A 72089-nucleotide genomic window follows, 5' to 3' on the forward strand; every position below is an offset into this window, starting at 1 on the left:
TCGAAGGTAGAGGCCTAAAAGCTGAAGCCCCTGGGTCAGCTTGTCTGAGGGTTGGAGGCCCGATGTCTCTGGGGCCAAGGATTGGAGGCCCAGGGGTGGCCTATCCTGGGTTTGGAGGCCTGCCTGTGTGTGTGAGTGGGCGGGAAAGGGGTTTGTTTCATTGTTGTCACCTTGATTTGATTTGCTGCTGCTTGCGTTGTTCTGCTGAACACGGAGGTCACACTAGGCTGGCGCCGGAACACTTGTAAGCTGCCTCCAGCACACCCTTAGGTTGTGCTGATTGTTAACTCAAATGAGGCATTTCACTGTATGCTTCGATGTACAGAACATATGATATATAAACCTGAATCTGAATCTGAAATGTGGGACCTGAAAAACCCAGCCACATCCTTGGACTGGCCTAACTCACTGCAGAGCACCAAAATGTGTGCATTGAAAAGAAATACGATCAGTCACTGAGGTAAAACACTTACCTCACTGGCACTATTTAATTGCGAGACATAAAAGTTTTACAAAGGTAGAAGAAAGTGTACATTATTTAAGCTGCTTTCACTCCCCCAGCAATGAAGAAGCCTACCCATGCCTGTAAATTACCACTATCAATAAAAGTAAACGTTACCTCTCCACAATTTTATCTGTCTTTTGCCCATCTCAGCAGCAATTTTCTGAAGTTCCTCCTGCAACTTAAGTGGGTGTTGTCTGTGTTTGTGGCTCTCCCTGGGGTCTAAGGCAGAGTGAACACGCTGACTGCAAAGCAGCTGACATCACTGGAGAACTGCTTGAAACAGGCAATATCAATTCTCTCTTCCAGATTAGTCACCTTGCAACAGTAAAATAATAAAACTCATAATCACTGAACAGCTTCAATATTACATTCCCTGGTGTTGTTATTATTAGATTTTACAAAAAATTGAGCATTTTCCATTACCTCTCCCACTCAAAATCGAAGTCGGAGTCGAGTTTATTGTTAGGTGCTCGACCACATGTATGCACAGGAGCAATGAAAAACTTATTTGCTGCAGCTTCAGAGAGGTAGCATTTACAAGAAGAAACATAAATTAACTGTAATTTTTACAAGAAGACACAATTAGAATTAAAAAGAAACTATGTCTATTTTAGTGAAGAGTGGTTATAGTATAAGTTGTGGGCAGGCTGTGTTGGCACTGGAAGCGCTTGTGGGCCTCCCCCAGCCCATGTTTGGACTGTGATGGTCACTGATGCAAATGAGGCATTTCGCTGTATGTTTTCAATGTTCTGATGTGTCAATCCGTGGCCTCCTCGTGTCAAGATGAGGCCACCCTCAGCGTGGAGGAGCAGCACTTTATATTCCATCTGGGAACCCTCCAACCTGATGGCATGAATATTGATTTCTCCTTCTGGTGAACAAAATCTCCTGCCTCCTTTCCACCATTCCCCACTCTGACCCTTTACTTCTTCTCAGCTGCCTATTACTTCCTCCTGGCTCCCCTTCCCCTTCTCTTTCTCCTATTGTCCACTCTCTCCTCCTATCGGACGCTTTCTTCTCCAGCCCTTGACCTTTCCCACCCACTTGGCTTCATCTATAACCTTCCAGCTTTTCCCCCTCCCTCCCCCCACCTTTTAATTCAGAGATCTCCCCCACCCTCAATCCTGAAGGAGGGTTCCGGCCCAAAAAGTCGACTGTTTATACTTTTCCGTCGATGCTGTCTGACCTGCTGAGTTCCTCCAGCATTCTGCAGATTTTCTCGTGTTTATAAAACAAAGCTAATATTTAATCTTTAGAATCATTATAGTGTGGTGGTGATAAGATCTTTGTAGGTTGGTTTAAGTGAAATGAAGTAGCTGTTCCTGAACCTGGTGGTGTGGGACTTCCTGACAGAAGCTGTGAAAAGATGAGTTGGCCCAGACAGTGGAGCCATCAAAAATGGCTCCCATGCCTACAAAAATGGACTTGGATATTGCTTTTCAGCAGTGGACAGCTCAGTAACTTCACTTCCTTGAAACTGGTATAAATACAAAAGCCTATAAGCTCGAAGCACCAGTCAGCTTCTATCCCACTGTTATAAGATTATTGAACAGTCCCCTAGTATGATAGGATGGATTCTTCACAATCCACCTCTTTATGGCCTCACACCTTATTGTCTGCCTGCACTGTACTTCCTCTGTAACTCTAAAACTTTGTTCTGCATTCTCTTATTGTTTTACCTTGTACTACCTCAGTGCACTGATGTTCATTCCTGCCCGAAATATTGATCCAGTCATGGCGAAGTCACACCAGCGGGTTTACTTCAGTAGGAATTTGAGGAGATTTAGGATGTCATCAAACATTCTCGCAAATTTGCACAGATGTACCGTGGGGAGCATTCAATGATTCAGTGGCTCAATTTAATGTCAGAGAAAGTGACCGCCTGAAATCCTTACTCTCCGCAGGCATCCAGGAAACAGAGTGAGAAAAAAAAACAAAAAATGAATGACAGAAGAAGTGTTAGAACTCCAAAGCACCCCCTCCCCCTTCCCACGCACAAGCAGCAGTAAAGCACCAACCCTCCCCCTCCCATTCCCCCCACTTGTTCCAGCAGAAAGCACCAGGACCCCCTCCCACCCACCACCCACCAAACAGTAGCAAGCCCCCAGAGACCATCCCAACACTTCAACACCTCAGCAGGCCCTCTCTCTCAGTGATGAAGGAGAAAAGGATACCGCTCCTGCCACAGTGAGAGGAGGGGGTCCAACAGCTCGATGTTACAGTCTGCACCATTGTTTATATTGAGCACCCCCCCAGCTCAAGAATCAGCAGATTGAGAGCATCTCAACCATCGAGAGAGAGAGAGATTGCATCATGGTCTGGCATGGAGGCACTGGACTAATAAAGGTGACAGAGGGTTATAAACTCAGTCAGTTCCACCGTGGGCACAAACCCATACTGGCGAAGACTTCTTCAAGAGTTGGCGCCTCAGCAAGGCAGTGCCCGTCACCAAGGACCCTCACGGTTTGGGACACGCCCTTCTCTCATTACCACCATCAAGGTGGAGATACAGGAAGCTGAAGACAAACACTCAACGTTTTAGGAATGTCTTATTCACCTCTACCATCAAATTTCTGCATGACCCATGAACTCATGAACACTACTTCTGCCTTTTTAAAAGTACAACTTACAGTAATTTTTATGTCTCATGCTGTGACTGGCTGTCCTGTTGTATCCAAGGGTAGCAGTTGAAATCTGTGTAGGGAAGTTTCTAAAGTGGAAAAAGTGGGGCAGTTCCACTCTTGACCTCTGAAGTCCGGGTCCAGTGGCTTGAGGAGTGGTTACAGTTGGGACTTCCCTTGGTTGCAGTGGATGACCATGAATTCTTTTGTACCTTGTCATGCCCTTCACTCTCCTTGGAGTGTTTTGTAGAACTGCCTTCCTGACTGTTGGATCTCCCTGTTCATTTCTTCCACCAAGTTGGCCGGAGCTCACCTTGCATGCTAGGACAGGCATATCCCCATTGTTGGATTGGACCTTGTCATTGTTACTTCCCTTGTAGTTCAACTTTCCTGTGCTTATTTGTATTTTTATGTAATTACCAATGCATATAAAACTGTTCAGTGTGTTTTCTAAATGTTACAGTTCCTCTGTGTTATTCTGGAAGCTTCTTGGTTTCAGAGACAGGTGTCAGGTGAATCTGGGCTATCTGATTGGTTAAATCTTATCTGTGGAAATTCAATGCAAATTAGCAATCTGCTATAAGAAACACACACAAAATGCTGGTGGAACGCAGCAGGCCAGGCAGCATCTATAGGAAGAAGTACAGTTGATGTTTCGGACCGGACTAACTGAAAGAAGAGATGGTCAGAGATTTGAAAGTGGGAGGGGGAGATCCAAAATGATAGGAGAAGGCAGGAGGGGGAGGGATGGAGCCAAGAGCTGGACAGTTGATTGGCAAAAGGGATACAAGGCTGGAGAAGGGAGAGGATCGTGGGACGGGAGACCTAGGGGGAAAAAGGGGGGGAGGGGAGCATCAGAGGAAGATATAGTGAGAGGGAAAGAGGGAGAAAAAAGAGAAAGAAGGGGGGAAATAAATAAATAAATAGATAGATATGGGATGGGGTAAGAAGGGGAGGAGGGGCATTAACGGAAATTAGAGAAGTCAATGTTCATGCCATAAGGTTGGAGGCTACCCAGACGGAATATTTTGTGTCCGGTGCTCCCAGTGCAGCCTTCTATATATTGGCGAGACCCAACGCAGACTGGGAGACCGTTTTGCTGAACACCTACTCTCTGTCCGCCAGAGAAAGCAGGATCTCCCAGTGGCCACATATTTTAATTCCACGTCCCATTCCCATTCATATATGTCTATCCATGGCTTCCTCTACTCTAAAGATGAAGCCACACTCAGGTTGGAGGAACAACACCTTATATTCCGTCTGGGTAGCATCCAACCTGGTGGCATGAACATTGATTTCTCTAACTTCCATTAATGCCCCTCCTCCCCTTCTTGCCCCATCCCTTATTTATTTATTATTATTTTTTTCACTTTCTTTCTCTCTCTTTTTTCTCCCTCTGTCACTCTCACTATATCTTCCTCTGATGCTCCCCTCCCCCTTTCTTTCTCCCTAGGCCTCCCGCCCCATGATCCTCTCCCTTCTCCAGCCTGGTATCCCTTTTGCCAAACAATTTTACAGCTCTTAGCTCCATCCCTCTCCCTCCTGTCTTCTCCTATCATTTCAGATCTCCCCCTCCCCCTCCCACTTTCGAATCTCTTACTAGCTCTTCTTTCAGTTAGTCCTGACGAAGGGTCTCAGCCCGAAACGTCGACTGTACCTCTTCCTATAGCTGCTGCCTGGCCTGCTGTGTTCCACCAGCATTTTCTGTGTGTTTCTTGAATTTCCAGCATCTGCAGATTTCCTCGTATCTGGTATAAGAAGATCACTTTGACTCTGTTTATTCTCCCTCTCCCCCTCTCCCCCTCTCCCCCTCTCACCCTCATGTTTCATTTTCCTGTCTTTGTCTTTGTTCTTGTAACACTGAGTTGCTTAGTATCTGATTGCAAGTACCAAGTTTTATGCCTCAGTCTTGACTTTGGGATCAAAAACATCAGTGTCCAACACTGTCTCACCAGGTGTGAGGCCTGTCAGCTACCCTCATCTGTGTCTCCAAGTCTGCTATAGTGCTTACACCGTTACAACAAGCAGGCTAAAGATTGTAATGCTCTGCTGCCACAAAACAACAAATTTCATGACATATATCAGTGATAATAGACTTGATTCTGATTCTTATCAGTAAAATAGAGTGAGAAAAGCGATTGGTTGTGGTGGAAAGAGAGAGATTGGTGAATTGAAGGGAGAACATTTCAATGAAAGGATTTTGACAGTGACATTCAAGAATGGTAATTAAATTGAGTGTGACAGAGCTTGGAAAGTCTTTTCAATGTTGTCGTGACCTTTCAATTCAGTCTACACATCCATCTGTTTTATTGATAAGCGGGTTTAGGTAATCTCACCACCTACAGGTAAGTGTGGCTATGTGGCAGCATTTTAATTAGGCCTGCCTTTAGAATCTGCCTGTGACTGGATCAGTGTGTCAGGAAAAGAACCAGGAACAGACCTATTCCCTATCCCGATTCCTTTAATAACCAAAACTCTGTCAACTCCCGTCTCAAATATACTCAGTGAAGCAAACTCCACAGCTCTCTTGGGAAGAGCCTCCTACAACTGCCAATTACAGTAGTAAGTGCCTTTAGTAACACATACAAAATGCTGGAGGAACTAAACAGGTCGAGCAGCATTTATGGAGGGGAACGAGCAGTTGATGTTTTGGGCATTAATTCTGGAGAGGAAGAGAGAAGAAGCCAGGATAAGAACATGGGGGAGGGAAAAAGTACAAGCAGGCCGATGATAGGTGAGACCAGGTGAGGCAGATGCTGGGTGGGGGAGCGATGATGAAGTGAGAAGCTGGAAGGTGATAGGTGGAAGAGATAAAGGGCTAAAGAAGAAGAAACTTGATAGGAGAGGTCAGTGGACCATGGGAGAAAGAGAAAGAAAAGGGGAACCAGAGGGAGGTGCTGTTGCACTGGTGAGGAGAAGAGAAGGGGTAACCAGAATGAGAAATGGGGAAAGAGAGAAGGAGGGAGGGGTAGAAATGATCAGAATTTAGTGAAATCGATGTCCATGCCACCAGGTTGGAGACTACCCAGACAGAATACAAGCTGTTGCTCCTCGAACCTGAGTTTGGCAGTGGAAGAGACCATAGACAGATGTGTCAGAATAGAAACAGGAAGTTGAATTGAAACACAGGCCACTGGCAGATCCTGACTTTTGAGATGGACAGAGAGTACTTGGGAAGAGAATACTTTATAACAAGAAATTGCTTCTTAGTCTCGTTTGAGACTGCAACCCCCTGTTCTAGTTACCCCAGCCAGGGGAAACACCATCCCTTCTGCTTTCCTTATCAAACCGTGGAGAAGCTGTGAGATTACTCCTATTTGTCTAAACTCCAGAGAGAGAGGCTCAGATGGCTTAATCTCTCTCTATAGTAAATCTCTACAGGTGGTGAGATGACTACAATGGCAGGCAAGTGGGAAGATTACGATGGATCTGAAAAAATTTTCGAAGTTCAGAGTAACTTTTATTATCAAAGTACATATACAGTATGTCACCATATAGAACCCTGGGATTCATTTTCCTGGGGGATACTCAGCAAATCTATAGAATTGTAACTATAACAGGATCAGTGAAAGATCAACTAGAGTGTAGAAGACAACAAACTGTGCAAATTCAAATATAAATAAATAGCAATAAGTAATGAGAACAAGAGATAATGAGATAACGAGTCCTTAAAGTGAGATCATTGGTGGTAGGAACATCTCAATGGATGGGTAAGTGAATGAAATTACCTGCTTCGTTCGAGAGCCTGATGGTTGAAGGGTGGTAACTGTTCTTGACCCTGGTGATGCGAGTCCTGAGGTTCTTGTACCTTCTACCTGACGGCAGTGACGAGGAGGGAGCATGACCCGGGTGTGGGGATCTCTGATGAAGGATGCTGCTTTCCTCTGACAGTGTTTCATGTAGATGTGCTCAATAGTTGGGAGAGCTTTATTCATGATGAACTGGGATGAATCCACCACTTTTTGTTGGATTTTCCATTCAAAGCCACTGGTGTTTCAACATCTGACCATAATGCAGCCAGTCAATACACTCTGAGGACCTGGCAAACTTTTGTCACAATATTTTCCCTTCTGCTATCCCTATCAAGCCCCTCAGTTTCCATGAGATTGCTTTCACTTTTCTAAACTCTAGAGATAGAGGCTAAAATGAGTTACTCTCTCTCCATTGTAATCCCAAGGGGTGGTGAGAAATACCCAGACTGCTGTGGAAAGCAAGTAGGGAGATTACTGGCAAAATGACAGATTTTTAAATCCTCGATAGCCATGGATGAGGTGCCAAACGACAGGTGAACAGCATCTTTGTTCACAGTGGGGAGGGGGCAGGGATAACGAATGTTAATGGTGGGAAAGTTATTGGGAAGAAATTAAGGGACGGGATTGATCTACACCGGAACAGGTAGCGATTACTCGCATGGCATTGTCAGAGGGAGATTTGGCCTGACCAGCTTTTCGAAGAAGGCATTGTGCTCGGTGTAGTCAATGTGGTTTTGAGAAACAGAATCAGAATCAGGTTTATTATGACTCATTTAGCACCAAGTTTTTCTAAATTTCAAAATATACTTTATTCAAAAATAAAATTATATACAATAAACCATTCAATAACTTTCCATCCTTTACATACGTTTCCATTAAAGTCTGTACATATCCATACTTATGGCCACCCACGTGGCACTCCAGTTGTTCACCTTACCACATCATTGTTGAGGGTATACTCCCCGCCACCCAACACCTCCCACTCCCGCGGGTGAAGAAACCTATACTGTGCTCCTTCCCCACCGGGCCCTTGTGGTGGCTGCACCAAGTTTCAGTGCGTCCCTCAGCACGTACTCCTGCAGCCGAGAGTGTGCCAGTCGGCAGTATTCTCCCACGGACATCTCCATGTGCTGGTAGATCATCAAGTTTCGGGCCGACCAAAGAGCGTCTTTGGTTGATAATCAAGAGAGTTGATAATCTGTCAGCAGCATCGGATGTTGGTCTCCGTGTGTATCCCCGGGAACAGCCCGTAGATCAGAGAGTCCTCTGTTACGCAGCTGCTGGGGATGAAACGTGACACTAGCCCGTCCATCCTCCTCCACACCCTCTCTGCGAACTGACAGTGTGCAAAGAGGTGGGTCACAGACTCCTCCTCACTGCAGCGGGGTGTGGAGACGATGTTCCGGGCGTACAGGAGGGATCTGACTGGGAGGGCCCCTCTCACCGCCAGCCAGGTGAGGTCCTGGTGCCTGTTGGTGAGGTCTGGTGATGAGGCATTTTGCCAAATGAACTGGACGGTCTGCTCAGGGAACCACCCCACTGTGTCCATCACGTCCTTCTCCTGCAGTGCCTGCAGGACATTACGTGTCGACCACTGCCTGATGGCCCTGTGGTCAAAGGCGTCCTCCTGGAAGAACTTTTCTACGAAGGACAGGTATGGCAGCAACGACCAGCTGACTGGGGCATTGCATGGGAGTGGGGCCAGCCCATACTTTGTAGCCAGGGTGACAGGTAGAACCTGGGCACATAGTGGTACTTGGTGCCCACATATCTGGGTTCTACACACAACCTGATGCAGCCACACACGAAGCTGGCCATCACGGTGAGGGCGACATTGGGGACGTTCTTGCCCCCATTGTCCAGGGACTTGTGCATGATGGTCCATCTCACCCGCTCCATCTTGGATCCCCAGATGAATCTGAAGACAGCTCGGGTGATTTCCGAGCTGTAAGAGCAGGGGACGGGCCACACCTGCGCCAAGTACAGCAGCCCTGAGAGCACCTCACACCTGATGACCAGGTTCTTGCCCGTTATCGACAGGGAGCGCCCTCCCCACAGTCCCAGTTTCTGTTTCACCTTATTGCAGGACATCGGTCACTCTGACTCACCTCTGAATCACTACATCACCTAGCAACGTGGTTATGCTCAGCCTAACCTCTAAACCTAGCACAGGTATGCAAGCCTCACTCATTCCCTTTCCTCCCAATTAATTTTGACTGCACTTTTCATTAAAAAAAGGAGGAAGTGATCAAATGCAAAACGTTAGCAGTAGGGATTAAGTCAGAGCAGACAATATTCTGAAATTCACTGAAAAAACATGTTGCTGGGTGGGAATGAAGCAATGAGCTGTAGCATCATTTCCGTAGCATGGCAGGGACTGTGACACACTGAGCTTTATCATCGGAACTGAAATAAAGATAATGTGTTCATACAACCCACACAATCAGTTTCTTCAAACGAAACTTGAGAATGATTCTGGGCAACAACTACTTTCCCCAAGCAGTAAGGCTGATCAACACCACCACTAACCCACCCTCAACCACCACTACTTTGTTATGTCCTGTCAATCACCTTATGTACAGACACTCCTGTGCCTAGCATCACATTATGGACATACAATCAATTTATGCATATAGGTTATCTTATGCATTTATATTTATTGTGTTCTTTTCTAAAGGTTGTATAATTTATATGTTTATTGATATTAACTGCATTTTGAATATCCTTTAAACCTTTATCTTCATGCTGGTAGTTATACATTTATGCACATTTTATTCCATGTCTGCACTTGCAATTTTATTGTTATCTATTTTTTACTTCTTTATAAATGTTGAATGTTGTTTTTTGTCGCATGTCACACCCTGACCAACACACCACAGCAAATTGCTAAAACATGGTGAATAAAACTGGTCTCTGTGTGGACTGGGTTGGAGATAGTGTACGTATACCACAAGATCTGTCATATCTTGCGGGTTTGTATTTTGTACTTTTGCTTATTTTATTCCAACAAGCTCATTTGCCAAGTCAGGCCCTTTAAAGATTTAAAGACGAGCTCTATTTGTCACATGTACATTGAAATGTACTGTGAAATGCATAAAATTGAGGAAGTCTGCAGATGCTGGAAATCCAGAGCAACACACTCAAGATGCTGGAGGAACAGTAGGTCAGGCAGCGTCTATGGAAATAAATAATCAGTCGATATTTCCGGCTGAGGCCCTTCACCAGGACTGGAATGGAAAGGGGAAGATGCCAGAATAAAAAGGTGGGGGAATGGGAAAGAGGTTAGCTGGAATGTGATAGGTGAAACCAGGTGGGTGGGAAAGGTAAATGGTTGGAGAGGAAGGAATCTGATAGGAGAGGAGAGTGGACCATGGGAGAAAGGGAAGGAGGACGGGACACCAGGGGGAAGTGATGGGCAGGTGAGAAGAGGTAAGAGGCCAGAGTGGGGAATAGAAAAAGAGGGAATTATTTTATCTGGAAGGAGAAATCAATATTCATTCCATCAGACTGGAGACTACGCAGACGGAATATAAAGTGTTGCTCCTCTACCATGAGGGTGGCCTCATCTTGGCACAAGAGGAGGCCACGTACAGCCATATTGGAACGGGAATGGGAATTGGAATTAAAATGTTTGGCCACCAGAAATCTCTGCTTTTGGCAGGCGGAGCGGAGGTGCTCAACAAACCGAAATGTATTGTTTGCCTCTATGACCGACACAGTCTAAGGATGTTCTGGGGGGTGGGGGGCAGGGGTGGGGCCGTGCTTCCGGTGCCAACAAAACAAGCCCACAGCTTACTAGCCCTTTTTAACTCATGTGTATTTTGGATGAGGGAGGAAAGCAGAGCACCCAGACGAAACCGACACTGTCATAGGACGCCGTTTGTTGGTGTTTTGGGCATCAGATGCTCAACCCTGGCAACGTGACAAACATCAGCTGTGTAGGTGTCAGTCACAGTGAAGGAAACAAGCTGAGATTTTCAGGGCAAGTTTTTGCCACAGAGAGTTTGGCGTGCATGGGATGTGGGGCCTGGGTGGTGATGGAGGCAGGTACAATGTGGGCATTCAAGAGACTCTTAGATAGGCACATGAATGTAAAGGAAGGGAAAGATATGGACATTTATTTATTGAGATACAGTGTGAAGTAGGCCTTTCCGGCCCTTTGAGCCACACCACCCAGCAATCCACCAATTTAATCTGAGCCTAATTATGGGACAATTTACAATGACCAATTAACCTACCAACAGGTACGTCTTTGTATTGTGATAGGAAACCGGAGCACCCAGAGGAAACCCACACAGTCACAGGGAGAACATACAAATTTCTCACAGAGAGAGAGGGAATTCCATGTTATATGGGTGAGGAAGACGGAATCTGCTGAAATGGAGTTACATTTATACGGCACCTTTTACCGATTCCCTGCAGAGCCAATGATTAAATCTGTGATCGGACAGCCCCGGGGTTGTTACCCAGACGCTGACGAAGCCTGGAGGTAGGGGCTCGGAGGTCGAAACCCTGGATCAACTTGTTCGGATATCAGAGGCCGATGTTCATGAGTTCGGGCAAATCTAAGAGTCTGGGTCCCAGATCTAGAGGCCTGGAGCCAGCCTGTCCTGAGGCTGGAGGCGGGTCTGTGTGTGTGAGTGGGTGGGAATGGGCTTGCTTTGCTGTTGTTGTTGTTAATGTTGTTCTGTTGGTCTTCCCCAGCACATCATTGGGTGTGTTGGTTCTTAATGCAAACGATACATTTCACTGTACACTCAGTGACCACTTTATTAGGCACACCGATTGACCTGCTTGTTAATGCAAATATCTAATTAGGAAATCATGGTGGTAGCAACTCAATACAAAAGCATGCAGACATGCTCAAAAGGTTCAGTTCTCATTCAGACTAAACATCAGAATGGGGAAGAAATGTGATCAGAGTGACTTTAATTGTGGAATGATTGTTGATGCCAGACGGGGTGGTTTGAGTATCTCAGCAACTGCTGATCTGCTGGGACTTTCATGCACAACAGTCTCTAGAGTTTACAGAGAAGGGTGTGAAAAACAGAAAAACATCCAGTGAGTGGCAGTTCTGTGGCTGAAAATGCCTCCTTAATGAGAGAGGTCAGAGGAGAATGGCCCGAGGGGTTCAAGCTGACAAGAAGGTGAAAATAACTCAAATAACTATGTGTTGTAACAGTGGAGTGCAGAAGAGCACACAACACATCAAACGAAGTGGATGGGCTACAGCAGCTGGAGACCATGAACATACACTCAGTGACTACTTTATTAAGTACAGGAGGAACAGGATTTATTAGGTACAAGAGGTATCTAATAATGTGGCCACTGAGTGTATGTTTCAATGTACTTGTGATAAATAAATCTGAATGTGAGCTCTACAATTCTGTCCCTTTTCTTTAAATTATTCCTTCACAGGATGTGGGTGTTGCTGATAATGCTGGCATCTATTATCCATTGACTGTCACCTTCTGAACTAAGTCATGAGCTCTGACTTACTGAGCAAAGATTGAATATCTAAGCACCAGAGGTCGGAATTGAGTGTGTGGACAGCTTCACTCATCACAACACTGAAGTGATCATTGAACATAACATATGGACTCAGAATCAGAATCAGGATCAAAATCAGGATCAGGATCAGAATCTGAACCAGAATCAGAATGAGGATCAGGATCAGAATCAGAATCAGGATCAGAATCAAGATCAGAATCTGAACCAGAATCAGGATCAAGATCAGAATCAGAATCAGAATCAGGATCAGAATCAGGATCAGGATCAGAATCAGAATCAGAATTGGAATCAGAATCTCAGAATCAGAATCCAAACCAGAATCAGGATCAGGATCAGAATCAGGAGCAGGATCAGAATCAGGATCAGGATCAGAATCAGAATCTGAACCAGAATCAGGATCAGGATCAGGATTAACATCAGAATCAGGTTTAATATCACTTGCAAACAGTATGTCATGAAATTGGTTGTTCTGTGGTAGTAATACAGTGTAATACATAATTTTAAAAACTATGAATTACAATAAGAAATGTATAATAGGCAAGTCAGCTTTTTTGAACTACACTCTTAAAATGTGGAATTCAATACCTAATACTATAAGAGATGCAAACTCAGTTCACACTTATAAACAGCAGATCAAAATCTATTTATATAACCTTGCTTTTAACTAAAGCTTTTTTGTATTTTATTTTCATGCACAGTACTTTGTACGAGAAGTGCTCTGTGAGTTTTATCTATCCTCAGTGGTGGGGAGGCGAGTGCCTACTATGGGACTGGCTGAGTTTGCAACTTCCTGCAGCTTTTCCCATCCTGTGCAGTGGTCCCTCCACACCAGACGGTGACGCTACCAGTTCAAGTGCTCTCCACAGCAGATCTGTGAAAATTTGCTATAGTCTTTAGAGTTAAGGACTCTACAACTCATATTCTCAGCATAATTAATTAATTTTTTTTTATTACTTGGTTCCTTAAAGTTGTCATAGCAGGGTGTAGTGATGTGGAAAATTTCACACAGCCTATAGATGCTCCCAGTGGCGTGTGTCTCAAATCGCCTCTGACACCCAAGTCCAGCTCCTGGCCTGCATGTGCAACTTAACTGCTAAGCCCGGCAGAACCATTCCTACTGACAGGAGAAGGGGCAAAGGCAGGTTACTGGCACCTTAAAACCAGTCGCTTCTTGCAGATAGCACAAAGAAATACAATAGAATCAATGAAAAACTACACACAAAGACTGACAAACAGCTAATGTGCAAAAGAAGACAAACTGTGCAAACATAAAAAAGCAAATAATAATAATAAATAGATGGATAGATGGATCATCATCATCATCATGTGCTGTGTTGTATGACGTGAGAGATCACGGTCTTTCCATGACCATGATAGTTCTTGGCAATTTTTTACACAGAAGTAGTTTGTCATTGCCTTCTTCTGGGTAGTGTCTTTACAAGATGGGTGACCCCAGCCATTATCAATACTCTTCAGATTTGTCTTGCCTGGCGTCAGTGGTGACATAACCAGGATTTGTGATCTGCACCAGCTGTTCATATGACCATCCACCATCTGATCCCATGGTTTCATGTGACCCTGATCAGGGGGTGCGGGGGGGGAGGTGGTTGGTCTAAGCAGGTGCCCTTGGGTGACCTTGCCCAAGGGTGACCTACAGGCTATTACAGGCTAGTGGAGGGAAGGAGCACATTCATTGATTGTGGAATCAGTTCAGAACTGAGGTGAATGAAGTTATCCATGATGGTTCAGGACCACCCTCTGGGTGAAAAAGTTGCCCCACAGATTCCTACTAAATCCCTCCCCTCTCACCTTAAACCTGTGCCCTCTAGTTCTTGATTCCTCAACCCTTGGGAAAAGACTGAGTGCGTTCACCCTGTCTGTCCCCCTCATGATTTTATGCAGCTCATAAGACCATCCCTTATTCTCCTTTGCTCTAATGAACCAGTCCTTGCCTACCCAGCCTCTCCCTGCAACTCAGTCCCAGAGAAAGAGTGCATACAATATTGTGAAATTAATTGGGCCTATTTTAGCTCTTTGCGTCAGGCAGTGAAATAAGAAAAAATGTCATTGTGACTCAGACCCTTTGAGATTCCATGTGAATGCAGTCAGAGGTGAATGTATATCATTACATCTTCTTCATGGCTGGAAACTGACAGCTCTTCAGACCAGGTTATAATCAAAGTTCCAAGTTCAAATGTCAAAGTAAATTTCATATCAAAGCGTAGGTCACCGCATACTACCCTCAGATTTATTTTCTTGTAGGCATTCACAATAGGACAAAGAGGTACAACAGAATCGATGAAAAACTACACACCATCAATGTGCAGAGACAGACAAAATGAGCATATATAAAAAATAATAAATCAATAAATAAATAATACTGAGAAGGTGAGTTGTGGAGTCCTTCAAAGGGAGTACATAGGTTGTGGAATCAGTTCAGTGTTCCTCATTTAATAAGATCTTGGCTGACTGGATCTTCACCTCAGTTCCACCTTCCTACCTAGTTCCCTAAGCTTTTACTCCCCTTTGAGGGCCGAAGGGCCTGTGCTGAGCTGTAATGTTCAATCAGCTGTTGAAATGACAGTGTTTGGGATCAAAAGGACGATTGTGTCGGATTCAGTCTGTGATGCGTAGGTACAGCATCTCCAAGGGAGGCTTGCCAGCTCTGAGCTCTGCTTGAGTCAGCATTAACACCCTTGAATGTTTCATGCAAAGGAACTTGCAAGTAGTGGTGACTCACAAAGGCCTAGGATGTGAGACAGAGAATTAATTAAAACTCAGACCCTGGTGGAGACGTTGTCTCACCATGTGTTCAGTTTAGAACATAGAACATTTATTTATTTTTATCTATTGAGATACAACGCAGAATAGTCCCTTCCGGCCCTTTGAGCCACATTGCCCTGCAATCCCCCGATTTTAATCCTAGTCTAATCATGGAATAATTTACAGTGACCAATTAACCTACCAACCAGTATGTCGTTGGACTGTGGGAGGAAACCGGAGCACCCGGAGGAAACCCAGGGAGCCATGGGGAGAACGTACAAACTTCTTATAGGCAGTGGTGGGAGCATAGAGCAGTACGGTGCAGTACAGGCCCTTCAGCCCCTCAAAGGAGAGTTTAAGCTTAGAGGACCAGGTAGAAAATCAGAGCTGAGGCCAAGATCTTGTCTGTGGAATGCTCTGCCACAGGCTACGGTGGAGGCCAAGTCCGCACATATATTTAAGGTGGAAATTGATGGTTTCCTGATTGGTCAGGGCATCAAAGGATATGGTGAGAAGGTAAGTGTATGGGGTTGAGTGAGATCTGGGATCACCTATGATGAAATAGCAGAGCAGACTTGATGGGCTGAATGGCCCATTTCTGCTCCTATGTCTTATGGTCTTATGGTCATATAACATGCTGGAAAAGACTACCTTACAATATTTAATTTATGCAATTTAGTTTGTTTACTTATGCATAATTCATCTGTACATTTCATCCTTCCATAAATTGCTGTGTGTTATGTGTACTACTGTGCTTTACACCCTGATTTACAGTAAAGTTGTCTCATTTGACCACACACACACACACACACACGTATATAATTAAATGACAATAAATTTGACTTGACATAACTCATTGGGCTGAATGGCTATTCTCCTGCTATCTCTAATGCTCTGAAGTTCTTAGCTGCTTTTAAAGTGGAAACCTTCACACTGCGTCGTCACTTAATAATCTTTAAATTCCGTACCATTCTCCCCACATCTTTATTTCACATGCCTCAAGGTGTAGCAGTGATGGTGAATGAGAAACAAGCCTTGTGTGATCTAACATGCTATAAAATCTCAGTTCGGCAATGTGCTTAACTCCTACCCTGGTTATTTTTAGTTCCCATCAATACATTCTCTGTAACTGCATGGTCTATTTTAGCACAGCTCTCATCCATTAATCAAAATGTTAATTTTAAGAAAAGCAATTTAATGGTTTTAAAAATAGAGACATGAAATGGAGTAGCTCTCCCTAAGCTGAATAAACACCAGTAGGCAGATCATTTATTTACACAAAGGTCCCCAGTCCATTCAGAAGCACAAAGAAATCTGCGTGGTATGGTGACTCACAGTTTTGAATTGCAGAAGCGTGGGCAGAAAATGTTGAGGATTCAGAGTGATTTTTGGTGCAGTTTTACTGTGTGTGAAGGTTCTTTATCTTTTAACTTTACTTAGAGATACGGCACAGTAACAGGGCCTGGCCTTCAGGCCAAATGAGCCCTCGCTGACCAATTGCACCCATGTTGACCAACTAACCTACTGACATTGACATACAGGTTCTTTGATAATAAATTTTCTTTGACTTTGAATTTTGAAAGGGTTGGGGAATGAAGAACTAGAGGGCAAAGGTTTAGGGTGAGACTGGAGAGATGCAGTGGGAATTTCTGGGGTAACCTTTTCACCCAGGGTATATGGAATGGTCAGTATATGGAACAAACTTCCAGAGGAAGTGGTTGAGGCAGGTACGGTCCTTACTGCACATTATACTGCTGGTGTTTAGGGCAGCAATGAAGGTCCTCCATCCCTGTCTGTATAGAAGGATTCTTCACTGCAGCTTCCATAACAATTGCTTTTTGACCAGTCAGGGTTGTTAGCCCTGAGCTGAACCCCCAAACCTAGAGGACCACTCTTAGTCTGGCCTCTACCCTTTGACCTGTTTGGCATGGGTGACCCTACCAAGAGCCAAAGCACAAGGTCCTGACTCCAGTCAGCATAGCTCTCCGGGTCACTGAGGCACACAAGCCTCCAAACCCAACGAGGTTGTGCTCCTCTGAGATGGTGCAGGTACAGTAAGAGCATTTAAAGGCTACTTGGACAGGAATATGGATGGGAAAGGTTTAGCGAGATATGTACCAAATGTGGGCAAGAAGACTAGGTTAGAAAGGCAAACAGGGCTAAGGGACCCATTTCCGCTCTTACAGACAGCGGCAGGAATTGAACCCAATTTGCTGGTGCTGTGAAGCGTTACGCTAACTACTATGCTACCGTGCTGCCCCTAGTGAAAACTTCTGGTGCCTGTAGAGGAATCTTCTGCTTTTGGACAAGGAGGGGCTGGATTGGGGACGGAAATTCCACAATTATTGTAGCAGTATATTACTCCGGCGGGGTGGGGGGGTGCGGGTTGCATGAGTGTCAGCAGTGCGATTGATATAAGACCATAAGATATAGGAGCAGAATTAGGCCATCTGGCCCATCGAGTCTCCTCTGCCATTCCATCATGGCTGATCTTTTTTTCAGTCTCCTCCTCAACCCCAGTTCCCAGCCTTCTCCCCATAACGTTTGATGCCATGTTCAGTCAAAAGCCTCTCAATCTTTGCCTTAAATACACCTAACGACCTTGACCTCCATTGCTGCATGTGGCAACAAATTCCACTAATTCAACACCTTTTGGCTAAAGAAATGTCTCAGTGTCTCTGTTTTGAAAGGGTGCCCCTCTATCCTGAGGCTGTTCCCTCTTGTCCTAGACTCTCCCACCATGGAAAACATCCTTTCCACATCTACTCTGTCTAGGCCGTTCCACATTCGAAAGGTTTCAATCAGATCCCTCCTCATCCTTCTGAATTCCAGTGAGTACAGACCCAGAGCCATCAAATGTTCCTCGTATGATAACCCTTTCATTCTTGTACTCTAGACCTCTTGAAATGAATGCTAACATGGTATTTGCCTTCCTCACCACCAACTGTACCTGCAAGTTAACTCTCAGGGTGTTTTGCACAAAGACTCTGAAGTCCCTCTGCATCTCAGATTCCTGGATTTTCTCCCTGTTTAGAAAATAGTCCACACGTTTATTTCTACTACTAAACTGCATGACCATGCATTTTCCAACATTGTATTTCATTTGCCACTTTCTTGCCCATTCTCCTAATCCGTCTAAGTCCTGTTGCATCCCACCTGTTTCCTCAACACTACCTTCCCCTCCACCAATCTTCATATCATCTGTAAACTTGGCAACAAAGCCATCTATTCCATCATCTAAATCACTGACATACAGCATAAAAAGAAGTGGTCCCAACACCAGCCCCTGCAGAACACCACTAGTCACTGGCAGCCAACCAGACAAGGATCCTTTTATTCCCACATATACAAGAACAGTACAGAAAGTATTGACTATGAATGTAAAGAATGAAAGGACATTGTCCAATTAATTCTTGTAAATCATTTTTTGATATAGGTGAAGTTTATTTTGTTGAAGAAGAAGTTTTACTGTGTGCTGGGAACCTGCACTGCCTTGTTGCTGAGAGAAGTGATTTGGCCTTATTTACCCCTCAATCGTGACCCCACTAAGGAGCACCAGGCCATTGTCTCCCACATCATCACCGACTTTATCCGCTCAGGGGATCTCCCATCCACTGCTACCAACTTTACAGTTCCCACACCCCGCACTTCCCGTTTCTACCTCCTACCCGAGATCCACAAACCTGCCTGTCCTGGCAGACCTATTGTCTCAGCTTGCTCCTGCCCCACCGAACTCATTTCTGCATACCTCGACACTGTTTTATCCCCCCTTGTTCAATCCTTTCCTACCTATGTTCGTGACACTTCTCACGCTCTGAAACTTTATGATGATTTTAAGTTCCCTGGCCCCCACTGCTTTATTTTTGCCATGGATGTCCAGTCCCTATACTCTTCCATCCCCCATCAGGAAGGTCTCAAAGCTATCCACTTCTTTTTGGATTCCAGACCTAACCAGTTCCCGTCTACCACCACTCTGCTCCGTCTAGCAGAATTAGTCCTTACTCCTAATAATTTCTCCTTTGGTTCCTCCCACTTCCTTCAAACTAAAGGTGTAGCTATGGGCACCCGTATGGGTCCTAGCTATGCCTGCCTTTTTGTTGGCTTTGTGGAACAATCTATGTTCCGAACCTATTCTGGTATCTGTCCCCCACTTTTCCTTCGCTACATCGACAACTGCATTGGCGCTGCTTCCTGCACGCATGCTGAGCTCGTTGACTTCATTAACTTTGCCTCCAACTTTTACCTTGCCCTCAAGTTTACCTGGTCCATTTCTGACACCTTCCTCCCCTTTCTAGATCTTTCTGTCTCTGTCCCTGGAAACAGCTTATCCACTGATGTCTACTATAAGCCTACTGACTCTCACAGCTATCTGGACTATTCCTCTTCTCACCCTGACTCTTGCAAAAATGCCATCCCCTTCTCGCAATTCCTCCATATCCGCTGCATCTGCTCTCAGGATGAGGCTTTTCATTCCAGGATGAAGAAGATGTCCTCCTTTTTTAAAGAAAGGAGCTCCCCTTCCTCCACCATCAACTCTGCTCTCAAACGCATCTCCCCCACTTCACGCGCATCTGCTCTCACTCCATCCTCCCACCACCCTTGTCCTCACCTACCACCCCACCAGCCTCCGGGTCCAACATATAACTCTCTGGTAACTTCCACCACCTCCAACGGGATCCCACCACTAAGGTCATCTTTCCCTCTCCGCCTCTCTCTGCTTTCTGCAGGGATCGTTTCCTATGCAACTTCCTTGTCCATTCGTTCCCCCTATCCCTCCCCACTGATCTCCCTCCTGGCACTTACCCTTGTAAGCGGAACAAGTGCTACACATGCCCTTACACTTCCTCCCTCACTACCATTCAGGGCCCCAGACAGTACTTCCAGGTGAGGCGACACTTCACCTGTGAGTCAGTTGGGGTGATATACTGCGTCCGGTGCTCCTGATGTGGCCTTCTATATATTGGCAAGACCTGACGCAGACTGGGAGATCGTTTCGCTGACCACCTACGCTCTGTCGTCCAGAGAAAGGAGGATCTCCCAGTGGCCACACATTTTAATTCCACGTCCTATTCCCATTCTAACATGTCTATCCACGGCCTCCTCTACGTAGAGATGAAGCCACACTCAGGTTGGAGGAACAACACCTTATATTCCGTCTGGGTAGCCTCCAACCTGATGGCATGAACATTGACTTCTCAAACTTCCGCTAATGCCCCACTTCCCTCTCGTACCCCATCCGTTATTTATTTATATACACACATTCTTTTTTCTCTCTCCTTTTTCTCCCTCTGTCCCTCTGACTATACCCCTTGCCTATCCTCTGGGCTTTTCCCCCCTCCCCACTTTCTTTCTCCCTAGGCCTCCTGTCCCATGATCCTCTCAAATCCCTTTTGCCAATCAACTGTCCAGCTCTTGGCTCCATCCCCCACACCCCCATCTTCTTCTATCATTTTGGATCTCCCCCTCCCCTTCCTCTTTTAAATCTCTTACTAGCTCTTCTTTCAGTTAGTCCTGACGAAGGATCTCGGCCCGAAACGTCGACTGTACTCTTCCTAGAGATGCTGCCTGGTCTGCCGCGTTCACAAGCAACTTTGATGTGTGTCGCTTGAAATTCCAGCATCTGCAGATTTCCTTGTGTTGGTCTGCTATACTAGCCACTGCACCTGAACCCAAGGGGGACCAATATTCTCGCGAGCAGGTTTGTTAGAGCTGTTGGGGAGGGTATAAACTAATTTGGCAGTGGGGTGGGAACCAGAGTGAAGGGACTCAGGATAGGACGGATGATTATAAAGTAAATATAGCGTGCAGTCAGATTGTCAGGAAAGGCAGGCAGGTCATGGAACTTAGTTGCAACCAACGGGCAGAGTATCAAATCATTAGGGGTGCAGAGTCAGAAAGGACAGCAAATACAGCACTCAAGGTGTTGTATCTAAAAGCATGTAATATAAGAAATAAGGTGGCTGACCTTGTTGCAATATTTATAGATTGCCAGGTATGATGTTGTAGCCATCACTAAATTGTGACTGAAGGATGGTTGTAGTTGGGAGCTGAATGTCCAAGGTTACACGTTATATCAGAGGGATAGGAAGGTCGGCAGAGGGGGTGGTGTGGCTGAACTAGTAAAGAATGGCATCAAATCAGTAGAAAGATGTGACATAGGATCAGAAGATGTGGAATCCTTGTGGGTTGAGTTAAGAAACTGCAAGGGTAAAAGGACATTGATGGCAGTTATATACACGTCTCCCAACAGCCGCTGGGAGGTGGACCACAGGTTACAACAGGAAATAGAAAAGGCGAGTCAAAAGGGCAATGTTATGGTAGTCATGGGAGATTTTCACATGCAGGTCGATTGGGAAAATCATGTTGGTAAAGGATCTCAAGAGAGTAAGTTTGTTGAATGCCTAAGAGATAGCTTTTTAGAGCAGTTTGTCGTTGAGCCTACTAGGGGATCAACTATACAGGACTGGGTGTTATGTAATGAACTGGAGGCGATTAGGGAGCTTAATGTAAAAGAACTCCGAGGAACCAGTGATCACAATATGATTGTGTTCAACTTGAAATTTGATAGGGAGAAAGTAAAGTCTGATGTAGCAGTATTTCAGTGGAGTAAGGGAAATTACATTAGTATGAGAGAGGAGTTGGCCAAAGTAAATTGGAAGGAGCTTCTGGCAGGGAAGTCAGCAGAGCAGCAATGGTGTGCGTTTCTGGGAAAAATGAGGAAGGTACAGGACATGTGTATTCCAAAAATGAAGAAATACTCAAATGGTAAAATAGTACAATCATGGCTTTTTAAGAAAAAGTATTTTTTCTTAAGAAAATACCTAAGAAGCAAATCAGGAGGGCTAAAAGAAGGCATGAGGTTGCCTTGGCAGTCAAAGTGAAGGATAATCCAAAGAGCTTTTACAGGTATATTAAAAGTAAAAGGATTATAAGGGATAAAATTGATCCTCTTGAAGATCAGAGTGGTCGGCTATGTGCGGAACCAAAAGAAATGGGGGAGATCTTAAATGGGTTTTTTGCGTCTCTATTTACTAAGGAAACTGGCATGAAGTCTATGGAATTAAGGGAAACAAGTAGTGAGATCATGGAAACTGTACAGATTGAAAAGGAGGAGGTGCTTGCTATCTTGAGGGAAATTAAAGTGGATAAATCCCCAGGACCTTTCAAGGTATTCCCTCGGACCTTGAAGGAGACTAGTGTTGAAATTGCAGGGGCCCTGGCAGATATATTTAAAATGTTGGTGTCTATGGGTGAGGTGCCGGAGGATTGGAGAGTGGCTCATGTTGTTCCGTTGTTTAAAAAAGGATCAAAAAGTAATCCGGGAAATTATAGGCCAGTAAATTTGATGTTGTTAGTGGGTAAGATATTGGAGGGAGTACTAAGAGACAGAATCTACAAGCATTTGGATAGACAGGGACTTATTAGGGAGAGTCAACATGGCTTTGTGTGTGGTAGGTCATGTTTGACCAATCTATCGGAGTTTTTCGAGGAGGTTACCAGGAAAGTGGATGAAGGGAAGGCAGTGGACGTTGTCTACATGGACTTCAGTAAGGCCTTTGACAAGGTCACGCATGGGAGGTTAGTTAGGAGAATTCAGTCGCTAGGTATACATGGAGAGGTGGTAAATTGGATTAGACATTGGCTTAATGGAAGAAGCCAAAGAATGGTAGCAGAGGATTGCTTCTCAGAGTGGAGGCCTGTGACTAGTGGTGTGCCATGGGGATCAGTGCTGGGTCCATTGTTATTTGTCATCTATATCAATGATCTGGATGATAATGTGGTAAATTGGATCAGCAAATTTGCTGATGATACAAAGATTGGAGGTGCACTGGACAGTGAGGAAGGTGTTCAAAGCTTGCAGAGGGATTTGGACCAGTTGGAAAAATGGGCTGAAAAATGGCAGATGGAGATTAATACAGACAAGTGTGAGGTATTGCACTTTGGAAGGACAAACCAAGGTAGAACATACAAGGTAAATGGAAAGGCACTGAGGAGTGCAGAGGGATCTGGGAATACAGATACAAAATTCCCTAAAAGTGGCGTCACAGGTAGATAGGGTCGTAAAGAGAGCTTTTGGTACATTGGCCTTTATTAATCGAAGTATTGAGTATAAGAGCTGGGATGTTATGATGAGGCTGTATAAGGCATTGGTGAGGCCGAATCTGGAGTATTGTGTTCAGTTTTGGTCACCAAATTACAGGAAGGATATTAATAAGGTTGAGAGAGTGCAGAGAAGGTTTATAAGGATGTTGCCGGGACTTGAGAAACTCAGTTACAGAGAAAGGTTGAATAGGTTAGGACATTATTCCCTGGAGCGTAGAAGAATGAGGGGAGATTTGATAGAGGTATATAAAATTATGATGGGTATAGATAGAATGAATGCAAGCAGGCTTTTTCCACTGAGGCAAGGGGAGAAAAAAACCAGAGGACATGGGTTAAGGGTGAGGGGGAAAAAGTTTAAAGGGAACATTGGGGGAGGCTTCTTCACACAGAGAGTGGTGGGAGTGTGGAATGAGCTGCCAGACGAGGTGGTAAATGCGGGTTCTTTTTTAACATTTAAGAATAAATTGGACAGATACACGGATGGGAGGTGTATGGAGGGATATGGTCCATGTGCAGGTCAGTGGGACTAGGCAGAAAATGGTTCGGCACAGCCAAGAAGGGCCAAAAGGCCTGTTTCTGCGCTGTAGTAGTTCTGTGGTTTCTATGGCTGACAAAGGAAATCAAAGCTATTGTAAAAACAAAAGAAAGGGCATACAACAAAGCAAAAAATAGTGGGAAGATAGAGGATTGGGTAGTTTTTAAAAACCTACAGAGAGCAACTAAAAACTCATTAAAAGGGAAAAGATGAAATATGAAAGCAAGCTAGCAAATAATATCGATGGATAGTAAAAGTTTTATTTAAGTATGTTAAAAATTAAAGAGAAATGAGAGTGGATATAGGACCACTAGAAAATGAGGCAGGAGAAATAATAACGAGGGACAAGGAGATGGCTGATGGACTAAATGAATATCTTGCATTAGGCTTCACTGTGGAAGACACTAGCAGTATGCCTGATGTTGTAGTGTGTGAAGGAGGGGAAGTGGGTGAAGTTACTGTTACAAGAGAGAAGGTGCTCAAAAAGCTGAAAGACCTAAAGGTACATAAGTCACCTGGACCAGATGAACTGCATCCTTGGTTTCTGAAAGAGGTAGTACTTTATACTTTATACTTTATTGTCACCAAACAATTGATACTAGAATGTACAATCATCACAGCGATATTTGAGTCTGCACTTCCCACTCCCTGGATTACAAATCGATAGTAAATATTAAAAAATTAAATTATAAATCATAAATAGAAAATAGAAAAATGGAAAGTAAGGTAGTGTAAAAAAAACGAGAGGCAGGTCAAGATATTTGGAGGGTATGGCCCGGATCTGGGTCAGGATCCGTTCAGCAGTCTTATCACAGATGGAAAGAAGCTGTTCCCAAATCCGGCCGTACGAGTTTTCAAGCTCCTGAGCCTTCTCCCGGAGGGAAGAGGGACGAAAAGTGTGTTGGCTGGGTGGCTCGTGTCCTTGATTATCCTGGCAGCACTGCTCCAACAGCGTGAGGTGTAAAGTGAGTTCAAGGATGGAAGATTGGTTTGTGTGATGTGCTGCGCCATGTTCACGATCTTCTGCAGCTTCTTTTGGTCTTGGACAGGACAACTTCCATACCAGGTTGTGATGCACCCTAGAACAATGCTTTCTATGGTGCATCTATAAAAATTAATGAGGGTTTTAGGGGACAGGCCAAATTTCTTTAGTTTTCTCAGGAAGTTAAGGCACTGGTGGGCCTTCTTGGCAGTGGACTTTGCTTGGTTGGACCAAGTCAGGTCATTTGTGATATTGACCCCAAGGAACTTAAAGCTAGATATTGCTAGATATTGTGGTGGCATTAGAAATGATCTTTCAAAAATCATTGGACTCTGGCATGGTGCCAAAGGACTGGAAAATTGCAAATATTACTCCACTCTTTAAAAAAGGAGGAAGGCAGCAAAAAGGAAATTATAGACCAGTTAGCCTGACCTCAGTGGTTGGGAAGATGTTGGAGTCAATTGTTAAGGATGAGGTGATGGAGTACTTGGTGACACAGGACAAGATAGTGCAAAGTCAGCATGGTTTCCTTCAGGGAAAATCTTGTCTGACAAACTTGTTGAAATTCTTTGAGGAGATTACAGGTAAGATAGATAAAGGGGATGTAGTCAGTGTTGTATATTTGGACTTTCAGAAGGCCTTTGACAAGGTGCCACACATGGTGCTGCTTACCAAGTTAAGACCCCATGGTATTACAGGAAAGTTACTAACATGGTTAGAGCATTAGCTGATTAGTAGGAGGCAGCAAGTGGGAATAAAAGGATCCTTTTCTGGTTGGCTGCCAGTGACTAGTAGTGTTCTGCAGGGATCGGTGTTGGGACCACTTCTTTTTATGCTGTATTTAGATGATGGAATAGATGTTGTTGCCAAGTTTGCAGACAATATGAAGATTGGTGGACGGGCAGGTAATGTTGAGGAAACAGGTAGGATACAGAAGGACTTAGATTAGGAGAATGGGCAAGAAAGGGGCAAATGAAATATAATGTTGGAAAATGCATGGTCATGCACTTTGGTATTAGAAATAAATGTGCGGACTATTTTCTAAACAGGGAGAAAATCCAGGTAACTGAGGTGCAGAGGGACTTCAGAGTCCTTGTGCAGAACACCCTGAAGGTTAACCTGCAAGTTGATAAGATAAGATAAAAGCACTTTCTCAGCCAGCTACCTTATCCTGAACTGTCAAGTCTACCACAGCCACTGAATGCTTCTGACAGGTACAAAGTAACATAACAGTTAACACAGCTTTATTGCAGCTCAGGGTGTTCCAGAGCTCAGAGTTTAACTTGAGTGCTGTCTGTGAAGAGTTCGTATGCTCTCTCCGTGAACTGTGTGGGTTTCCTCTGAGTGCTCTGGTTTCCTCCCACAGTCCAAAGACATGCTGATTAGTGGGTTAATTGGTCATTGTAGATTGTCCTGTGATTAAGCCAGGTGTCCTGGAAAGAATTATTCCATGTTGCTTCTCTAAATAAGCGGACAAATAAATGAGTTCTTGGATTTGGCAAAGCTGAATTTATTTCCATCAGTCTTATTGCAGAGCAGGGGTTTCCAACCTTGTTTATGCCAGGAGCCATAACCATTAAGCAAGGGGTTCATGTCCTTGAAATAGCTGTATAATGGGAAGTGGAAGATGTGGAGGAACTCAGGAAAGTTGCATTGTTGGAACTGACGGCTGACAGATCTTTGGGTCTTGCTGCACTTCAACCCAGGGTCTCAAATGAAGCAGCAGATGAAATAGCTGGCCGTTGCTTTCAATTGTCGAAAATTCCCTGGGTCTGCGAGAAGTTACTTTAGAAAGGAAAATAGGAGTCAAAAAGAGACAAAAAAAAAAGTTGAGCTTGTGAGTGGCACGGTAGTGCAGCGATTAGCATAATGCTTACAACGTCTGTGGCCCGGGTTCAATTCCTGTGCTGCCTGTAAGGAGTTTGTACGTTCTCCCCGTCACCGCATGGGTTTCCTCCCACAGTCCAAAGACATGTGGGTTAGCAGGTTAATTGGTCATGTGGGTGTTGGACACCACGGCCGTGTAGTGGTTAGCCCGATGCTACTACAGCTCAGGGAGTTCTGGAGTTTGAAGTTCAATTCCAGTGCTGCTCTATATGGAATCTGTACGTCCTCTCTGTGGAGTGTATGGTTTCCTCGGGTGCTCCGGTTTCCTCCCACAGTCCAAAGGCATACTGGGTAGGTTAATTGGTCATTGTAATTTGCCCTTAGGGTTAATCGGGTTTGTCAGGTTATTGCAGGAATGGTGTGGCTCAAGGGGCCAGAGGGACTATTCTGCACAGCATCACTAAAAGTAAGTAAATAGTTGTGCTGTGTGGGTTCATTTAGCCTCAAGAGTCTGTTGCTTGGCTGTGTCTCCAATTTAAAAAAAAAGTAGACAGAATGCTGGAAACTGCAGGCCAGTTCTGTCACAAATCTGTCAGGAATACAGAGATTTTTTTAACCAAACTAAATTAAACTCTGTGGAGGTGAGATAATAGTCAGGTCACTTAATGGTTGAACAGGCTTGAAGGGCCTGTGTGGATGATTTCTGCTCCTAAATTTGGATATTCCCTATCAATGTCAAAGTTCAAAGAAAATTTATTATTGAAATACATACATGTCACCATATACTGCCCTGAGATTTTTTTTCTGAGAGCATTCACAAATAAATACAATACAATCAATGAAAAACTGCACACAAAGAAATAGGCACTCAGGCATTACTTGAGTGACTGTCAAAGGCACAAAAATTAACAATCTTAAAGAGAAAATAAAAGAAGGATGGATATTTTACTCAAAAGAAGCTGTTTACATGACAAATCCAATCTTAACCATTAACTGGGTGTAAGTAGGATACTAACAAGTACTGAAGAAGCTCCTTGGCTCTCTTGGGGTTACTGTCTAGTATTAAGATTATACACCGTAGCTTTAATCAGAAGGACTTAAAATCCTTGTATCTGCATCTGTTTTAAAGAATCTTTATTTTAAAATAGGTTAATTAAATTCTAAAGATGCTTAAGTCAACTTCTACCTGATGCTGACACGTTAATCACTCTGCTGCTTTCAACCTACTTAATGTTCAGAAGATTTTAATGAACAGAGTACTTTTTTATTGATTTTTATTTAAAGATACAATGTGGAACAGGCCCTCCTGGTCTAACAAGCCTCGCTTCCCAGCAACTCACCCACTTAACCCTAATGCAATCACAGGACAATTTACAAAAACTAACTAACCTACTAACCAGACATATCTGCAGATGATGGAAATTCAAGCAACACACCCAAAAAGCTGGTGGAACGCAGCAGGCCAGGCAGCATCTATTGGAAGAGGTACAGTCGACGTTTCGGGCCAAGACCCTTCGTCAGGACTGGTCTCCTGACGAAGGGTCTCGGCCCAAAATGTTGACTATACCTCTTCCAATAGATGCTGCCTGGCCTGCGGGGTCCCACCAGCATTTTGGGTGTGTTGCAACCTACTAACCAGTACATCTTTGGAACATGGGAGAAAACTGGAGCACCTGGGGGAAACCCTTGCGTTTCACGGGGAGAAAGTACAAACTCCTTAGAGACAGTGCCAGAATTGAACTCTGAACTCCTACGCCCCGGGCTGTAATAGTGCTGTGCTACGCTATCGTGGTGACCCACTTATTGATGCTATGGAACGTGAATATATGGAACATATTCCTATCCCTGGATCTCACGCCGTTGCGTGGCAGGATGTGGGGTGGTGGGGGGGGGGGGGGTGGATTGTGAAAGTTCAAAGTGTGAATATCTGCTGGAAAGAACAATATTCCAGTTTACCAGCATAAAATTCAAGACTGTCCTTAATGCAGATGAACAGCAGGGAGCATATTTCCAAGATTGTCCAGTCAAGGTCATTAGTCTAAACACAAGAGACTCTGAAGATACTGGAAATCTTGAGCAACACACACAAAACACTGGAGAAAATCAGCAGGTCAGGCAACATCTATGGAGGGGGATAAGGAGTCCCTTTTCAGGCTGAGATCTTTCATCAGGACAGGAAAGGAAGGAGGCAGAAGCCAGAATAAGAAGGCATTATGAGGGGATGGAGTAAAAACTGGTAGGTAATAAGTGAGATCAGGTGAGGCAGAAGGTGGGATGAAGTAAGAAAATGCAGTTGTATAGGGCACTGGTGAGACCACACCTGGAATATTGTGTACAGTTTTGGTCTCCAAATTTGAGGAAGGACATTCTAGCTATTGAGGGAGTACAGTGTAGGTTCACGAGGTTAATTCCCGGGTTGGAGGGACTGTCATATGTTGAAATATTGGAGCGATGGGGTTTGTATACACTGGAATTTAGAACGATGAGAGGGGATCTGATTGAAACATATAAGATTATTAAGGGATTGGACACATTAGAGGCAAGAAACATGTTCCCGATGTTGGGTGAGTCCAGAACCAGAGGCCACAGTTTAAGAATAAGGGGTAGACAATTTAGAACAGAGTTGAGGTAAAACCTTTTCACTCAGAGGGTTGTGCTTCTGTGGAATGCTCTGCCTCAGAAGGCAGTGGAGGCCAGTTCTCTGGATTCTTTGAAGAAAGAGTTAGATAGAGCCCTTAAAGATAGCGGAGTGAAGGGATACAGGGAGAAGGCAGGAAAAGGGTACTGATTGTGGATGATCAGCCATGATCACAGTGAATGGTGGTGCTGGCTCAAAGGGCTGAATGGCCTACTCCTGCACCTATTGTCTATTGTCTAAAATGGGAGATGATAGGCTGAAGAAGAAAGAGGAGAGAGCAGTGGACTATGGAAGAAAGGGAAGGAGGAGGGGAACCAGAATGGAGGTGATGGGCAAGTGAAGAGAAGAGAAGGGGTGAGCGGGTAACCAGAATGGGGGAATAGTGAAACAGTGAAGGAGGGAGGGGGAGAGATTACTGGAAGATGGAAAAATCGATGTTCATGCCATCAGGTTGGAGCTAGCTAGATGGAACATGAGGTGTTGCTCCTCCACTCTGAGAGTGACCTCACTGTGGCAGTAAAGGAGGCCATGGACAGACATGTCAGAATGGGAATGGGAATTGAAATAGGTGGCCACTGGGAAATCTTGCCTTTTGCAGGGAACTAACACGTGTATCCATGAGGAAATATGTGCAATCACATTCTCTTTCCCTCTCTCTCTCTCTCTCTCTCTCTCCCTCCCTTTATTCTTCTTCTTTCTTTCTCTTTCTCCCACATTGATCGCAAATCTGGCTGAGTGGTGTCAAAAACTACAACTCAAATATAACAGTAACAATTCAATGTCAGCAAGACCAAGAAGCAGATTATAGTCTTCAGAAGGAAACCAGAGGTTCATGAACCAGTCATCACTGGACGATCAGAGGAGGAGAGGGTTAGCAACTTTAAATCCTTAGGCAGCACTATTTTGGAGGACCTGCACGTAAGTGCAGTTATGAAGAAAGCACAGCCACACTTTTACTTCCTTAGGAGTTTGTGGAGATTCAACATGGCATTGAAAACTTAGACAAACTTCTATAGATGTGTGGTAGAGAGTATATTGACTGGCTGTATCACAGCCTGGTATGGAAACACCAATGCCCTTGAATGGAAAATCCTACAAAAAGTCGTGGATGCAGCCCAGTCCATCATGAGTAAAGGCCTCCCCACCACTGAGCACATCTACATAGAGCATAGTTGCAGGAAAACAGCATCCATCACAGACATCCCACCCTGCAAAAACTCATTTCAGGGAGGTAGCACCCCCGACCCCCGCAAAACCCATATTCCATACCCCCCCCCACCCTCGGTCGACCTCCAAGGGTGTATGTAATACTTTGTTTAGTGATTTTGTCTAATCTGTAAACCAAGTTGGGTATATGCAGAAAATGTGACATTAAAATATGTACTTATATTATATTATCATGTTTATTCTATTACAACTTTAAGCAAGTCTACAGGGAGTTTGGCCTCATCTCGTGGGACATCAATAGAGTAGCTCCTTAGCAGCCAGCCGGCTAGTTTAAATAACGTTAGCTATGCTAATGAACAAATGACACCTGTTAAACTCACCTCAACCTGTCTTTTACATTTTAACCCACCATGGGCAATAGAAAAGTCACTGTTGCAAACAGTGCAGCGAGCAACACTGTCATATCTTTGAGGTCGACTGTAAAGCCCGCCCACAGAGAAAACTGATAGGTCTACTTTGCAGGGGCAACATTTTTTGCATCGCGGACCGGTTTAATATTCTCAATATTCTTGCGGACCGGCCAACCTGGGGGATGGGGTGGGGTGGGGTTAATCACAACCGAAATATAGGTGATAAGTCAACTATAACTCACTTATAAGTGGCTAATACACTCAATTTCGTTTCTAAAAGGGTTTCTCTAACGAATTTAATATTAAATACACAGTGCATATTTTCCTCGCATGAATACAGTGATAAGTCAATAGCATCATAACATTTTAAGTAACGTTTGGATATTAAACACAGCGCATATTTTCCTTGTATGAACATATAAAATCATTGCAACACACCAATATCGCTGAATCAGTGGGAGCCCTGGGCTTGTTTTCCTGCAACAAGACAGTCCCATCGAGGGGTGATGGGAGATAGCGATACTCAAAGGGGATTCCTTATGTCCAGCCTATTCCGCAATTTTGTTTTCGTTACATTCATTGCAGAAAAGCCCACGTCGCAGAAATATGTTGGAAATGGAAGCAACATTTTCAGTCCTTCCGTGGCAATCTCAGAATATTCAGCCTTGACTTTGATCCAGAATGCCAGCAGAGATGTTATGTCAAACATACTTTTCAGCCCACCGTCATTTGCAAGCTCGAGGAGTTGATCTTCTTCCCGCGCTGACATGGATGACACGTACGTAATGACCTTGAGTGTGTTCAAGTTCAACAGTGCGTGACAGGGAATGAGGAAAGGTGCAGCTGACTCATGTCATTTCATATCACCAAATCATATTGTTTCCTCGCGGCCCGGTGGTTGGGGACCACCCTTAGCACGAAGAGAGACCAATCAGGATGCTCGCTCTCCCTCTCCCACTCATTCTCAAAAAACTCGATTTCCGGGATATTGTATATAATTTCCGGGTGTCAGGGAGCCACTATCAATATGCGGGAGACTCCCGGAACTTCGGGAGAGGTGGGATGTCTGCACCATCAGGGAACCCACCACCCAGGACATGTTCTGTTCTCCCTGCTGCCATCAGGAAGGAGGTACAGGAACCTCAGGAGTCACACCACCAGATTCAGGAACAATTATTACCCCTCAACCATCAGGCTCTTGAACCAAAAGGGATAACTTCTTTTAACTTCACTTGCGCATCATTGAAATGTTCCCACAACCAACTGACTGACTTTCAAGGGCTCGTCATCTCATGTTCTTGATAATTATTAATAAATAATATTAAAATAATATTTACTTTTTTTTTTCTTTTTGTATTTGCACCATTTGTTGTATTCTGTACTCTGGTTGAAGCCCTAGTTAGGCGGTCTCTCATTGACTCTGTTACGGTTATAATTCTATAGATTTATCGAGTATGCCCACATGAAAATGAATTTCAGGGTTGTATATGGTGATGTATATGTGCTTGGATAATAAAAATTTTCTTTGAACTTTGAACTCTCACTGTTCGGGTTCCTGTAGATTGAACAAATGTTAATGCCACGATAAATTGTCTTCCTGCAAGTTCAGGTATTTAATTGCAAATTATGCCCATCTAATTTATAAAGAAAATTCCACTGTGTAGGCTGTTATTAATGCCTTGGATAACATGACCCATCTGGAATGCCTTTCACTGTGAAATAAAGAGAAGAGACAGCCGTGAAGGACACACAATACCATTGTCTGTGTGGGGGTCCTGGATATTAACTGCAGAATGCAGTTGGAAGCCAATTTCTAAGATTTAATATCATTTTTAAAATTCCTTGCATTGTGGTTAGTAAGCTCGCAGACTAAACTCCTGCCTACAAAATTCTGAAATTGATTATTGTGTCCTTTAAATCTGACCTGAATTCTCCATGACTTTGATGTCCTGAGTATTCAAGTTTAAATCTTGTACATGTAAAGAAAGAGCATGTTGTGGCCTTACAAAGTGGCATGCAGGCAGTGTGACCTGCTGTCGGAAGAAGTTCTCTATACTCACACTACAGCCCTTCGGCCCAGAATGTTGTGTTGACCTTTTAACTTACTCCAAGATCAGTCTAACCCTGCGTTACTTACCTATTTACTTACCGCCCATTACGCCACTGGCATTTAGGGCAGCAATGAAGGTCCTCCATCTCTGGCAGTGTTCAGGGCTTCCCTCGTCATGTCAGTAGCTTCCACTTGGTTTTCACTACTATCAGTCATACAAGTCCCAGGCGGAGACTCAGGAATACCATCGCACTCAGACGTAGAAGGATTCTTCATTGCTGTTTCTGTAACAGTTTTGTCTTACCAGTCAGGGTTGTTAGCCCTGAGCTGAACCCCCGAACCTTAAGGACCGGTGGACCACTCTTAGTCCAGCCTCTACTCTTTGACCTGTTCAGCATAAGTGTCCCTACCAAGAGCTAAAGCAGAAAACCCTGACTCCAGCCAACATAGCTCTCCGGGTCATCGAGGCATGCAAGCCTCCAAACCCAACAAGACTGGAGGTCTCGCTGACATAATCTTCCATTTTCCTATCATCCGTGTGCCTATCTAAGAGTCTCTTAAATGTCCCTAATATATCTCCCTTTACCACCACCCTGCCGGTGCAATACTCTTTGTGTAAAATGCAGGTCCAGAGACAGCTACGAGAAATGGTCTGGGTGCTATGTGATCTGGTTTACTATGTTCGACAGGATAAGCCAAACGTTTTTGAGTTTCCCTTTCTCCACAGCAGGTTCACCAACAAAACGATAGAGGTCACTGTTACCATGTCTTCACACCAAACACTGCACTGCATTAAATAGAGCTGCTGTCTGCAAGTTAACTTAGTCATAGAGTCATAGACCATGATAACGCTGAACTAGGCCATTCAGCCCATCTTTCCCAGCTGAACTGTTATTCTGTCTAGTCCCATCGGCCCGCAACTGGACCACCGCCCTCCATACCACTCCCATCTCTGTACTTATTTAAACTTTTCTTAAAGCACATGGTAGAGTAATGGTTAGCACAACACTTTGCAATACCAGCGACCTGAGTTCATAGCCCACCTCTGCCTGTAAGGAGTTTGTATGCTCTCCCCATTACCACGTGGGTTTCCTCCGGGTGCTCCAGTTTCCTCCCACGGTCCAAAGGTGTACCAGTTGGTAGGTTAATTGGTCATTGTAAATTGTCCTGTGATTAGGCCAGGGTTAAATGGTGGGTTGCTGGGTGGGGAGCTCAAAGGCCGGAAGGGCCTATTTCACGCTGTATCTCAATAAGTAAAATAAAAATAAATATTGTAACTGAACCCACATCTACCACTTCCTCTGGCAGCTTGTTCCACACTCTCACCATTCTCCGAGTGAAGAAGATCTCTCTCACATATCCTTAAACTTTTCACCTTTCACTTTTATGACCTCTAGTTGTAGTCTCACCCAATCTCAGTGGAAAAAGTCTGCTATCAATACCCCTCATAATTTTGTATACCTCTATCAAATCTTTCCTCTTTTGAAGGATCCAAAGTACATTTATCATCAAAGTGTGTACGCAATATACAACCCTGAGATTCACCTACCCACAGACAGCCACAAAATAAAGAAAGCCATGCAACCCATTCAAAGAAAAGTACCAATCCCTGCACACGTGCGAAAAAACAAATTGTGCAAAAGGCAACAAGAAAGACTGAGCAAAAACACAGTATGTAAAACACAAATTCCCGTGAGTCCATATTCAGTTCAGCTCAGTGTACTTTATCTGCAGGCCGCCCTGATTCAAAGTCGCCCAACGCTGCAACAGAAAAATGAACGACCAAGAACTACAGTCCACTCCACAAACCACAGACCCAGAACTTCGGTAGAGAGAGAGAGAGAGCTTTCGAACGCAGGGGCCTTCCCTTGGGAGCAGCGAGTGAGAGGGAGAGAGACCGTTACACGCAGACACCTTCCCTCGGGAGCAGCGAGGGAGAGGCTCTTCGACACTTCTGGGAATAATGTATTCAACCTTTTCCCACAATTCAAGTCCTGGTAACATCCTTGTAAATTTCCTCTGTATTCCTTCAATCTTATTGATACCTTTCCTATAGGTAGGTGAAGAGAGCTGCACACAAGCTTGCTGAGGTTGACAAACATTAAGAAAAGCTGTAGTCCCTCTTCATAAGCACACGGGAGAGCTTCACTGTGGAGTCTCCGAACGTCAGCTGTCCATGTGTTAATTTATGCTGCAAGCTGTTTTTCTGCATCTGATTAAATTAATTGTTCCTTATTTCTTTTCCCTTCATTCCACAGGGCAATCCCTGGGAAATATTATGGTTGTGTGATTGGATTTCTTCCCATCCTGGGTTGATTTCAGTCTCCAAGAGTTAAAGAGTCATCAACCACTCTCAATCCAGGGAAAATATTATAAACTTTATCTGAGCCTTTCAGCTTGTTAGGTTCTTCGAGTTCAGCTGGTTGCATGTTCGACTGACTAAGAAAGCTTGGACATGTTGTGTGCAGTTTTGGTCACTTACCTACAGGAAAGATATAAATAAGATTGAAAGGGTACAGCGAAAATTTATAAGGATGTTGCCGAGACTGGAGGACCTGAGTTATAAGGAAAACATTGAATAGGTTAGAATTTTATTCCCTAGAATCTAGAAGATTGAGAGGAGATTGATACAGGTATACACAACTATGAGGGATATAGATAGGGTAAATGCAAGCAGGTTTTTCCACTGAGGTTGAGTGGGAGGACAACTAGAGGACAAGTTGTTTAAGGGGAACACGAGGGGAACCTTCTTCACTGAGAAGGTCATGAGAGTGTGGAATGAATTGCCAGCACAATTGGTGCATGTGAGCTTGATTTGAACACTTAAGTGAAATTTGGATGGGTACATGGAGGGTAGGGTATGGGTATGATCAATGGGAGTAGGCAGATTAATTGGTTTTGGCATGGACTAGATGGGCTGAAGGGTCTGTTTCTGTGTTGTACTTCTTTATGACTCTATGACACTCTGTAGAACAGACAGCCATGGAAGTACTGAAGTACTGTTGGAGGAAGACCTTTGGGAGTGACACTAAACTTCAGCTTTTGGGTTCTGATGACAGCTAGGTGCTTAAAGAAGGGAGAAGTCTTTTTTGCACGCACAGTTTCTGAAGGTGACACGTGGCACAGTGATTAGTGTAACTCTTTACAGTGTCCATAATCTACCTGTAAGGGGTTTGCATGTTCTCCCCGTGACTGTGTGGATTTCCTCTGGGTGCTTTAGTTTACAAGGACTTATGGGTTAAATGAGTAAGTTGTTGACATGCAGTGTTGGTGTTGGAAGCATGGCAACAGTTGTGGACTGCCCCCGGCACATCCTTGGACAGAGTTAGTCGTTGATGCAAAATGACCCATTTCACTGTATGTTTCGATATGGTGAGGTACAGTATGTGTGCCCAATAAAGCTAATCTAGCTGTTCTCCAGCATCCTGGCCAACATTTAGCATTATAACATCAGATCATCAGCATGCAGAACATATGGCAATACGACAGAGGAACAGTACTTCGTGTTTGCGCTAAGCATAATGCCAACTGAGACTGCACATCTACCTGCACAAAGTTCAAAGTTCAAAGTAAATTTATTATCAAAGACAGAGTGTATATGTCACCATATGCCACTTTGAGATTTAATTTCTTATGGGCAATCACCGTAGCTGTAAGAAACACAATAGAATCAATGAAAGACAGCAGTCAGCAGGACAGACAACAACCAATGTGCAAAAAAAAATAAACTGTGCAAGTACTAAAAGAAAGAGAAATAATAATTCCGCAACATCTGATAGAGCATTGACATAATCTACTCACCCTATCTACTAACAACCAAAAAAGACAACCACTGTTATCAAAATAAACCAAAGCATGTTCCAAGGTAACTCTCATTATGGTTTTGTCCAGCTTTAAATCAGATAAAGACTGGGTATCAAATCAGAAACAATGAAATGAGCTATACCTTAATGCACCTTCTATACATGTTTGATTTGAACTTATATGCTCCTTCATCAGTTAAGCCAAAGCAATTAATTAAAATAGAAGAACTATTTTCGAAAGATATAAACATAAACTTTGGACTAGATAATTGCAGAACAGTAAACATAAAGAAAGGTTCAATAGAGCTAATAGAATACAAAACAGAGCAGCAGGATACAATACAACCGATGGATGAATATGAAACGTATGAGTATCTGGGATACCAACAAGGAAAGAAAATAGATCATAGCACGATAAAGGAAAAAAATTGACAGAATTTACTTCCAGAAAATCACTATTGAAGAAAAAGTTAACCAATAGAAGAGCAGGTGGTTAACACAAAAACATTACCAAAAGTACAAAATAAAAGACTAACAAATTCAAGACGATAAATGCAGAAAGTGCCAAGAGAAACCAGAAACAATCCAACACATTACAGGATCCTGCAGCAGTTTAACTCAATCTGATTACTGACACAGGCACAATCAAGTGGCAAACATCATTCACCAAAATCTTGTTTTAAAATACAAACTCATAAAAGACATCATACCTTACTATAAGTACAAGCCCGATCGGGTTTTAGAGCCAGAGTCCTACAAATGATATCACGACTGATCCATTATTGCAGATAGGACAATTTGAAAAGTAAGTTTTACTTTATTCACCATTTACACCTCGGACTTCAACTACTGCACAGAGTCTTGTCATCTTCAGAAGTTTTCAGATGACTCTGCCATAGTTGGATGCATCAGCAAGGGAGATGAGGCTGAGTACAGGGCTACTGTAGGAAACTTTGTCACATGATGTGAGCAGAATTATCTGCAGCTTAATGTGAAAAAGACTAAGGAGCTGGTGGTAGACCTGAGGAGAACTAAGGTACTGGTGACCCCTGTTTCCATCCAGGGGGTCAATGTGGACATGGTGGAGGATACAAATACCTGGGGATACGAATTGACAATAAACTGGACTGGTCTAAGAACGCTGAGGCTGTCTACAAGAAGGGTCAGAGCCGTCTCTATTTCCTGAGGAGACTGAGGTCCTTTAACATCTGCCAGACGATGCTGAGGATGCTCTACGAGTCTGTGGTGGCCAGTGCGATCATGTTTGCTGTTGTGTGCTGGGGCAGCAGGCTGAGGGTAGCAGACACCAACAGAATCAACAAACTTATTCGTAAGGCCAGTGATGTTGTAGAGATGGAACTGGACTCTCTCATGGTGGTGTCTGAAAAGAGGATGCTGTCTAAGTTGCATGCCATCTTGGTCAATGTCTCCCATCCACTACATAATGTACTGGGTGGGCACAGGAGTACATTCAGCCAGAGACTCATTCCTCCGAGATGCAACACAGAGCATCATAGGATGTCATTCCTACCTGTGGCCATCAAACTTTACAACTCCTCCCTTGGAGGGTCAGACACCCTGAGCCGATAGGCTGGTCCTGGACTTATTTCATAATTTACTGGCATAATTTACATATTACTATTTAACTATTTATGGTTCTGTGACTATCTATTATATATGGTGCAACTGTAACGAAAACCAATTTCCCCCCGGGATCAATAAAGTATGACCATGACTATGACTATGACTATGATTATTATCATCTGGATATAATATTACAGGATAAACAAGCAAGAACAACTTACTTAATAGATATAGCCATTCTAAACACACATAACATACAGAAATCAATATATAAAAAACACCAGAAATATGGCATTCGGCCCATCAAGTCTGCTCCACCATTCCATCATGGCTGATTTACGAGGGATGATTGATAAGTTTGTGGCCTAAGGTAGAAGGAGTCAATTTTAGAAAACCTAGCACATTTATTTTTCAACATAGTCCCCTCCTACATGTACACAGTCCAGCGGTCGAGAAGCATACTGATCCCTTCTTTGTAGAAGTGAACAGCAGCAGGGGTGATTGATAAGTTCGTGGCCTAAGGTAGATGGAGATGAATTATTAACTTCAAACTTTCTGTATTTTCATTCAAAGAGTTGAACTGCACATGCATGTAACGAGAGCTGTATAACTCGTCTCCTTCTACCTTAGGCCACGAACGTATCAATCACCCCTGCTGTGGACCACTTCTACAAAGAAAGGATCAGTATGCTTCATGACTGCTGGACTAAGTGTGTACATGTAGGAGGGGACTACGTTGAAAAATAAATGTGCTAGGTTTTCTAAAATTGAGTCCTTCTACCTTAGGCTACGAACTTATCAATCATCCCTCGTATTATCCCTCCCAACCCCATTCTCCTGCCTTCTCCCCGAAATGTTTGACACCCTTACTAATCAAGAACCTATCAACCTCCCTTCAAGTCCTGATGAAGGGTCTCGGCCCGAAACGTCGACTGTACCTCTTCCTAGAGAAGCTGCCTGGCCTGCTGCGTTCACCAGCAACTTTGATGTGTGCTGCTTGAACCTCCCTTTAAATATACCCAATGACTCAGCCTCCACAGCCGTCTGTGGCAATGAATTCCACAGATTCACCACCCTCTATTAAAGAATTTTTCCTCAACTCTGTTCTAAGTTAATGCCCCTCGATTCTGAGGTTGTGACTCAATGTGAAATGTAGTGAAAAGTCTTTTGTTTTGCATGCTATTCAGATAAAACTTCAATTCGTAAATACATCAGGGTTGTACAAACAGGAAGAATACACACACACACACACAGTAAATGCATATATAGATATATAGTATATACAATATATATTATCAATGACATATGTTGTGAAATTGGTTGTTTTGCGGCAGCAGTACAGTGCAAGATATAATTACTTACTAGAAGTTACGATAAGAATTTATTACAAAATAAATAACTAATGGGAAAACTACAGAGGGGGTGTGTATGGGTTCATGGCCTGTTCAGAGATCTGATGGCAGGCAGAGGAAAATTGTTCCTAAAAATTTGTATATGTCTTCTGGCTTATGTGCCTCCTTCCCGATGTTAGCAATTTGCAAGAGAGGCTTTTTTGCTGTATCTCAGTACCTGCGGCAATGATAAACCAATTTCAATTCCTGTCAGAAAGATTCCCTTGGTGAAGTTGGTGAGTGAAATTATTTGAAAAGTGCATGTCTGTGATTAAATATTTCTGTGGTGTTCCCATCATGCTAATTCTGCAGCCTCATCGGGTCCAAAGTTCAAAGTATATTTATTATCAAAGTATAATATATACAACATTGAGGTTCATCTCTGTGAAGACAGCCACCAAACAAAGCAAGCCAATCGAACATTGAGTGCTTGGCAAACTCAAAGGTCTTAAAGTGGATAAGTCACCTGGGCCAGTTGGACTATATCCCAGAGAGAGGTTGCTGAAGAGAAAACGGATGCATTGGTCATGATCTTTCAGTAACCACTTGATTCTGGCATGGTCCTGGAGGAATGGAAAATTGCAAATGTCACTCCACTCTTTAAGAAGGGAGGAAGAAAAAAAGACAGGAAATTATAGGCCTGTTAGCCTAACCTCAGTGGTTGGGAAAATGTTAGACTCCATTATTAAGGATGAAGTTTTGGGGTTCTTGGAGACTAATGATAAAATAAGTCAAAGTCAGCATGGTTTCTGTAAAGGAAAGTCTTGCCTGACAAACCTGTTGGAGTTCTTCAAGGAAATGACAAGCAGAGTGGACAAAGGAGAGGCAGTGGATGTCGCTTACTCGGATTTTCAGAAGGCGCTTAATAAGGTGCCACACATGAGGCTGCTTAACAAGATAAAATCCCATGCCATTACAGGAAAGATACTGGCATGAATAGCAGAATGGCTGATAGGTAGGAGGGAGTGAGTGGAAATAAAAGGGGCCTTTTCTGGTTGGCTGCCAGTGACTAGTGGTGTTCCTCAGGGGTCAGTATTGGGACCGCTACTTTTCACATTGTTTGTCAGTGATTCAGATAATGGAATTGATGGCTTTGTGGCAAAGTTTTCAGATGATACAAAGGTAGGTGGAGGAGTAGGTAGTGCTGAGGAAGCAATGCGATTGCAGCAGGATTTAGACAAATTGGAAGAATAGGCAAAAAAGTGGCCGATGAAATACAGTGTTGGGAAATGTATGATAATGCATTTTGGTAAAAAGAACAATAGTGCAGACTATTATCTAAATGGAGAGAAGGTTCAAACATCAGAGGTGCAGAGGGACTCGTGCAAGACTCCCAGTAGGTTAATTTACAGGTTGAGTCTATGGTAAAGAAGGCAAATGCAATGTTGGCATTTTAAGCAATGAGATAATGCTGACGCTTTATAAGACACTAGTCAGGCCACACTTAGAGAATTGTCACCGGTTTTGGGCCCCATATCTCAGGAAAGATGTGTTGTCATTGGAGAGAGTCCAGAGGAGGTTCACGAGGATGGTTCCGGGAATGAATGGGTTAACATATGAGGAGCGTTTGGCAGCTTTGGGCCTGTACTCACTGGAATTTAGAAGAATGTGGGGGGGATCTCATTGAAACCTACCGAATGTTGAAAGGATTAGAAAGGGTGGATGTAGAGAGGATGTTTCCTGTGGTGGGGGTGTCCAGAACTAGAGGGCACAGACTCAGAATTGAGGGGGCGGTCCTTTAGACCAGAGGAAAGGAGGAATTTTTTTTAGCCAGCCAGTAGTATATCTGTGGTGTAGTATACCTCTGCCACTCTGCAGTGGAGGCCAAGTCCGTGCGTGCGTTTAAGGTGGAAGTTGATCGTTTCCTGATGGGTCAGGGCATCAAAGCATATGGCGAGAAGGCAGGTGTATGGGGTTGAGTGGGATCCGAGATCAACCATAATGGAATGGTGGAGCAGACTTGATGGGCAGAATGGCCTAATTCTACTCCTATGTCTTATGGTTTTATGGTCTTAACCCATTAAAAAAAACCCATCAAACACCAATGTGCAGAAAAAAAACTAATTGTAAACAAGTAACATTCAGAACTAAAGTTCACAAAAAATGAGTTCATAGCCATGAAACCAATTCGTTGCTGCAGACTGTCCAGGAGCAGGTTAGTTGCAGTTTCTTCCAGTCGCTAACCCCTAAAATATCTCTTTAAGCCTCTTCTCCACCCTCAGCCCCTTTGCCTAACTATTAGTAGCTCCAGTTGTCCAGTCATGACCTCTAGTTCTCTTCCCAAACTTCTTTACATTTTCAGTTTTTATCTTAAATCTTCCACTGGAGGCCAAAAACCATGGATTGCCTTGGGCTTAGAGGACTGTGTATGTGTATGAGTGGCGGGAGGAACAGGGTCTGATTCACTGTTGTTGATTTATTACTCTGGGATGCACTATCAATTACTCCAAAAGACTGGAAGTAGAGTAAATACTGAAAGGCTTTTATTAACAGTAAAATGGATCCACGTCCCTGCTGTATGTCTGTCCTGGACTGAGGGAGGAGCGGTGACACAATCACCTTTATTCAGGGGTCTGTGGGAGGAGCCACAGGAGCAGTCAGCAGAGGGGCGTGTCCAGACAGGTGACCCAGTTACAACATATATATATGGTTTACCACACTCTGCCAAGCATTGTGGGCACACAATGTTGGCATTGAAATGTGTGGCAACACTTGCAGGCTGCCCCTGTCACATCCTCGTGTATTTTGGTCAATTATGCAAATGATGCATTTCAACATGCACATGATAAATAAACTTGAATCTTGAATCTTGATCTTTGTCATGAATCTTAAACAACAGGTCCTGGGCCAAACCTAGAAAAAACCCAGAAAAGTAGTGGATATAGTCCAGTCCATCACAGGAAAAGCCTTCCCCACCATTGAGCACATCTACAAGGAGATCAGCCACAGGAAAGGTGTGTCCATCATCAACAACCCCCACCATCCAGACCATGCTCTCCTCTCACTGCTGTTATCTGGAAGGAGGTACAGGAGCCTTAGGTCCCACACAGCTGGGTTCAGGTACATTTATTATCCTCTTGCCATCAGGCTCCTGAATCAACATGTATAACTTCATTCATCTCAACGCTGAATAGATTCCACAACCTGTAGACTCACTAATATCTCCTTAACACCTCCAGCATTGTTTAGTGAATTCTATGAAATACCTTGAAATGCTTTAGACATACTCCCTATTATGTCTGCTGGCATTTAGGGCAGTATTGAAAGTCCTCCATCTCTCTCTGTCCTTGGCCCAGAAACCAATTTTGGTCTTCGTCTTGGCGGTGTTCAGGGCTTCCTTCATCGGGCCAGTAGCTCCTTTTGGCTTTCACTACTGTCAGTCATCCAGGTCCCACAGGTGGAGGCTCAGGAATGTCGTTGAAGGATACTTCATTGCTGTTTCTGTGACAGTTTTGTTTGTCCAGTCAGGGTTGTTAGCCCTGAGCTGAGCCCCCAAGCCTGGAGGACCGGCAGACCACTCTTAGTCTGGCCTCTACCCTTTGACCTATTTGGTATGGGTTCCCCCAGCAAAAAGCCCTGACTGCAGCCAACATAGCTCTCTGGGTCACTGAGGCATGCAAGCCTCCAAACCACGGCAAGATTATAGTTGTCTTGGAGGTCAGACATGAAAAGCTCTATTTAAATGAAGCTTTCTGTTACTGACCAAAGAGCATGAAATGCTTCCATTTCATCAGTCTTCTAGAGTTTTAGAGTCATAGAACAGTACAGCATAGAAAGAGGCCCTGCAGCCCATCTAGTCTGCGACAAACCATTAATCTGCCTATTCCCATTGACCTGCGCTTGGACCAGGGCACCTCCATAACCCTCCCTTCCATGTACCTATCCAAATTTCCCTTAAATGTTGAAATCAACCCCACATCCACCTCTTGCTCTGGCAGCTCATTCTACACTCTCACTGCTCTCCTAGTGAAGAAATTCCCCCTTATGTTTGCCTTAAACTTTTCATCTTTCACCCTTAACCCATGATCCCTAGTTGTAGTCTCAGCCAACCTCAGTGGGAAAAAGTCTGCTTCCATTTACCCTAACTATACCCCTCGTAATTTTGTATACCTCTGTCAAATCTCCACTCAATCTTCTATATTCTTAGGAAAAAGTCCTAACCTATTCAATCTTTCCCTATGACTCAAGTCCTCAAGTTTTGGCATCATCCTTGTAATTTTTCTCTGCATTCTTTCAAAGTTCAAAGTTCAAAATAAATTTATTATCAAAATACATATATGTTACTATATACAATCTAGAAATGCATTTTCTTGTGGGCATACTCAATAAATCCAATAACCACAATAGAATCAATGAAAGACCGCACCAACAGAGTGTTCAACCAATGTGCAAAAGACAACAAACTGTGCAAATACAAATAGAAAGACATAATAATAATAATAATAATAATAATAAGTATCGAAAGCACAAAATGAAGAGTCCTTGAAAGTGAGTCCATAGGTTGTTGGAACATAGGTTGTGGGAACAGTTCAGTGATGGAGCAAGTGAGTTGAGTGAAGTTATCCCCTCTGATTCAAGAGCCTGATGGTTGAGGGTTAACCTCTTTCATTCTTATTTACATCTTTCCTGTTGGTAGATGACCAAAACTGCACACGATACTCCAAATTAGGCTGCACCAATACTTTATACGATTTCAACGTAACATTCCATCTCTGGTACTTAATACATTAATTTATGAAGGCCAATATGCTAAAAGCTTTCTTTACTACCCTATTTACCTGTCGTCTTTTTCTCAGGATCCTACTCAGCTCTGATCCTCCATCAGTTCTTTCGTCCCACATCTACGGATGTCGACAGCCGACTTCAGCCCTTGGGTTTTATTGAGGGGAAGTGGCCTTCTCGTGACAGTATTGGCTGTCAGTACATTGCTACTCTGACCACTTTAATACATCCATTCAGGTGCAATGGAATTTGTAGGCCACAAAAGGTAACAGTTGAAGGGTTAATCCAGAGTAACATACGCTAAATGCTGGAGGAATTCAGCAGGTCAGGCAGCATCTATGGAGAGGAATAAATTGTCGATATTTCAGGCCAAGACCTTTCATCAGGAGACTGAAGACACACACTCAACATTTTAGGAACAGCTTCTTCCCCCCGACACCCCTCTTTACTTTTGCTGCAACATTTCAAAGTACTACCCAGGTGAGATAGTTCAAGGCAGGTGGGGCTGTGTTTGCTCAAAGGTGATCTGCTGGTGGTAAGGCCTTTTGGTCCTGAAGAAGGGTCTCAACCCGAAACGTCGACTGTTTATTCATTTCCAGAGATGCTGCCTGACCTGCTGAGTTCCTCCAGCATTCTGTGTGTGTTGCTCTGGTTTTCCAGCATCTGCAGAATCTCTTGTGGTTAAGGGTTAACCCACCTGTGTATAATACTGGAAGGTCAGATCAGTTCACTATCTAATTAACTAATCTCAGCGTTAGCCTTTGAAATCATTGTTGAAAATTGCAGTGCACACTAAGATTGTTAATTTATCATTAAAGGACTTTAGTTTTGGACTTTGAACTCTTCAATATGCCCCTGACAACACACGGCCAGAACTGCTTTCATTAACATGACTAAATTGGGTGTTTATTGATCAGAACAGTTAAAAATCACTCTGAGGCTTTTTGAGTAAATTTGAACTGAGTGGTGTGGCATTGTAAATGGCACTCCTGGTCACGGACTGTTTGTTGACACAATTGCAGTTACTGGCGTCCCACAAAGCAAGTCATTGTATGAACCCTGGTGCAATATGTCAGCAAGGTCTGGACTGTCACGCTCAGCAAGGTTCCAGGATCAGGAGGCAATACACAATCAATTAGCACAAGGGATGGAAGGCCTGAAGGCCCCTCCTTCTCACCGAGGGCAACCTACTGTGACAAGAGGCCCAGGTGGGGATGGTAAGGAGCCAAGTGCTGGCATATCCGAGATCAGGCTCGAGACACGACTTTGAGACTGAGACGAGAACAGGGTTCTTGACTAGATGCTGGACAAGAATCCAAGCAAGACAGAAATCCAAAAACACAATCACCAACTGAATAGGGTTGAGCTGATGAATGAGCACCAGACGCTTGAATGGACCTCTCATATGCCACGCACACACACACACACGCACACACGCACACACGCACGCACACACACACACACACACACACACACACACACACACACATGTACAGCTAGGGTGCCTTTCCACAGTACTGTATTTGCCAATGTGGAGTGGAGAACGAGAAATGAGTTTGTAAACCTGGCGGGAGCACAGGGTGCTGGAAATGGTGAGGGTGGAGCGCCCCAGGAGGGGTGTGGGACAGGTGGCAGAGAAGGAGTGCCAGGAGCAGGGAGTGGCACCAGTGCAGACACACCCTGCCATGGGACACCCCATACAGCTGGTCTATTGATCAATACAGAATGTCTCTCTGGTGCTTCCCACTCCACTCCCCTTTTCCCAACCATGATTCCCCTCTCCCTGCCCCCTTCCCCACTCTCAGTCCACAATAGAGACCCATATCAGAATCAGGTTTATCATCACTTACATATGTCATGAAATTTGTTTGTTTTTGTAACACTAGTACAGTGCAATACACAAAATTACTACAGTACTGTGCAAAAGTCTTAGGTATCCTGGCTATCTGTATGTGTCTAAGACTTTTGCACAGTACTGTATGTCATTGTGGCCCTTGCATTCAATTTGACCACCTACTTATGTATTGCCTATTAGCCACCGGCGCTTAGACAGCAACAAAGATCCTCCAACTTCATTGCTGTTTCCATAACAATTTTGTTTTACAGGTCAGTCCTGAGCTGAACCCCCAAACCTGGAGGACCAGTGGACCACTCTTAGTCTGTCCTCTACCCTTTGACCGCTCTGACATGAGTGACCCTATCAAGAGTCAAGGCACAAGGTCCTGACTCCAGCCAGCAGAGCTCTCTGGGTCATTGGGGTACACAGCCTCCAAACCCCAGGAGGATTTGACTACCTGCTATGCACTTTCTCCCTGGCTACAACACAATATTTTGCATAATGTTTTTCTGTTTGCTGCCTTGCTGCAATGATCTGATTAGACGATACATGAACAAATTCACTTCACTGTATCTCAGTTGAATGAGTTCAGATTTTATTCCTTAGAGTGCAAAAGAATGAGAGGAGATCATAGAAACATAAAAACATAGAAAACCTACAGCATAATACAGGCCCTTTGGCCTACTAAGCTGTGCTGAACATGTTCTCACTTTCGGACGGACTCAGAGTCGGACCGTGGTTGGATGCTTCCAGGATGCTGTATCGACAAGTTGGCGGAGCTGAAGGTTTACTGTCTGCGTGAGATGATGGGACTTTCGAGAGACTTTGAGATATTTACCGTGCCCGCGGTCTGTTCTTTATCAAATTATGATATTGTTTTGCACTGTTGTAACTGTATGTTATAATTATGTGGTTTTTGTTAGTTCTTAAGTCAGTTTGTCATGTGTTTCCGTGATATCATTCTGGAAAAACACTGTATCATTTCTTAATGCATGCATTACTAAATGACAATAAAAGAGGACTGCGTGTCCTCATAACCATAATCATAATCTAATTACCTAGGGTTACCCATAGCCCTCTATTTTTCGGAGCTCCATGTACCTGTCCAGGAGTCTCTTAAAAGACCCTATCATATCCCCTTCCACCACCGTCGCCGGCAGCCCATTCCATGCACTCACCACCCTCTGCATAAAAAACTTACCCCTGACATCTCCTCTGTACCTACTTCCAAGCACCTTAATACTGTGCCCTCTTGTGCTAGCCATTTCAGCCCCTGGAAAAAGCCTCTGACTATCCATATGATCAATGCCTCTTATTATCTTGTACACCTCTATCAGGTCACCTCTCATCCTCCATCGCTCCAAGGAGAAAAAGCCGAGATCACTGAACCTATTCTCATAAGGCATGCTCCCCAATCCAGGCAACGTCCTTGCAAATCTCCTCTGCACCCTTTCTATGGTTTCCATATCCTTCCTGTAGTGAGGCGACCGGAACTGAGCACAGTACTCCAAGTGGGGTCTGACCAGGGTCCTATATAGTCATAGTCATAGTCATACATTATTGATCCCAGGGGAAATTGGTTTTCGTTACAGTTGCACCATAAATAATTACATAGTAATAAAACCATAAATAGTTAAATAGTAATATGTAAATTATGCCAGGAAATAAGTCCAGGACCAGCCTATTGGCTCAGGGTGTCTGACCCTCCAGGAGAGGAGTTGTAAAGTTTGATGACCACAGGCAGGAATGACTTCCTATGACGCTCTGTGTTGCATCCGGTGGAATGAGTCTCTGGCTGAATGTACTCCTGTGTCCAACCAGTACATTATGTAGTGGATGGGAGACATTGTCCAAGATGACATGCAACTTGGACAGCATCCTCTTTTCAGACACCACCGTGAGAGAGTCCAGTTCCATCCCCACAACATCACTGGCCTTACGAATGAGTTTGTTGACTCTGTTGGTGTCTGCTACCCTCAGCCTGCTGCCCCAGCACACAACAGCAAACATGATATAGCTGCAACATTACCTCTCAGATCCTAAACTCAATCCCACGATTGATGAAGGTCAATGCACTGTATGCCTTCTTAACCACAGAGTCAACCTGCGCAGCAGCTTTGATTGTCTTATAGACTCAGACCCCAAGATCTCTCTGACCCTCCACACTGCCACCATTAATACTATATTCTGCCACCATATTTGACCTACCAAATGAACTACCTTACACATATCTGGGTTGAACTCCATCTGCCACTTCTCAGCCAAGTTTTGCACCCTATCAATGTCCCGCTGTAACCTCTGACAGCCCTCCACACTATCCACAACACCCCCAACCCTTGTGTCATCAGCAAATTTACAAACCCATCCCTCCACTTCCTCATCCAGGTCACTTATTATTACACCTTTGCAGAATCTGTCTCCCTATCTGCTCCTCGATGTACCTGTTATTATTGGGTGGTCTATAAAAAACACCCAGTAGAATTATTGACCCCTTCCTGTTTCTAACTTCCACCCACGGAGACTCTGTAGACAATCCCTCCATGTCTTCCTCCTTTTCTGCAGCTGTGACACTATCTCTGATCAGCAGTGCCATGCCCCCACCTCTTTTGCCTCCCTCCTTGTCCTTTCTGAAACATCTAAAGCCTGGCACTCGAACTAACCATCATATTGAGGTGTTCAAAATTATGAGGGCTACAGGGCACCATGGTAACAGAACAGTTTGCATGATGCTATTACAGCTTCAGGATTTCCAGAGTTCAGTTCCACCACTGCCTGTAAGAAGTCCGTACATCCTCCCCGTGACGGTGTGGGTGCTCCAGTTTCCTCCCACAGTCCAAAGACATACTGGTTCGTAGGTTAATTGATCGATGTGAATTGTACTGTGATTGGGCTAGGGTTAATTCAGTGCGTTGTTGGGGGGGGCAGCTCATTGGGTCAGAAGGGCCTGTTCCTCACTGTACCTTTAAACAAAAATAAAATTAAAATAAATAAGCTAGGGTGAAGGCATGCATGCAGGCTTTGTCCGCGGAGGTTGTGTGAGACTAGAACCTGGGAGTTCCCAACCTGGGGCTCACAGACCCCTTGCTGAATAGTATTGGTCCCTGACATAAAATAAGCTGGTTTAGGGTGAAAGATTAAATATTTAATGGGAATCTGAGGGGAAAATTCTTCATTCAGATGGTGGTGTGAGTGTGGAATGAGCTTCCAGCAGGAGTGGCAGATGTGAGTTGAACTGTAATGTTAAGAGAAGATTGGAATAGGTACAAGGATGAGAGAGGTACACAGGCCTGTGGTCTTTCTGCAGGTAGATAGGACTAGGCAGAACTCCAGGCCAGCACTGACCAGATGGGCATCTACCACTCCCTGGTGTTAAAAAAAATTGGTATCATAATCTCCTTAACTTTTCCACTCTCATCTGAAAGCGGTGCACCCTAATATCTAAAATTTCCACCCTAGGAGAAGTTTCTACCATTGACCTTATCGATAGCTCTCACAATTTTATCCTTCAAATTTTCAACACATTTGTTCTTCTTTGAAGTTGCTCATAAAGCATTATCCCCATTCAGGAAGACTCATCATTTTCCAAAGTTATAAGTACAAAGGAGGATTTTGATGTAAATGCAGCCATTTTGATTTCCTTTCTAGATGAGGATTTCTGTGCCTTGATTGTGCGTGATCAGGCCCAGAACCAGAAGGGAAGCATTTGACAGCAGGGCTGTCCGCACTGATGGGAGCAGTAGATATTTTGGGTTATATTTAGGAAGGAGGAGTTCCTGCTCGGATGTGTGACAGGATAAACCTTTCAGTGGTATAAATCAACAGCAGGAACGTTATCAAGGACATGAAAGGGAGGGAGGGAGAGAGAGAGGGTGAGGGAGAGAGAGAGGGGGAGAGGGAGAGGAGGAGGGGGAGAGAGAGAGAGGGGAGAGGGAGAGTGAGAGGGAGGATGAAATGGAGAGGGGGGATGAGAGACAGGGCGAAGGAGAGTGAGAGAAATAGAGATAGAGAGAGAGATAAGGGGGAGAGAGAGAAAGGAGTGAGACTGAGAAAGAGAGAGAGAGAAGGGGGAGAGAGACAAAGAGAGAGACAGACAGACAGACAGAGGGAGTGGAAGAGTGACAGAGATAAAGAGACAGAGAGAGCAGGGAGAGAGAGATAGAGATAGACAGAGAGAGCGAGAAGGGGAGAGATTGAGAAAAAGAGGAAAAGAAAATTGAGAAAAAATAAGAGTGCAATTGCATGCATGTGTGTATGGTATAATCTACAACAGTTAGTCTTCTCAAGGAGATGACAGAGAGAAAGAGAGGAAGAGATGACAGAGAGAGAGAGAAAAACGGAGACAGAGAGAGAGAGAAACTGGATGAATCAACCACTCACCTGCTAGTCTGAAAGCCAGTGAGTCCGCTGGAGAAGTTAAAGGCCCAATGTCTGCAAATCCATGATTCCGCTAGAGGCCCAAGAAGGCCAGTACTGAGGTTGAAGGATTGTGTATGTGGGTGGGAGTGAGGCATGGGGCTTGTCTTATCTGTTGTTGCTTTGTCGCTTTACTGTTGTTTTGCTGAACATGTTGGGATTACTATGTTGGCACTAGTACATGTGGCGACAACTGCGTGTTCCCCCCAGCACATCCTTGGGTGTTATTAATGCAAACGGCACATTTCACTGTATGTTTCGACGTACGTGTGATAAATAAGTGATTCTGAATCTCACTGCCATTGGGATATTGTAAAATGTCTACTGCCAATGAATAGCTGCTTGAAGCACAGTCATTATTGAAATACAGGAAACGTGCAAAGTTTAAGAACTGCTGGCCAGTTTTACAAGGCCCAGCGCCATATTTGTGGGCCCAAAGGTAAAAGAAGAACTTGAATAGGACACACATCTCCTACAGCTGGCCATCCAGGAGAGAATTTGCTGCAAGCAAGAGAGCGTAAAACAAAAACGACGATATGCACACCAGGCTGCAAATGTTTGATGCCTGATATTGGCTGCTACGTAGCTGAACGTGAGTTGACATACATATGAATTGCTAGGTGACATTGGATCATATAGACAGGGAATCTAGAGAAACCCATCAATCCCTGAAAGTTGCCTCACAGGTGGATAGGGTAGTTGAGAAAGCTTATGGGGTGTTAGCTTTCATAAATCAAGGGATAGAGTTTAAAAGTCGTGAGGTAATGATGCAGCTCTATAAAACTCTGGTTAGGCCACACTTGGAGTATTGTGTCCAGTTCTGGTCACCTCACTATAGGAAGGATGTGGAAGCATTGGAAAGGGTACACAGGAGATTTACCAGGATGCTGCCTGGTTTAGAGAGTATGGATTATGATCAGAGATTAAGGGAGCTAGGGCTTTACTCTATGGAGAGGAGGAGGATGAGAGGAGACATGATAGAGGTATACAAGATATTAAGAGGAATAGATAGAGTGGATAGCCAGCGCCTCTTCCCCAGGGCACCACGGCTCAATACAAGAGGACATGGCTTTAAGGTAAGGGGTGGGAAGTTAAAGGGGGATATTAGAGGAAGGTTTTCTACTCAGAGAGTGGTTGGTGTGTGGAATGCACTGCCTGAGTCAGTAGTGGAGGCAGATACACTCGTGAAGTTTAAGAGACTACTAGACAGGTATATGGAGGAATTTATGGTGGGGTGTTATATGGGAGGCAGGTTTGAGGGTCGGCACAACATTGTGGGCTGAAGGGCCTGTACTATTCTATGTTCTATGTTCTAAATGGTGAAAGGCCTCAAAACAGAGGATGTTTCCTATGGTGGGGGAGTCTAAGACCAGAGGATACAGCCTCAGAATAGAGGGACATCCAATTTGAACAGAGATGGGGAGGAATTTCTTTAGCCAGTCAGTGGTGAATCTGTGGAATTCCTTGCCACAGGCAGTTGTGGAGGCCAAGTCACTGGGTATATTTAAGGCAGTAGTTACTAGGTTCTTTATTAGTCTGGAAATTAAGGGATATGGGAAAAGGCAGGAGATTGGGGCTGAGAGGAAATGGATCAGCCATGATGAAATGGTGGAGCAGACTCGATGGGCCAAATGGCCTAATTCTGCTCCAATATCTTATATTGTATGGTCTAAAAGCTGACTAAGCCAGCGTCCCAGCAGATGAACCAATGGACACATTATCAAGCGAAGAGAAGATTCACAGCCCACTGCCCTTGACAGCTAACCAGGAAGGCACAGAGAGAGAAGCTGCCCCCTGTGGCGGTCCATGAGGGTATGCTGGCCATCTGACTGCTACCAAGCGGAATAGACATTTCATAATTTTTCTCATATTGCTTCACTTATTCCCTTCGTCTGCAGTTCCCATCTCAACAAGGGAGGGATCTACTGTATCAGATTGATTGGAAGAACATGTCAGGTGTGCATGTGATTGGTTGACAGCACGGTGAATTGATTTTGCCCCCTACATGTGGTGGTCTCTCTCCCTTTACATGTCTGGGCTTTCAAGAGCGCATGTTTTGTGCCTTGGTGGGATGGATTTGTCGCTCCCCCACTGTAGGTTGCCCAGCGTGTACCATTAGTAACATGACTTAGTAAAACTGTTTAATCATACTCTGTTGACATTCTTGCCCCACACCTATGTAATAGCCTGGATACCATGGACGTGGAGAGAATGTTTCCAATAGAAGGAGAGTTATATGCAAAAATCTCTCCATCTGTGTCTTGAACTTTCTTAGTGACTAAACTTTCACAGTCCTCTTTGGTACAGAATTCCCAAGCAGCACTACCCTTTGAGTGAAGACATTGCCTCGAATTTCTGATTACACAGATGTAATCAATAGAACAGTAGGTGTTATTATTTTAGAATAAAATATTCACTCAAGAACCAAGTTTACCCCTTTCCTTTCCAGTCCCAGCCCAAAACATTAACTGTTTATTCACCCCCCCCCCCATAGATGCTACCTGATCTACCAAATTCCTCCAGCATTTTGTGCGTTGGTCAAGAAAATGAATCTCATGGTGACGTATACGTACTTTGAAAGTAAACTTACTTCAAACTTGATTTTCAGAATCTGCAGAATATGTTGTTTCTCCTCAGCTGCCAGCTTGTATTCCTTCCCCTCTCCCGCCCCCCACCTTCTTACTCTGGCTTCTGTCCCTTTCCATTCCATTCGCAGTCTGAAACGTTGACTGTTTATTCCGCTCCACAGATGCTGCCTGAACTGCTGAGTTCCTCCAGCATTTTGTGTGTGTTGCTCTTTATTTCCAACATCTGCAGAATCTCGTGTGTTTATTAGGTTCAAAGTACATTTATTATCGAAGTACGTATGCAGTATACAACCCTGAGATTTGTCTGCCCACAGACAGCCACGAAACAAAGGAACACCATGGAACCCATTCAAAGAAAAACATCAAAGGGTAACCCTATTACCTGCTTTACCTATTACCAAGTTCACCTTGTGAGGAAACTAGAATGGAATTGACACTACAGAGGTAGTGTGATCACACAAGTACAAAGTTAGTCCCTGAATGGAGAACGTCTGTGCGTGCATGACTTTGTTTAACGTGGGAAGGTTAATGCATGGGCAGCCACCACACGGTCCTTGACAGGTTGGGATCAGGGTCCAGTGGCTTGGAATGCAGGACAATTGGGGACCCTTCTGCAGCCTTCCTCTGCCTTCACCACCATTGCGATGTGTCATCGTCTTCCATCAGCTCCACCAATGAGGTCTTGGTTGGATCGCTCTTTGTTTCGAACTCACCGCTACGGGTGACCCTACCAGGAGCTGAGCTGCAGACGGCATCACTGTCGGGACCTCAGGAACTCACAAGCCTCGGAGAAGAATGGACACAATCTGCTGGTATCGTTAGGCGGTATTTTGTGGTTGAACATGTGTGCACGATATATACGAGAGTGAACTATATGTAAGAAGTTACAGTACAACTCATTGTACAATTATAGAAATACTCATGACTGGTTGTAAAGTTATATTATTCCTAAAATTCAGGGTCACTGAGGGTTTAGAATAGAAAGGTGCCGTTTAGATTTCAGTTTAGATAAAGGCACCATTACACTAAGCTCAGGAAATCCTGTTCTGTGTAAACATTGCTGAATGACGCTTCTCTTTATCTTCAAGCTGTTCGGAATGAAAAGATGTCACCTTCTCTCTGACTACTTTCGTTCTCCCCAGCCCCCTCTCTGAAGCTTGGGAAGGGATGGGGGCCCATCATCTTTACATGGTACAACCATGTAAGGCCGGTCTGGCTTAGGGTGGGACCTGTGGGAGATAGACAAGCTCCTGTCTTTCCCCATCACCACACACACACTCCACCTGGCAGTTGTCCACAGACACTCTCCCCCAAGTATCTACTGCACAGTGAGTCCAGCCAAGGAACTACGGCAAGTTAACCCTTCAATACAGCAATTGGTTTTATTTTTACTTAGATACAACATGGTAACAGGCCCTTCTGGCCCAATGAGCCCGTGCCGCCAAATTACACCCACATGAACAATTAACCTATTAATCAATACGTCTTTGGAATGTGGAAGGAAAGTGGAGCCACCAAAGGAAATGCACGTGGACATGGGTGAATGTACTACCTCCTTATAGACAGAGGCTGGAACTGAACCCAGTTCAACGGGTGCTGTAATAGTGTTATACTAACCACTACATGATTGTGTTGCTCCTGGCATAGGTCTGAGTAATATCCAAAAGAAAAATATAATTTGGAGCAATTTTTTGAAAGTTCTTTGAGCACCTTCGTTAGTATAATTGGAAACAGGGTCAAAGAGGAATAACTATCAAGCCTTAACTATATAGGCATCCGTTAGTCTTGTGAGACCATGGATTTGCTCCTTGGAAGGTTTCCAGGGCGCAGGCCTGGGCAAGGTTGTATGGAAGACCGGTAGTTGCCCATGCTGCAAGTCTCCCCTCTCCACGCCACCGATGTTGTCCAAGGGAAGGGCATTAGGACCCATACAGCTGGGCACCGGTGTCGTCGCAGAGCCATGTGTGGTGAAGTGCCTTGCTCAAGGACACAACACACTGCCTCAGCTGAGGCTCGAACTAGCGACCTTCAGATCACTAGACCGACGCCTTAACCACTTGGCCACGCGCCAACATCAAGCCTTAACTAATCAGTGATATAATGAGTGTACTGTTTGGGAAAGGGGATTTAGGTTCATTGAGCAATGTGGTCATTCAGCCCTTAGTGATTGCATTGATGTCTGTCCAACTCACCAACATAGGAATGGGCAGAGGCTTTTGGTGGCGTCAGGGAAGTCATGTGATTGGACATCGTGCAAGGTGTCCAACCAGAGTTGGCAGCTAAAGTAGGAATCCTAAAGAAGGGTCTAGGCCCAAAATGTCAACTGCTTTTTCCTTTCCATAGATGCTACATGACCTGCTGAGTTCCTTCTCAGCAGAATCTGCATCTGCAGAATCTCTAACATTCAGATGAGTTTGTCTTCTCTCTGGCCCTGGGGAATCCAGTCTTCTTCAAGGGTTGGGATCTTAGTTGCCAATTCTCTTGGCCTATCCAGGATTTTCTCAGTATTAGTGAAAGTTGAGTTCATTCTCATGGAACATAGAGCACAGGACCTACAACAGTACAGCATGGTATGGGCTCTTCGGACCAGAACATAAACCTACTTGATGATGAATCTACAAACAAGAGGAAATCTTCAGATGCTGGAATTCCGAGCAGCACACACAAAATGCCGGAGGAACTCAGCAGGCCAGGCAGTATCCATGGAAAAAAGTACAGTCGGCGGAAACCCTTCAGCAGGACTCAATCTAACCCTTCTCTCCTACACAGCCTATAGCCCTCCATTTTTCTTACATCATTTTACTTAAGAATCTTTTAAATATCCCTACTATATCTGCCTCTACCACCACCCCTGACAACATGTTCCAAGCACCTACCAATCACCGTGTAAAAAAACTTGCCCTTCACATCGCCTCTAAACTTTCCTCCAATCACCTTCAAAGTATCACCTGCACAAGTACGTGTCTACGCAAGTGCAATGAAAAGCTTACTTGCAGGATGTCCTATCCCAGGCACAGAGCATCAAATACACAACATTCAAAAGAAACAAAACTCACATAAAATAATACAAGAAAGAACACAATTGGAACAAAGAAATCTCCACTGTAATGCAGAGCGGTCATAGTGTTGAGAAATTGAGGCAGTGATTAGGTTCATGCAGGTTGGTTTCAGAACCGAATGGCTGAAGGGACCAAATGTTGCTGAACCTGAAGGGGGAGGGGAGGGACTTCAGGCTTCCGGACCTCCTGCATGATGGGAGCAGCGAGAAGATAGAATGGCCCGAATGTGGGGAACTTCGGTGTGGCCTTGTTAAGGCAGCACCTCCTGTAAGATTAAATATTAATCTCTGGGATGACCAGCGTAAAGGACAGAACCATTGAGGTGGAGAACCGGAGGTGGGATCTGGGTCCCCAACTGACCTGGACAGCACAGTGTACATCAGGATAATGCTCACTAGCAGTGAATAGCTATTGGTTCCCCTGGAATTTGGAAAATTTAGAGAAGATTTGACTGTTGCATCGGATAATAAAGGGTGAATTGATGGAGCAGACGGAGAAAAATTGTTTCCCCAGGTTGCGGGTGGGGACAGTAGGGAGAGGGAGGGTGTTCGTGATCCAGGGTACTGGGTACTGATACCTGTTCAATTCTATATGTGTGTGTGTGTGTGTGTGTGTGTGTGTGTGCGTGTGTGTGTGTGTGTGTGTGTGTGTGTGTGTGTGGGTGTGTATGTGAGACACTGTGACTGTGTGTGTGTGTGTGTGTGTGTGTGTGTGTGAGAGAGAGACTGTGACCGTGAGTGTGTGTGTATGTGAGATACTGACTCTGTGTGTGTGTGTGTGTGTGTGTGTGTGTGAAAGAGACTGTGACTGTGGGTGTGTGGGTGTGTATGTGAGACACTGTGACTGTGTGTGTGTGTGTGTGTGTGTGTGTGTGTGAGAGAGAGAGACTGTGACCGTGAGTGTGTGTGTATGTGAGATACTGACTCTGTGTGTGTGTGTGTGTGTGTGTGTGAAAGAGACTGTGACTGTGGGTGTGTGTGTGTGAGACTGTGACTGTGTGTGTGAGACTCTGACTGTGAGTGTGTGAGACTGTGACTGTGTGTGTGTGTGTGTGTGTGTGTGTGTGTGTGTGTGTGTGAGAGAGAGACTGTGACCGTGAGTGTGTGTGTATGAGATACTGACTCTGTGTGTGTGTGTGTGTGTGTGTGTGTGTGTGTGTGTGTGTGTGTGTGTGAAAGAGACTGTGACTGTGTGTGTGTGTGTGTGTGTGTGTGTGTGTGTACATGTGTGTTTCTCGGCAGTTATACACAATAAAGGTGTAAGCCTGACTGCATGGGTGAGCTGCAAGACTGGATTTGACAGCACAGTCACACCACCTGCACAGAACAGGTCTTTGAAGCATGTTAGAAAAGCAAAATTATCTTTCTCTCAAGCTTCACAGTTCTCCCCTCACCACCTGCAGACATTGCCACGTGCTGCCAGAGGGCTCAGCCAGTGTGCCCACCAGCTGGTGCCCGCTCTCAGAACAGGGAGACGACCTGAGAGGTCATGGGGCCCTTTGGCAGCATTTCTGCTGGCCAGGGTCTGAGATGGGTGTCTTTCCGGATGTCAGGGGCCAGTGTCCAAAGGCAGCAACAGGCGAAGGCTGGCTGTGAGAGAGAAGCATACAGCGAGTTGTGTCTGTCAGGCATCGCTCCTTTAATGTGGCGGCGAGGACTTCCTCCATTCTGTGTGGGCTGCTTGGGGATGTTGTGTCTGGCAGGGCAGGCAGGAACCTGCAATCTCCTGTGCATCCAGGGTTCTGGTTCCAAAGCAGATCAGCCTGTGATTTTGTGTTCCTCTCGTCTGTAAGATCCTTTATTCAGTTGGAGCTGCTTCTCTCTTTTTTCCTTTTCCTCTTTCTTAGTCATTGAAACCAAAAGAAAAACAGGTGGCCCTAGAGGCCAGGTCATTGGGTTCACTTAAGGCGGATGTCGATAGGTTCTCGATTAGTCAGGGCATGAAAGGCTATGGGGAGAGGGGGTTGAGGGCGAAATGCATCAGCCATGATGAAATGGTGGAGCAGACTTGATGGGCCGAATAGCCTAAATCTGCTTCTATGTCTGATGGTCTTAAAAATAACAATGGAACTATAATTTGTTATCATGTAGGGAAATACCTAGAGGTAGTGTTTCAGGTCTAAAATAGAAGCTGAACACTCAGCAGGTCAGGCAGCATTCATGGAGAGAGAAACAGAGTTAACATTTCAAGCTGATGAACAGATAGGATGTTAATGCCCACAAAAAGACCTAAATTTTTCCCATCCCTCTTCTCTCTTCTTCTATTCCCCACTCTGGCTTCCTTCTTACCTTTTTTCTTCTCCTCACTTGCCTATCACCTCCCTCTGGTGCCCCCCTTCCTTCCCTTTCTCCCATAGTCCACCCTCCTGTCCTATCAGATTCCTTCTTCTTCAGCCCTTAACCTTTTGCACCTATCACCTCCTAGCTTTTCACCTCATTTCCACCTTGCCTGGCGTCACCGACCAGCTCGTAGCTTGCCGCTTCCCCCACCTTCTTATTCAGGCATCTTCTCCCTTCCTCTCCAGTGCTGATGAAGGGTCTCGTGCTGAAACATCGACTATTTGTTCCCCTCCATAGCTGCTGCCTGACCTGCTGATTTCCTCCAGCACTTTGTGTGTGTGTGTGGCTCTTGACTGGGCTTTGCCTAATTTGCTCTACCAACATCAGTGTTTTGTTCACAAGTCACTGGACTGAAACTCCCCCCAGCATATTTTTAGACGGTGTTCTGAACGGTCGAAGAACCCATGAACACTTCCTCATCTTTCCTTCATTTTACACTATGTATTTTATTTTTGTACTTTGTAGTTATTTCATTTCCTTGCACAGTACTGCTGCTTAAAAACATCATGTTTCACAATGTAATCCAGGGAGTGGGAAGCGCAGAATCAAATATCGCTGTGATGATTGTACGTTCTAGTATCAATTGTTTGGCGACAATAAAATATAAAGTACATCACACATAAAAGTTGCTGGTGAACACAGCAGGCCAGGCAGCATCCCTAGGAAGAGGTACAGTCAACGTTTTGGGCTGAAGGGTCTCGGCCTGAAACGTCGACTGCATTTCTTCCTATAGATGCCGCTTGGCCTGCTGCATTCACCAGCAACTTTTATGTGTGTTGCTTGAAATTCCAGCATCTGCAGATTTCCTCGTGTTTGTGTTTCACAACATATAAAGTCAAAGTCAAAGTCGAGTTTATTCAAAGTACATCTATTATCAAAGTACGTATACATTATACAACCATGAGATTCGCCTCCTTACAGGCAGCCACCAAACAAAGAAACCCAATAAACCAATTTAAAAAAGACCATTTTTTGCAATGTGCAAAACAAAATCTAATTGTATAAACAATTAAAGTAAGCAAATAGCATTCAGAACTGAAGTTTACAAAAGTGAGTCCACAGCCACGAAGCCAGTCATTGCTGCAGCCGATCCGGGAGCCCGTTAGTTGCAACCACAGCCTCAATTCAGTGCAGAGATGAGTAACCCTCGCGGAGCAGCGAGCTGGACCATTCCTCGTCTCCGGCCCCAACATCCTGACCTTTTTAATCTGGCCTGGTGCTTAAACTGTCCAAACCTTGGACCTTCCCTCACTCTCGGGCCCTACCCTCCTCGACTCTGCTCGCTTTGCCTCAGTTCAGCTGCATCAAATCACCTCCAAGTCCTCTCCAGCAACGACCAAACGTTGGCTCATTCCCCGCTCCCATGCTCGGGCCAAGCTGCGTCGATTCAGCCTGTGCCTGTCATGTTGCGACCATCCTGCACTTTTGAGACTTCAGTTCTCACCACAAAAAAGCCAGATCGTACAGCTGGGTCAACAGCTCAGCTCTGAAAGGGAAGTTACAGGCTGTTGACTGCAGGAATCGTATCTGAGAAAAAGTGTGATTAAAACAGTAATTATGTTTTTGTTTGCTACCAGCAAGTCTTCGCTGTGCTTCACTAGCACCATTTTAAACTGGATTATTGTCATATGCATAATACATGGATGCAGATGTGCAAAGAAAAATCTACTTGCAACAGCCTCATGGGCACATGGCATTATATATGCAGCATTCACATGAAAACCATAAATTAAACATGAGAACAGAGGGATCTGGGAATGCAGGTCCGTAATCCCTGGAAAGTGACGTCACAGCTAGGTAGAGTTGTTGTGAAAGCTTTTGGCACACTGGCCTTCAAAACCAAAATAGTGAGTACAGGAGTTGGGATGGAATGTTGAAATTGTATAGGATTTGCCGAGGCCCAACTTGAAGTATTGTGTACAGCTTTGTCCACCCACCCATAGGAAAGATGTAAACAAGATTGAACGAACACAGAGAAAACTTACAAGGATGTTGCTAGGACTTGAAGGCCTAAGTTATAGAGAAAGGTTGAATAGGTTAGAACCTTATTCCCTGGAGTGTAGAAGACTGAGATGAGATTTGATAGAGGTATACAAAATTATGAGGGGCATAAATAGAGTAAATGCAAATAGGCTTTTTCCACTAAGGACTACAACTAAAGGTCATGGGTTAAGGGAGAAAGGTGAAATGTTTAAGGGGAATATGAGGGGGAACTTCTTCACTCAGAGGCTGGTGAGAGTGTGGAATGAGCTGCAAGTGCAAGTGGCGGATACGGAGTTGATTTCAACATTTAAGAGAAATTTGGATAGGTACATGGATGAGAGGGGTATAGAGGGCTTTGGTCTGGGTCCAGGTAAATAGGACTAGGCAGATTAATGGTTCGGCACAGACTAGATGGGCCGAAGGGCTTGTTTCTTTGCTGTAGTGCTCCATGCACTATGACTTTTTTTTTACAATAAGACACAATTAGAACAAAAGAACAAAGTCCATTTTAGTGAAAAGTGGTTAAATGTGTCATAATGTCATAGATTTATCAAAATATTGAGATAATGATTAGGGTTTTGTTGGTTGGTACAGGAAAAGAATGGTTGAAAATAAGTATTGAACCCTGCAGTGTAAAATTCAGGCTTCTGTGTCTCCTGCACGCTGGTGGCTGTGAGAAGACGGCACGACCCGGATGGTGGGAATCTTTGATGACAAATGTTGCCTTCTTGAGGAAGTAGCCCCGATAGATACTAGCAACGTTGGCGAGGGATTTGCCCATGACGTATAGGGCAGAGCCCACTACTATCTGCAACTTCTTACACTGCTATATATTTGAATTGCCATCTTGCAGCTAGTCAGGATGCTTTCAACAGAATGTTTTTAGAGAGTTCGATGACAATCCGTACCTCCTGAGAGAGTGAAGACACTGGCGTGCTTTTCTGATGATTGCATAATCATTGTGATAATAAATCGGATTCTGATTTTCGTTATTCTGATTTACATGGGGCAAGATTACATATGAGCCAAGAAAGGCCGTAAAGGGGCAGGGAAGAGCTTTCAAAGTTACTGAAAAATTCAGAAATTAATAAGTCTGCAGCAAATTCAAGGAATTTTTTTCTGATCAGGAATCAGAATGAGAATCAGGTTTAACATCACAGGCATATGTCATGAAATTTGTTGTTTTTGTGGCAGCAGTATAATGCAATGCATAATAATAAAAATTGTAAATTACAGTAAATATATATAGTTAATTTAAATAAGTAGTAGTACAGAAAAGTAGTGAGGTAGCATTGATGGGTTTAATGTCCATTCAGAAATCTGATGGCAGAAGGGAAGAAGCAGTTCCTGAATGGTTGAGTGTGTACCTTCAGGCTCCTGTATCTCCTTCCTGATGGTAGCAACGTCCTAGGTGATGGATGTCGTCTTTTTGGGGCATCATTCCTTGCAGGTGTCCTGGGTGCTGGGGAGACTAGTGCCCATGATGGAGCTGACTGAGTTTACAACTCTCTGCAGCTTCTTTTGACCCTGTGCAGTACCCCCCACTCGCCACACTTGACCGTGATGCGGCCAGTTAGAATGCCCTCCAGGGTACATCTGAAGAAATCTGAGACGGTCTTGGGTGACAAATCAAATCTTCTCAAGCTTCTGATGAAATATAGCCACTGTTGTGCTTTCTTTGTAGCTGTATCGATATGTTGGGTCCAGGTTAGGTCCTCAGTGATGTTGACACCCAGGAACTTGAAAATGCTCACTCTCTCCACTTCTGATCCCTCTATGAGGACTGGTGGGTGTTCCCTAGTCTTACCTTTCCTGAAGTCCACAATCAGTTCTTTGAATAAGGGTTATTTGAATTGCTTGTGAGTCTGAGAAACGAGTCACAAAATGGTTCCAAACCAATTTAAAATTGAACATCTGTGATCACACAAAGCTTTGCAATCTCAGCAAGTGGCAGCTCGTTTCACAGAAGCCTGTGTCCTTTCACACTTGCCCAGATTCTACACCAAGCTGACTCACACGCATCATTACCAAACCTCTTGCCATATCTACAGCATGTCATTAAATTCAGATTCAGATTCAGATTCAGATTTATTTATCACATGTATGTGTCACGGTGTGTGTGCACTCACAAACTACTGAACCCAGGTGCAGAGGAACAACAGACTCCCCTGTAGAGATAGGAGATTATTCATAGGAATTCCAACAGAACATCATTAGCTCGACCAATGTTCCCTCTAATTCCCAATGACCAGTGTGCGCAAAAATCTTGTGCTGTGCAATTTTTTGCCCAATGACAACAACGTGTGTGCCTTGAATAATTCCTTCAATAAAAACAGTATAAATAAGCCAGTTCTAAAATCTGCAGACAAATCATCGCAAACTCCACGTTGTCAACACCATCCGCATCAGAAGCAGGAAAAGGAAATGTGATGGTGTATGATAGTGCCAGCGAGGTAGAGGGTGACAACCTTGTGTACGTAGATTAAATTCCTTTGCGCACTAGCAGCAAAAGGTGTGTGTGCACACGCACATGCACACAACTTAGAGGGAACTTTGTTTGCACAATGAATCATTCTAGAAACACAGGGAGCCTGAGGTAAGTGCTAACTGGGAGTCCGCTTTAAGTAATCACAGTATGCGGAAAACCTGTGCCAGTCAAAATAAACTTAACAAGATTCAACAGAAAGCAGACATTAGGCCTAGACTTTCCCAGTGGACTCACATAGATTCATAGACTCAAGGCTCTGGCTGTCATGCCTCGACTTCTGGACTTTCTGGGCTTTGACCGTTGGGCTTCAATCTGGACCTTCACAATAACACCATCTGTTCTTTTGCAGTTGGCATCTACTGAGTATGGCAAGGATTCAAGTTTACCTTCCATTTGGGAGGCCATTTGGCCTTTCGGTTCTGTTCTGTTGTCCAGTTGGACCCTTAATTCATGTCTCAACTTCTTCCTACTGGGATTTCTCCTGTGGATTTTGAAACCCATACCCACCAAAGCTATTCCAATCTCCAAAAAGCCCAAATTTACTCTCAGCATCTGTAGTCTTAGAACATAAGACATAGGACAACAGTACTGTACACGATAAGGCCCTCCATCCACGATATTGTGCTGAATAAGTGAAGCTAAAGATCCTTTCTGCCTGCTGATGATCCACATCCCTCCATTCTATGCTTATTCACATACCTACCTTAGAGCCTCTTAAGCGTCTCTGTCATTTCTGTTTCCACCACTGTGCACTCCAGACACCCACTACTCTCTGGAAAAACTTGCCCCCTCACATCTTCTTTCAGCTTGCCCCTCTCACTTTCAATGTATGTCCTCTAGTAGTAGACATTCTGACCCTGGGAAAAAGATGCAACTTGTCTTCTTTATGTTTTTTCATGATATTATAAACTTCTATTTCCCCTCATCCTCTGCCGTTCCAGAAAGCAACCCTAGTTTGCCCAGCCTCTTCTTATAAAACAAACCTTCTAATCCAGATAACATCCTGGCGACCTTCTTTTGAGTGTTTTAGACCATAAGACAATAGAGCCTAGAACAGTACAGCACAGGATCAGGCTCTTTGGCCCACAATGTTGTGCCAAACCAATTAAATTAGTAATCAAATGGCCAACTAAACTAGTCCCTTCTGCTTACACAATGTTCATGTCCTTCCATTTTCCTAGCATTCATGTGCCTATCTCTTAAAAGCCCCTAGTGTATCTGCCTCTACCACTGCACCAGGCAGTGTACTCCAGGCATTCGACTCCCTCTGTGTACAAAAACCCTGCCCCTCACACCTTCTTTGAAATTAACCCCTCTCGCCTTAAACTCATGCCCTCTGCTATTAGACATTTCTACCCGAGGAGAAAAGATATTGTCTGCCTACTCTATCAATGCCTCTCATAGTCTTACAAACCTCTATCAGATCTCTCCTCAGCCTCCACTGCTCCAGAAAAAACAACCCAAGTTTATCCAACCTCCCATTATACTAGGTTCAAAGTTCAAAGTTCGAAGTGTATTTATTACCAAAATACATATATATTACCAGATACACCCTGGGATTCATTTTCTTGCAAGTATACACAATAAATCCAATAATGATAGTAGAATCAAAGAAAGACTGTGTAAACAACCAATGTGCAAAAGACAACAAACTGTGCAAATATAAAAAGAAAGCAGGAACAAAAATAAATAAATAGATAGATAAATATAGAGAACACAAGATGAAGAGTCCTTGAAAGTGAGCCCACAGATTGTAGGAACATTTCAGTGATCGGGCAAGTGAAGTTGAGTGAAGTTATCAAGTACTCTTCAGCTGCTTCTTAAATATTGTGAGAGTCTCTGTATCCGCTAACTTCTCAGGTAGTGTGTTGCAGATTGCAACCACCTTCTGCGTGAAAAAATCCTTCCTCTGATCCCTTCCAAACCTCTTACTCCTCATTTAAAACCCATGCCTCTGACTGTGGAAACCTTGGCCAAAAGCAAACAATTGTTGGACAAAGGTTTGAAATAAACTGCGAGGTAATGCTGCAGTTCTGGAAAACTTTGGCTGGACCACAGTTGGAGTATTGTGTCCGGTTCTAAAGTTCAAAATTGAAAGCACAGAGTAAATTTTATTATCAAAGTACATATGTATCACATATACAACCCTGAGATTCATTTTCATGTTGGCATACTCAATAAGTCTGTAGGATAATAACCACAACAGAATCAATGACAGACCGCCCAACTATGGCGTTCAACCAGATTGCCTCATTATATGAAGGATGTGGAAGCTTTAGGGAGGATGCAGAGGAGTTTTACCGGATACTTCCTTAATTAGAGAGCATGTCTAATGAAGATAGGCTGAGCGAGTTAAAGCTGTTCCCTTTGGAGCGAAAAAGGATGAGAGACTTGATACAGGTGTACAAGATTATATGAGGCATAGATCTGATTGAGTGGGCAGTCAGAGTCTTTCTACTCAGTGCAGAAATAGCTATTATGAGGGAGCATAATCTTGAGGTTTTTGGAAGAAATTATAGGAAGACATCTGAGTTAAGTTTTCACACAGAGGCTGGTGGGTGTGTGGAATGTGCTGCCGGGGTGGAGTTAGAGACAAATACGTTAGGGACATTTAAGAAACTCAGATAGGCACGAGGATGAAAGAAAAATGGAGGGGTAAGTGGGAGAAAAGGGCTAGATTGATCTAAAGTAGGTTAAAAAGGTCGGCTCGCCATCGTGGCTGATGTCTCTGTGCTGTGCTATGGTGTTCAATGTTCTAGTTTCTATGTTCAACGCTATGGGTCACACTGGGCCAACGGGTCTCCTTCAGTGCTGACAGTTGCTATGACTCTAGGATTCCTTATCTCCTTGTTGTAGATCGCTCAGCAGAGGAAGTGGTTTTTCTGCATCTCTGAACCACCATACACCCTTGGCGGCTTCAGAGAAACGACACAACCGGATCTCCCCAGCACACAGACACCTGACCCGTGAATCAGACATGATCTAACTGAACGGGAGAGCGGGTTGCAGCTTGATAATGCCTCAGTGGGCTATGATCTCACCTCTGAGTCAGAGGTTCCTGAGTTCAAGTCACAGACAGATACACAAGCGGCAAGGAAGTAGAACAAAGAGCTTCAGACTAAATAGCACAGCAGGGCTCTTCATTCTTAAATGGGTACCCTCTGATATTGGCCATTTCCACCCTGGGAAAAAGCCGCTGGCTGTTCACTCTGTCTATGCCTCGTGCAATCTTATTCACGTCTATCGAGATGTCCCTCATCCTCCAACACCTCAAGGAGAAAAGAATCAGAATCAGGTTTACTAGCATCGCAATCTGCCGTGCACTTTGGTAGAAGAAATAAAAGTGTAGACTATTTTCTAAATGGAGAGGAAAATTAAAAATCCAAGGTGCAAAGGGACTTGGGAGTCCTCATACAGGATTTCCTAAAGGTTAACTTGCAGGTTGAATCAGTGGTCAGGAAGGCAAATGTGATGTTAGCATTCATTTCAAGAGGACTAGAATATAAAAGCAGGGATGTAATGTTGAGACTTTATAAAGCTCTGCTGAGGCCTCACTTGGAATATTGTGAGCAGTTTTGGGCACCTTATCTAAGAAAGGATAGAACATAGAATAGTACAGCACAGTACAGGCCCACAATGTTGTGCCGACCCTCAAACCCTGCCTCCCATAAAACCCCCCACCTTAAATTCCTCCATACACCTGTCTAGTAGTCACTTAAACTTTACTAGTGTATCTGCCTCCACCACTGACTCAGGCAGTGCATTCCACGCACCAACCACTCTCTGAGTAAAAAACCTTCCTCTAATATCCCCCTTGAACTTCCCACCCCTTACCTTAAAGCCATGTCCTCTTGTATTGAGCAGTGGTGCCCTGGGGAAGAGGCGCTGGCTATCCACTCTATCTATTCCTCTTATTATCCTGTACACCTCTATCATGTCTTCTCTCATACTCCTTCTCTCTAAAGAGTAAAGCCCTAGCTCCCCTAATCTCTGATCATAATGCATACTCTCTAAACCAGGCAGCATCCTGGTAAATCTCCTCTGTACCCTTTCCAATGCTTCCACATCCTTCCTATAGTGAGGTGACCAGAACTGGACACAATACTCCAAGTGTGGCCTAACCAGAGTTTTATAGAGCTTCATCATTACATCGCGACTCTTAAACTCTATCCCTCGACTTATGAAAGCTAACACCCTATAAGCTTTCTTAACTACCCTATCCACCTGTGAGGCAACTTTCAGGGATCTGTGGACATGTACCCCGAGATCCCTCTGCTCCTCCACACTACCAAGTATCCTGCCATTTACTTTGTACTCTGCCTTGGAGTTTGTCCTTCCAAAGTGTACCACCTCACACTTCTCCGGGTTGAACTCCATCTGCCACTTCTCAGCCCACTCCTGCATCCTATCAATGTCTTTCTGCAATTTTCGACAATCCTCTACACTATCCACAACACCACCAACCTTTGTGTCGTCTGCAAACTTGCCAACCCACCCTTCTACCCCCACATCCAGGTTGTTAATAAATGATGTGCTGACATTGGAGAGGGTTCAAAGGAGATTCATGACAGTGACTCTGGGATTGAAAGGCTGGTCTAATGAAGACCGTTTGATGGCTCTGGACCTCTACTCACTGGAATTCAGAAGAATGAGGGGTGACCTCATTGAAATTTATTCTTGAAGCAGATCGCAATATAATATGGATCGCAATAGATGTGTCTGATGTAAAACTGAAAAGCAGCTGGATACAGGTTCAGCTTTGTCTGTAATTCCAGAGGCTGATAACAACAGACCGCTTTCTAAGAAACCATTAGAGAAGACCTCAGAGATGCTTAAGACCTATACAAGTGAACAAGTGTCCCTCAAAGGCAAACTGAAAGTGAAAGTGATGTATGGAGGCCAAACACAGCAGTTAGTGCTTTATGTATTGAGCTGTGGAGGGCCAGCACTTTGGGGATGTAAGTGATTGAGAAAAATCCAACTAGACTGGCACTTAATCAAAACTCTCAGTGTGGCATCAACAGGCAACTGCAGCCCAAATGGTAGCGCTAACTGGTTATTGTTATTGAGAAGGTGTTTGAGAAAGGAATAGATTGAAGACTTGGCCAAGATTTGTTCAGTATGCGAAAAAGTTCAAGATGCACCCCCAAAGGCAGCATTATACTCATGGGAGTGGTCGTTGTCACCATGGCAAAGAGTACATATCGACTTTGCTGGGCCATTCATGGGCTCCATGTTTCTGATTGCTCTGGATGTTCATTCAAAGTGGCTGGAGGTTATATGGATGAAGTGAACCACCTCAGCAAAACTGTCTCCACCCTGAGGACTACCTTCACCAGAAATGGCCTACCTGAACAAATTGTGAGTGACAACGGACCACAATACGTCAGAAAACTTCCCATTGTTCATGAAGGAAAATGGCATCAGACACTTCAAGTCAGCTCCTCATCACCCAGCAACAAATGTGTTAGCTGAAAGGTTTGCCCAAACCTTCAAGAAATCCATTAAAGTGATGGACAAGGAGGACATTTCTCTACAGCACAAGGTGGACAACTTCCTTTTTGTGTGTCGGAACTCTGCTCAAATGACAACAAATCAAACACCTGCAATGCTGTTCATGAACAGAAATCTCAGATCTCGCATAGACCTCCTGAAACCAGATCTACGGAGGGAAGTACAGAATAAACAATTCAACCATTTGCCAAGTGAATCAGCAAGGAGCTTCGAGATGGGACAGGACATCCTAGCACATGAGTATCAAGAAAACAAGTGGACACCAGTTAGGATAACTACAAGAACTTGACCACTAATATACACAGTGGATGTTAGAAATCAGACATGGAGATGTCATGTGGACCAGATACTGGATGCTGAATCGAAGAACACAGCTGAGTTGACCGCATCCAACAAGACAGACACATTACAGTCAGCAGACTGACCTCTCAGTGATGATCATGTCACTGATAGCAACGTGACACCAGAAACTGAGACTGTTGTCTTAGACCAATTATCTGCCAAACCTAATGCCACTCCACAGGTCTAGAGGCGCTATCCTGAAAGAAACAGAGCATCACCCAGAAGACTGAACCTCTAGAACTGTGAAGTTAGTTATGGACTGTTATTGCGAAAGCATGTTTATTTGGAATATGGGTTTAAGAAAGGGAAATTGAAAATTTTGTACATATACAGTTTTATGTTGTATTAATCTAAAGGGGGAGGAAGAGTAATGTATGAATCTATTTCTTTTAGAGTAATGAGCCCCCGCCTTAGCACTACGTATTGATCTGTTACCTATGCATTCGCATTATTCTCTTTCTCGCTCTCTCGCTGCAATGTCAATACACCAGTTAAAGCCATCTCCCACGTGCGTGCTTTTATTTAATTGATATGTAGTTGTTCACAGACACAACAGTAGCAATGAGGAGAGGACATGTCCTGGGTGATAGAGGGCCTTAATGGTGGATGCTGCCTTCTTGACATATTACCTTTTGAAGATGTCCTCGATGTTGGGGAGGCTAGAGCCCATGATGGAGCTGACAGAGTTTACAACTTTCTGCAGCTTTTTCCAATCCTGTGCAATACCAGATGCTGCTGTAAATAGTTAGAATGCTCTCCAGGGTACATCTGCAGAAATTTGTGAGAGTCTTTGGTGTTATACCAAGTATCCTCAAACTCCCGGCATGCCTTCAGAATCAGGTTTATTGTCACGAAATTTGTGATAATGTGTCATGAAAGTTGTTAACTTTGTAATTGCATCAATATGCAGGACATAGGATAGATCTTGAGAGATTTTGACACCCAAGAACTTGAAAGGCTCACCCTTTCCACTGCTGGTCCCTCGATGAGGATTGGAAAGCCCTAACTCACTCAACCTATCCTCACTAGATTGCTCTCTAATCCAGGCAGCATCTTGGTAAATCGCCACTGCACTGTCTCTAAAGCTTCCACATCCTTCCTCTAATGAGGCAACCAAAACCGAACACAATACTCCATGTGTGGTCTCACCAGAGTTTTATAGAGCTGCGACATTAACATGCCTTGATTTGACCCTGAAATTAAGTTTCAAATCCTGGAAGAGAGATTTTCAATGTCATGTTTACTCTTTGACCACAGTATTCAGCAGTATACAAGTCGGAATATTGGGTAAAAGCACCTGCACCTGAGTCCAGGACTAGTCACACTGGCCTGACCCATATTGAATCTTGATGTTTCTTATCTGAGGTTCTTTGAAAGACATGAATGAGGCATAAAACTTGTTACTTAAAATTGTTTATGAAATGTTACTCCGGGAAAGCAAGAGAGTGGAAAGCAAAAGTCAAGGAGCTTAAGGGCAGGGAAAAGAACAAAAAAGGGAGGTGGTTGTGAGACAAAGAAACACAGAAAGAACCAGCATGCTGGCGGAACTCAGCAGGACAGGCAGCATCTAGAAAAATAGAACAGTCGACGTTTCGGGCCCAGACCCTTCGGCAAGACTGGAGAGAAAAGCTGAGGAGTCGATTTAAAAGGTGGGAGGAGGAGAGAGAGAACCACCAGGTGAAAGGTGAAACCTGGAGGGGGAGGGGTGGGGGAAGGGGCTGGGAATTTGATTGGTGAAAGAGACAGAAGGCCATGGAAGAAAGAAAAGGGGGGGGAGGAGCACCAGAGGGAGGCGATGGGCAGGCAAGGAGATAAGGTGAGAGAGGGAAAAGGGGATGGGAAATGGTGAAAGCAGGGTGGGCCATTACCGGAAGTTGGAGAAATCGATGTTCATGCCATCAGGTTGGAGGCTACCCAAACAGAACACTTGTTCCGCTTGCAAGGATAAGTGTCAGAAAGGAGATCAGTGGAGAGGGACGAATGGACAAGAGAGTCGCGTAGGGAGTGATCCCCCCAAAAGCAGAAAGTGGGTCTCCCACCCCCTTTTTCCTCTCTCACCTTATCTTCTTGCCTGTGGTGTTCCTCCCCCTTTTCTTTCTTCCATGGCCCTCTGTTCCTTTCACCAATCAATTTCCCAGCTCTTTACTTTATCCCTCCCCCTCTGGGTTTCACCTATCACTTTGTGTTTCTCTCTCCCATCCCCCACCTTTTAAATCTACTCAGCATTTTTCTCTAGTCCTGCCAAAGGGTTTTAGCCCAAAGTGTTGACTACTTACTCTTTTCCTAGATGCTACCTGGCCTGCTGAGTTCCTCCAACATTTTGTGTGTGTTGCTCAGATTTCCAGCATCTGCAGATTTTCTCCAGTTTGTGAAATAACCAATGTGGTCTGGTCTTCTTATACCAGATTACTGATAACAGTAAATTCCATTTCACTTCTACGGCTTAAATTAACCAATAAGATAACTCCTATTCCCCTGCCACTGAAACCAAGTTTCCAGAAAGATACGACGACAATGGCAACCACTGAAAAATTTACTGAACAATCATGTCAGAATCAGGTTTAATATCACTGGTGTATGTCGTGACATTTGTTATTTAGCAGCTGCAGTGTATTGCAATAAATAATAATAAAAAATATAAACTACAGTAAGTACATATATCTAAATTAAATTAAGTTAAATAAGCCGTGAAAAGAGAAAGGATAAAGAATAGTGAGAAAATGTTGAATGACCATTCAGAAATCTGATGTCAGAGGGGAAGAGACTGTTCCTGAAACATTGAGTATGGGTCTTCGGGCTACTGCAGCTGCTCCAGATGGTTGCAACGAGAAGAGGGCAAGCCCTGGGTGGTGGGGTCCTTAATGATGGTATGCCTCCATTTGGAGGTGTCCTGGATGTTGGAGAGGCTAGTGCACATGATGGAGCCGGCTGAGTTTACAATTTTCTGCAGCTTTTTCTGATCCTGATCAGCAGCCCCTCCATACCAGACGGTGATGCAGCTGGTTAGAGTGCTGTCTATGGTACATCTGCAGAAATTTGCGGGTGTGTTTGGTGACAAACCAATTCTCCTCAAACTCCTAATGAAATATAGTCACTGCCCAGCCCTTTGTAACTGCATCAATGTGTTGGGCCCAGGACAGATCCTCAGAGATGTTCACATCC

Source organism: Mobula birostris, chromosome 2 (genome assembly GCF_030028105.1).
Source record: "Mobula birostris isolate sMobBir1 chromosome 2, sMobBir1.hap1, whole genome shotgun sequence".
Lineage (NCBI taxonomy): Eukaryota > Metazoa > Chordata > Chondrichthyes > Myliobatiformes > Myliobatidae > Mobula > Mobula birostris.